A 70,764-nucleotide genomic window follows, 5' to 3' on the forward strand; every position below is an offset into this window, starting at 1 on the left:
TGTTGGCAGCAGAGGATCACAGAACTCGCAATAATGGGTTTAAATTGCAGGCAGAAAGGTATCGGCTGGATATTATGGGGGAAAAAAACTTTTACGGTAAGAGTTGTTCAACAGTAGAATCAGCTGCCTAGGGAGGTGGTGAGCTCCCCCTCACTGGCAGTCTTCAAGCAGAGGCTGGACAAACACTTGTCAGGGATGCTCCAGGCTGATCCTGCATTGAGCAGGGGGGTTGGACTAGATGGCCTCTACGATCCTTTCCAACTCTATGATTCTATGATCTGAAATCCCCCAAAGCCCACCAGGTTACGTTTGCCTTGTTCCTGATTGCATTTACACAGACAGATAAGTTGGGTTATGGCGCTCGTTTTTGATCTTCTATGGCAAGCCTAGCAGAAGTGAAACAGTAGATGCGGTGGGGTTTTTTAGCATCATGGTGAAGTGATCCAGAAATGTGCTAGAAGTTCATGTTAGATTGTAGCGGGATGTTTTTGGGCATCTGAGACCCAGGCAGCTCCATCTTGGGCAGGACAGGGTAGATGGTACTGCTGGTATTCAGTAAGTTCATGTTGACATTCTCCATCATGTGGGGCGTCTCCCTCTCCTCTCCTTCCTCAGGGACCCATTCAAGGTTCTGATGGATCAGATCTTCCTGGTTGAGTTCTTCCTAGAAGAAGAAAAAAAGTTGGTTTTTATATGCCAACTTTCTCTGCCACTTAAGGAAGACTCAAACCGGCTTACAATCACCTTCCCTTCCCCTTCCCGGCTTACAATCACCTGCCCTTCCTAGCATGGTGTAGTGGTTAAGAGTGGTGGTTTGGAGCGGTAGACTCTGATCTGGAGAACCAGGTTTGATTCCCCACTCCTCCACATGAGCGGTGGAGGCTATTCTGGTGAACTGGATTTGTTTCCTCACTACTTCACATGAAGCCAGCTGGGTACCTTGGGCTAGTTACAGCTCTCTTAGAGCTCTCTCAGCCCCACCTACCTCACAGGGTGTCTGTTGTGAGGAGGGGAAGGGAAGGTGATTGTAAGCCGGTTTGAGTCTTCCTTATGCGGTAGAGAAAGTCAGCATATAAAAACCAACTCTTCTTTTTCCCTCCCCACAACTGACACCCTGTGAGGTAGGTGAGACTGAGAGAGCTGTGACTAGCCCAAGGTCACCTAGCTGGCTTCATGTGTAAGAGTCGGGAAACCAACCCTGTTCTCCAGATTATCATCCGCAGCTCACGTGGAGGAGTCCACCGCTCCAAACCACCGCTTTTAACCACTACACCACGCTGGCTCCTACAAATAAGGAAAAGGGGGAAAGACACCCGCTCATTGGGACAAACCTTGTAAACAGAGTGATTTCGCTCTTTCTTCACAAAGGATACATGGGAAAGGGGCGGTCGTTCCAACTGAATTCAGGGCCTTCTCGTGGCCAAGGGCACGTGTGGAAAAGGGTATCATGATGTGTGAGGAGATGTTTGCTAAACAGACTGTGCTCTGCAAGGGCAACACATTTCCTTTTAGTGCTAGTTACCATGTATCTAGCCCTGATTCTGCAAGCAAGGGGAAGAGGAGTCTTGCAACAAAAACAAGAAGAAGAATTGGTTTTTATACCCTCATTTTCTCTACCTTTGAAGGAGTCTCAAACCGGCTTACAATCACCTTCCCTTCCCCTCCCCACAACAGACACCCTGTGAGAGCCAGCAAGGTGTAGTGGTTAGGAGCGGTGGACTCTAATCTGGAGAACAGGGTTTGATTCCCCACTCCTCCACATGAGCGACGGACTCTAATCTGGTGAACCGGGTTCGATTCCCCACTCCTCTACATAAGCGATGGACTTTATTCTGGAGAACCAGGTTTGATTCCCCACTCCTCCACATGAGCGGCAGACTCTAATCTGGTGAACTGGGTTAGTTTCTTCACACCTCCATATGAAGCCTGCTTGGGCAGCTTTGGAGGATGGACTCTATGGCATTATCCCCTGATAAAGTCCCTCCCTTCCCCCAAATCCCACCCTCCCCAGACTCCACCCCCAGTTTCCCAAGAACATCTCAGTCCAAAGTCAGCACCCCTAAGTGTAGACAGGCCACAGCATCCTGGATTTAGGAGACCTACTTTGTCCCTGTGGTTCAGAAGCTTGCCCAGGGTGTCCTTCTTCTTTACCTTGCTTCTTTCCAGGGTCTCCATCTTCATGCCCACCGCTTCAATCTTGGACACGATACAGCCAAAGGAGCGTTCCAGCTGCAGCACCCGCCTGAGGAGTCTGTGAAAGAGAGTAAGGACTTTAAGAAACCCTCCTTCAAGCAACGGGCATGAGGTTGGCAGCTAGCCAAGGAAGTGCCCCAGAGGTAGGGTTGCCATCTCCAGGTTGGGAAATACCTAGAGGTTTTGGGGGTGGAGCCTGAGGAGGGCGGGGTTTGGAGAGGGGAAGGACTTCAATGGGAGTATAATGCCACAGAGTCTGCCTTCCAAAGCAGCCATTTTCTCCAGGTTCACTGATCTCTTAGGGTTGCCAGCAGTGGGTTGGGAAATACCTGGAGATTTTGGGGGTGGAGCCTGAGGAGGGCATGGTTTGGAGAGGGGAGGGACTTGAATGTAGTATAATGCCATAGAGTCCGCCTTCCAACGTGGCCATTTCCTCCAGGTGAACTGATCTGCATTGCCTGGAGATCAGTGGTAATAGCTGTAGATCTCCAGCCACCACCTGGAGGTTGGCAACCCTAGCGCCGAGATGGCAGCCCCCTCTGCCGGTGTGGCTCTAATGGGGGTGATATGCTTGAAGGCGCTGACCAGTGAACAGTCCGGTGTGCTCCTATAGCAGTTAAGCACTGGAACTGACATTTAAAATTTGTCTTGATCTGTTTATTTTATTTTTTAATTCATATCTTGCTTTCCTTCCTAAGTGGGAAACGCTGCGGTTAATGGATTAATCTCAAGCAGCTTATCCCATCCTTATCCCTTCCTCTGCCTTATTCTCACAATGACAACCCTGTGAGGTAGGCACCACAGAGCATGCTGACACCTTTCCAGATGCTCACCGAGGGCCAGGTGGGACTTTTGCCCAGGAGGGCTTCGGACTGGCCACTGGAGACCTGATTGGCTGCGCACATTAGGAAAAACAATGGCTTCCGCAGTACCTGCCACCACAGCACAAGGACCATTTGTAATTCTAGGAGGTCTCCAGGCTCCACCCGGAGGGGAGGGGCTATGGCTCAGTGGCAGAGCCTCTGCTTGGCATGCAGAAGGTCCCAGGTTCAACCCCCAGCATCTCCAGTTAAAGGGACTAGAGGCAAGTAGGTGATGTCAAAGACCCTTGCCTGAGACCCTGGAGAGCTGCTGCTGGTCTGAGCAGACAATACTGGCTTTGATGGACTGAGGGTCTCATTCAGTATAAGGCAGCTTCATGTGTTCATGTGTCTCAGCAGACCTGGCAACCCTCCTCCCCACAGTGACTCTTCCGCTCTTTGCCCACCACTGTCACCAGCAGCTACTAGGGTTGCCAGCTCTGGGTCGGGAAATACCTGAAAATTTTAGGGGTGGAGCTGCTCCGAGCCTGGCTTTGGCAGGGGAGAGCAGGGTAACAAATGGAAATAATAAATAAAATATAAGGAGGGCGGGGTTTGGGGAGGGGAGGGACTTCAGTGGGATATAATGCCATAGAGTCCACCTTCCAAAGTGGCCATCTTTCTCCTGATCTCTGTCCCCTGGAGATCATTTGTAATAGTGGGAGATCTCCAGCCACCACCTGGACGTTGGCAACCCTACCAACTACCGACAGCCCGAGATGCTTCAGGAGGAAAACCGAGCTCTCCGCCTCTGCGCTATCGATACCCACGTTTGAAACTCTTCCTCAGACCACGAGCTGGACTTGTTTGTTTGATTGTTCTTTGCAAGGGTATCCTCCAAACTGTTGTCCCTGAAAGATTTCCCCAAGTTCTCAATTTCTGCATTCAGTGCAACCTGGAAATGAAACAAGAAAAGTCGTTCTGTCCTGTTCAGATTTTTCTGTAATATTGTGTAATATTGCAAATACTACTACTATTGATCTAAAAAACTACCACCACTTTCCAAAGGTGGGAAGTCAATGAAATCTGCTTCATTTTATTTATTTATTGTATTTATTTACTTCATTTATTTGCCCCACCTTTCTCTCCAATAGGGACCCAAAGCTGCTTGCATCATTCTCCTCCTCTGTTTTATCCTCACAACAACCCTGTGAGGTAGGCTGGGCTGAGAGTGTGTGACCAGCCCAAGGTCACCGAGCAAGCTTCCAAGGCAGAGTGAGGATTCGAACCTGTGTCTCCCAGATCCTAATCCGGCAGTCTAACCACTACACCACACTGGCTCTCTTTTCCAAGTGAACGTTTCTTGCTAAGCTTCTCTTTGCAGGGAGAATTGCCTCTTTGCTTGGCGGGCCTGGTGCTGGGCATTTTAGTGCTCAAACCAAGCTACAAACACAGCTCCGTAGGGTTGCCAGCTCCAGGTTGGGAAATATCTGGTTATTTGGGGGGTGGTTCCTGAACAGGGCCGGAGAGGGGAGGGACTTCAATGCCATAGTGCCCAATTGCCAAAGGGTCTATTTCCTCCAGGGGAACTGATCTCTGTCACCTGGAGATCAGTTGTAATAGCTGGAGATCTCCAGCCACCACCTGGAGTGTCAGGTTCTTCACTGAACGCAAGATTCAACGGGCTCTTGACATAAGTTCAGGCCGAGTTCTGGTCACAAGTCAAGTCCTTGGTTCCCAGGGTTTGGACGCTCCTGTGTAGGTTAGTGCCAGTTATCACAGCTGTGGCGTGTTGTGTCTTCATTCATGGGAAATGCTTATCTCGCTGTTGCCTAGCAATGTTTATCTTATTGTTTTTAAGCAGGTAGCCTGTACTGGGTCTCCATTGCTAACCTTGCCTGCCTGCGTGCAGCTAGTTCTTCTAATTTGCTTTTTAGTTCCTAATAAAGTTACACTGCTTCAGAGCTACCTGTCTGGATGAGTATGCTTGAGGGATGCTAGAGGCAAACGCCTGAGACTGACATGGAGGTTGGCAACCCTAGCTCTGAAAGAAGATGGGTGACTTCTCCTCAGACTTTCTACTGTGTCTCCTACAAATTGCTACGTCCATTACCAGCCTCCCCATTACTTGGTTTGCTTGGCTCTCCCCTAGGGTTGCCATCTCTGGACTGGGAAATACCTGGAGATTTTGGGGGTGGAGCCTGAGGAGGGCAGGGTTTGGAGAGGGGAGGGACCTCAGTGGGGTGTAATGCCATAAAGTCCACCTTCCAAAGCGGTCATTTTCTCCAGAGGAACTGATCTCTGTCGCCTGGAGATCAGCTGTAATAGCGGGGGATCTCCAGCCACCACCTGGAGGTTGGCCACCCTACTCTCCCCTCTGCACAGCTGAACCTTTCGGTGAAGCTCAGTTCCAAGATCCGGACACAAAGCCGGCGGCCCTCCATGTCACCCTTTGCTCTTTCTGTTCTTTCTGCCCCCCCTTCATATCTTCCTCTACTATCAGCAGGGCCTTTCTCCTTTTAGCCCCCTTTGTTGTTCCTCAGCACCAGAATTGTCACTTCTGAAGGAAAACTGGGGCCAGGGGTCTCTCCCTCCAGTCCTGGCCACATGGACTCAGGTGCCAAAGTTTTGGAGCCTGGTCGGCGCCCATTAAACACGTCTCTTGCCCCACAGGCCTTACCCTCTTCTCCTCTAAGTCATTCCGCATCCTCTTCTGCTCCTCTTCGTCAAGAATCTGGTTACCGTCTTTATCGAACTTTGCAAAGGCTGCGGTTATCTCGTGCTCAGCATGGCCAAGCCTGGGGAGGAGGGAAGAGTTGAATCAGGGCCCGCACACTAAGGGTTGCCAACTCCAGACTGGGAAATTCCTGGAGATTTGGGGGTGGAGCCTGGGGAGGGTGGGGTTTGGGGGTGGGAGGGACCCCAGCAGGGTATAATGCCATAGAGTCCACCCTCCGATGTAGCCATTTTCTCCAAGAAGAAGAAGAAGGGAAGAGTTGGTTTTTATATGCTGACTTTCTCTGCCACTTAAGGGAGAATCAAACCGGCTTACAATCCCCTTCCCCTCCCCACAACAGTCACCCTGTGAGGTAGGTGGGGCTGAGAGAGAATGACTTGCCCAAGGTGACCCAGCTGGCTTGGTGTGTAGGAGTGGGGAAACAAATCCAGTTCACCAGATTAGCCTCCGCCGCTCATGTGGAGGAGGGGGGAATCAAACCCGGTTCTCCAGATCAGACTCCACTGCTCCAAACCACCGTTCTTAACCACTACACCACGCTTCCCTTGGAACTGATCCCTGTCGTCTGGAGATCAGTTGTGATTCCTGATCACCAGTCCCCTTCTGGAGGTTCTACAACAAACAACTTAAATCCAAATCTGTGTTTAATCCTACTGACTATATTGTTTTAAATAAATGGATAAATCGAGCTTCTTGTTGGAGAAGTTTTTGTATATCCAGTCTACAGAAAGGACATGGTTTATATGCCCAAACTACGAAGAATAGAATGTCATTTCCATTATGCCCTGCCTCCGTAAAATGCATCACTAGTGGGGCTTCAGTAACTTTCATTCTTAGTCTGGAACGATGTTCCATCATTCTAACCCATATCGGTCTGATGCTCATGCCAATATATAGCTTCTGACACAGGCAGACAATGGCATACACAATGTTCCTGGAATCACAAGTGGTATATTGCTTCAGATGGAACCCCCCTTCTGGAGGTTGGCAATCTAATTAGGTTTGCCAGCTCCAGGATGGGAAATACCTGGAGATTTTGTGGGTGGAGCCTCAGAAGTGTGAGGTTTGAGAAGGGGAGGGACCTCAGAAAGATATAATGCTATAGAGTCCTCCTTCCAAAATGGCCATTTTCTCCAGGTGAACTGGTCTCTGTTACCTGGAGATCAGTTGTAATAGCGGGAGATCTCTCTAGCCACCACCTGGGAGTTGGCAACCCTAAATCCAATGCATACTTCAAGTTTATATTCCAAAGGAAGGTCTTGGCAAAACAGTTTTGGAATCCCTTTCAGAAGGTATGTGTGATACTCTAGCCCAGTGGTTCTCAAACTTTTTCCAACCGTGGCCCCCTTCCGACCTTGTTTCCTTCCTGTGGCCCCCCTGTCCCACCTGTGGAAAGGTAGCTATTTAAATGTTTTGTTTGTAAATAGCCAAGGAACAAAGAAGCATAAACAGCCACACAAAATGCACACATGCTGTTCTTATTGGGAAACTGAAATTTACAAAAAAATACCCCACAAAAAGGGAATACAACACGCTAATAAACAACCATGTTCACATACAAGGGAGAACAAAGCCTCTACCACCGTTGCACAAAATTACAGCGATACAAAAATCCAGTTGCAAATGAAGCATAGAAGTGCAATGAAGAAAGTCATGTGTTAGGTTTTCAGACCACTGAAGGTACAAATTGTATTTCTTTTTTGCTTTCTTTTCTTGGTCACTTCTCTTGTTTTCTTCATTTCTCACTTCCCTCTGTGACCCCCTAGTCTTGTGCTGTGCCCCCCCCCATTTACACAATTTTCACCTGTGGCCCCCTTGGAATATCCTGCCCCCCCCCGCCCTGGATGGCCATATGGCCCCAGCATTAAAAAAAATTGACAGCAGCCTCCCAGTCTGGAGTACAGATCCCTCGGCACGCCCTGGCATCGCTTCACTTACTCTCTCAGGCTGTTTTTAAAATCCTCAAATTCGAGTTCCTTGGTCCCTTTCTGCAGAGCTTTCTGCACATCAGAGATCCGGTCCTTTTTCAGCTTCAGCCTCATGAGGGTCTTGTTGTAGCCCTGGAATTCAAGGGATGCTGGCAGAAGTTAAGCCCTGCTGCCCCCAGCCCCACCCCCAGTGTGCCAAGCCCAAAAGGGAGCAACGGCCACAGCATCCATACCCTGGAAAACTGGCACCAAAATCTAAACCAGACTCGGGGCCCTTCATTCCCAGTACTCCTGCTTTCAGCCGTGAGTCAGGTGCGGACTAGACACAGTGCATTTTTCAGTTGTTGGCCCCTTGCCTTTGGAATGCCCTTCCCTTTGAAGCTAGCCTGGCATCTGCCTGCCTTTTAGACACCAAGACAAAACATTTCTTTCTTTACCCAGTGAATTCACTCTATAAGCAAGCCCTACCAGATTTAATTCAAGATACAGGAAATGTCCTAGATGCCCTTACCTGGATGGCCCAGGCTAATCCAATCTTGACAGTTCTCAAAGGTAAGCAGGGTTGGCCCTGGTTGGTATTTGGATGGGAGACTGCCAAAGAGGAATGGAGTTGCTATGCAGAGGAAGGCAATGGCAAACCCCCCCTGTAATGTCTTTTGCCCTGACCTGGGTGGCCCAGGCTAGCCTGATCTCGTCAGATCTCAGAAGCTAAGCAGGGTCAGCCCTGGTTAGTATTTGGATGGGAGACCACCAAGGAATACCAGGGTTGCTATGCACGCGGAGGAAGGCACTGGCAAACCACCTCTGTTAGTCTCTTGCCTTGAAAACCCCAAAAAGGGGTCACCAGAAGTCGGCTGCGACTTGAAGGCACTTTACACACACACACACACACACACAGAGAGTTAGTTTTGGATAGGAGACGACCCAGGAAGTTCAGAGTTGCTACGTGGAGGCAGCCGATGGCAAACAACCTCTGTTTGTCTCTTGCCTTGTGTAGAATCATAGAGTTGGAAGGGACCCCCAGGGTCATCTATTCCAATCCCCTGCACAATGCAGGAAATTCACAACTACCTCCCCCTGCACACCCCCAGTGACCCCTACTCCATGCCCCAAAAATGGGGGGGGTCGGATCCCTCCAGGAACCCTGGCCAATCTGGCCTGGAGGAAAATTGCTTCCTGACCCCAAAGTGGCGAGATCGGCATTTTTAACTTTTACTGGAATGAGCTAACCTGCTTCAGGATGTCTGAGAGCTGCAACTCATCCTTCTGGTTTGAAAGCTCCTCCTTCACTTCTGAGTAGGTGTCGTTGATAATTGCCAGGAACATGTTCTGTGGAGAGGAAAACGTGATCAGGTGTATTCAGGCAGACACCGCTTAGAAACAAATAGTTTCCTCCTTGCTTGAACAAATGAGAATCAAGGAGTGCCGTTTTGTGATATTTCCTTCAACTCAGGTCGGTGTGTGTCCCCCCCACCCACCACCCCCACAGCAGATAAGAGACTTCTGCATGGTCAGAACTAGGGTTGCCACGTCCCTCTTTGCCACTGGTGGGAGGTTTTTAGGGCGGAGCCTGAGGAGGGTGGGGTTTGGGGAGGGGAGGGGCTTCAATGCCATAGAGTCCAATTGCCAAAGCTGCCATTTTCTCCAGGGGAACTGATCTCTGCCGGCTGGAGATCAGTTGTAATAGCAGGAGATCTCCAGCTAGTACCTGGAGGTTGGCGGCCCCTACTCATGAATTTGTCTGATTCCCTTTTTTAAAGCCATCTTGTGGCATTTGAATTCCATGCTGGCTGCGCACATTGCGTGCTTCTTTTTCTCTGTCCTGCACCTACCGTCGAATAAATGATTGAACCCAGTTTCGAATACTTATGAGAAAGAGATAAATTATTTATATTTGTCTACATCATCTGCTGGTTTATATTCCGCGCTCCTCCCCTCTTCTTTCCCCCCTGCTCCTGTGGAGCCACCAGACAGTGAGACACCAAAAATTAATACAGATTAACCGCTTTTTCTGTATATTATCAGCTGCAGATGGAAAAGCCGCTATAGGCGTGCATGATGCGGTCTCTATCCACTGGTATGGTTATTCATATTATTATGGAGGGGTGTTGCAGGAGGCGCCATGGAATTAGTCCACCCCTCATGGCAGATAGTGGGAAAGGAATGACTTAAAGATCCTTGCGTGGAAGCAATTATATTTATTTTATTTACTTTATTTATTTTATATCCCACCTTTCTCCCCAAAGAGGACCCAATGTGGCTTGCATCACTCTCCTCCATTTTATCCTCACAACAACCCTGTGAGATAGGCTAGGCCAAGAGTGTGAGACTAGCCCAAGGTCCCCCAGCAAAAGCCAGCGTGGTGTAGTGGTTAAGAGCAGTTGACAGTATCTGGAGAACGATTCCCCACTCCTCCACATGAGCGGCAGACCCTAATCTGGAGAACCGGGTTCGATTCCCCACTCCTCCACATGAAGCCTGCTGGGTGACCTTGGGCTAGTCACAGTTCTCTCTGTACTCTCTCAGCCTCCCCTACCTCATAGGGTATCTGTTGTTGGGAGGGGAAGGGAAGGTGGTTATAAGCTGGTTTGAGTCTCCTTAAAAAGGTAGAGGAACAGGGATATAAAAACCAGCTCTTCTTCTTCTTTTCTTCCATGGCGGTGGGGATTCGAACCTGGGTTTTCCCAGGTCCTAGTGGGACACTTGAAGCACTACACCATACTGACTGGAAGCAACTTAGCCTGTGATCCAAGTAATCCTGTCTTTTGAAATCTCATGTGGGACATTTATAGCACAGCCCGAAGCACACTAAGCCCCAATGTGTAGCCTTCATTAGGATTCTGTTTAGACTGGCTTAGGGTTGCCCTCTTCAAGAACCAACAAGATTCGATGTCAACGGGAAGCCATTTTTAAAAAAGAGAGACTCCTCACCAACAGTACAAAGAAGACAAAGAAGACGTAGGTGACGAAATATATCGGCCCCAAGATCCTGTTAGCATTATCGATGGCGTTGTAGTCAAAGTCGCCGAGGATTATTCGAAACTGGGTGAAGCTGGACAAAGGAAAGCAGGGCGGTCAGAAGGCCAGATGGAACTTGGTCCGACGTTCTGCTTTCGCCACCCGCCCATTTTCAGGTTAGACATGTTCCAAGGCTGGAAGGGGCTGAAATCAACTAATTAACTAACTATATCAACTAGTACATATCCCCAATAGTTAGAGTTGCCAGCTCTGGGTTGGGAAATACCTGGAGATTTTGGGGGCGGGGCCTGAGGAGGGCGGGGTTTGGAGAGGGGAGGGACTTCAATGGAGCATAATGCCATAGCGTCCATCCTCCAAATAGAGTTGCCAGCTCCAGGTTGGAAAATACCTGGATATTATGGGGGTGGGGCCTGAGGAAGGCGGGGCTTGGAGACGGGAGGGACTTCAATGGGGTATAATGCCATAGAGTTAGGGTTGCCAGCTCTGGGTTGGCATATTAGCCGCAAATAAAATTTATTTATTATTAGCTCTGGGTTGGGAAATACCTGGAGATTTTGGGGGTGGAGCCTGAGGAGGGAGGGGTTTGGGGAGGGGAGGGGCTTCAATGCCATAGAGTCCAGTTGCCAAAGCGGCCATTTTCTCCAGGGGAACTGATCTCTTTCGGCTGGAGATTAGTTGTAATAGAAGGAGATCTCCAGCTAGTACCTGGAGTTTGGCGACCCTACCAATAGCGTTGGCCAGAGGTTGCCTGGAATCACAGAGGAGGAAGGAGACCTAAAACCTCTTGACCAGCTCGCTCTCCCAGGGGCAGGGCCCTCAGTTCCCCTTCCTGACGGGCAGCTGAGCACCTGGTGCCATAAGCAGGAGACCAGTTTGCTGCCCACCCCTCATCCAGAGCAACGCTGGCCTCCTTGCAGATAATGCATGGCCGAGACCGAGGCCCCACTCACATGCATTTCACAAAAGTGCTGAAGTTTTCCACTTGGGTCCCAAAAAGGAGGTATCCCAGCTGCGCGTAGGCGAAGAAGACAATGAAGAACATGATGGCGAAGCCCAGGATGTCCTTGGCGCAGCGGGCCAGCGTGGAAGAGAGCTGGGTCATGGTTTTGTTGAAGCTGATGTACTTGAATATCTGGGGTGGGGGAAGAAAAGAGAGAAGCAAATCGAAGCCCCGTCTGATCACTCACAAAGCTGCCTTCTTCTGAGTCAGGCGCTTGTCTGTCATGGACGGCGGTGTCCTCTCTGACTGCCCGTGTCTCTCCAGGGTCTAGAGGGTTTACCAAGGTCAGTATTGTCTACTCTGACTCTGGCAGCAGAGATTTTAGAAGAAAATCACACACACCATAGAATTCTTCACTTGCTAATTACTCCAGACTTTCATATCACTTTGTGACTGTGTGATTTGGATAGGTAAGAAAACTGGACTGTTTGTACTCTGCTCTTGCATTTGGGGTATTTTATTTGGAAATAATATTTTTAATATTTTTACTGTTTTCCAGGCTGTAAGCTTTACTTGTAAGAGTGCCTTTAACAGACTTAGAAGCTCTGCAACTCTATATTTACTGAGAACCTGTCAAGGCACACGAATTTTAGGACTTTATTTATGATATATATAGGACAATTGTTTTAATTAACATTCTTTATTTTTTCATTAATCTTTCAGAGTACAAGGCCCAAAAGTCACAAAGATTTATATAATTTAGTCTGGTGTGCTAGTGTCTTTTAGACCACTGAAGAAGGCAAATACGCCGAAACGCGTATGGTCTATATGTGATTGTTTGTTTATGATCTGTGTATGATTGTATGTCTTATTGTACATTATGCCTATAGTGTTATTTTAGTATATGTGTTTGGAAGGCTTGTTGCAAGGCCATATAGGAGTTATTAGCATCATTTGGATTTTAACTTGTATTAAACTTGTATGTATTCAGAAAACATTTTAATAGTTTAGCTTTTAATCATATTGTTGGCCTAGTCAGCTGTTTTTTGCTTGACCTTCTAGGTACTTAGATCCTAAGCAGAGACCTTGAATATCACCTACAATGTTCCAAACCCAGAACACTGGTTGGAGCGAAGGGGTTCTTTTGAGCACCCCTTCAGCTTTCTAGCTTTATGGGGGATGAAGATCTGAGCCCTCAAACAGAGGTCCAAATCATCTACGAAGGGTGGAGCGTAGCGGCGCTTGGGGGGAGAGGGATCCAGCAAGCTACCTTGATCCAGGCGAAGAATAAATTTACAGCATTCATGTTGTTATACTGGGTCTGCCAGAAAGCCAGGAACTCAAAGTCGGCATAAATGCTGGGCTTCTTCAGCAGCTGCCCCATCAACCGGTTGACCTCCATGGTGCGGAAGATGTGGAATCCAATGGCGACGATAGAAAGCTGAGGGAAAGAGTTGGGCTTCGGTGGGAATTTGGCAGAGAGGAGCTGAGGGTTTCCAGAGGTGCTTATGACAGGTGCTTATGAGGCAGGGTTGCCAGCTCCAGGTTGGGAAATACCTGGAGGTTTTGAGGGCAGAGTCTGAGGAGGGCGGGGTTTAGGAAGGGGAGGGGCTTCAATGCCACAGAGTCCACCTTCCAAAGCGGCCATTTTCTCCAGGTGAACTGATCTCTATCAGCTGGAGATCAGTTGTAATAGAGGAGATCTCCAGCTAGTACCTGGAGGTTGGCAACCCTAAATGCAAGCCCACAGCCTTCTGGGAGGGGGGGGCTAAAGCAAAGGAGGAACCAAAAAGAGACTGTTAGATAGGGCTGCCAACTTCCAGGTGGTGGCTGGAGATCTCCCACTATTACAACTGATCTCCAGGCAATAGAAATGAGTTCCCCTGGAGAAAAAGGCTGCTCTGGCAATTGGCATTGAAGTCCCTCCCCTCTTCAAACCCCGCCCTCCTCAGACTCCACCCCCAAATCTCCAGGAATTTCCCATCTGGAGCTGGCAGCAGGAGAGAGAGAGAGAGAGAGAGAGAGAGAGACACTGCATCCAGCTCCATTCCCGATCTCCTGCTCTAGCACTGTGGCTGCCCACCCTTTGCTCTTCCTCTCATTTACTCGTTCACACAAACTGGTGAATCTTTTAGATATTGAGTCCCAGGACCTCCCCAGCACTATTTCTTACATTACCTTCATCCACGCACCCCACCCCCAGAGTCACTATTATAACTGCAGGATCCCTTGTACCTCCCATAAGAACATAAGAAAGGCCCTGCTGGATCAGACCAAGGTCCATCAAGTCCAGCCGTCTGTTCACACGGTGGCCAACCAGGTGCCTCCAGGAAGCCCACAAGCAAGACGACTGCAGCAGCATTTATCCTGCCTGTGTTCCACTACACCTCATATAATAGGCATGCTCCTCTGACACTGGAGAGAATAGGTATGCTTCCTGTAATACTTACAGCAATCCTACAAGGTAGGCCAAGGACATTATCCACACAATGCAGATGAGGGCTGAGTCTAGAGAGAGGGGCTGTTCTACGACTACCGGGTGTGCATGTGGCAGAAGCAAGAGGCTGGAGAAATACTTGTCAGGGATGCTCTAGGTCAGGGGAGTCAAACATAAGGCTCACGAGCCAGATCTGGCCCCTTGAGAGCTCTTATCTAACCCACTAGCCAGCCGAGGCAGCCACCCCTCCTCCACTCAGTCTGAGCTGAAAAGGAACGGCTTGACCAAGTGATATTTATATCATATCTGGCCCTTGTAACAAGTGAGTTCAATACCCCTGCTCTAGGCTAATCCTGCATTGAGCAGGGGGTTGGACTAGATGGCCTTTATGGACCCTTCCAACTCTATGATTCTATGAAACACAGGCCTCCTCAGCAGTCAAGGTATCTGCATGACAGTGGTGCCTGTGTGTCCGCCTTGTGGGCTATGAATTAACCCACTAACTAACTCACAGATGTTTGTGTGTTTGTTTGTTTGCAACCCACTCTCATCCGCCCCCCCTCTCCTTCCTCTCTCCTACTATCAATTGCAAGAAATCTTGTCTCACCAAGATGACCACTATATCCAAGATGTTCCAGATGCTGGTGAAGTACCGGAGCCTGTGAATGTGCAGTTCCAAAATCTCTTCTACGACGTAGTAGAAGATGAAGACACAGAAGATAATTTCACAAGCGACAATGAAGAAGTCCCAGGTGCTGACGTACCGGAGGAGCTTGACGGTTCGTATCTGCCACGAGGGGATGGCTCCACCGGTGGCCGGGAATTCGACCACCAACCTAAGCAGCCGTGGAAAGGAAGGAGGGGGAAATCTGACCCTGCGTGTTCCCTTCGTACACCTCTGAGCAGGACGGAAAGACTCCTTTGGCATTACAGAGTGCCGGGCGAGTGGGGGGAAGCAGAACAGGATGTGGGGGAATAGCAAGGAAGAAAAGGTCGGCTTGTGATACAGAAGAAGAAACTGGAGAGAGAGAGAGAGAGAGAGAGAGAGAGAAAGAGAGAGAGAGAGAGAGAGAGAGAGAGAGAGAGAGAGAGAGAGAGAGAGAGAGAGAGAGAGAGAGAGAGGAAGGGAAGAGGGTAGGGTTGCCAACCTCCAGTTTGTGGCTGGAGATCTCCCGCTATTACATCTGGCCTCCAGGCAACAGAGATCAGTTCCCCTGGAGAAATTGACCGCTTTGGAAGGTGGACCTTATGGCATTATATCCCCATTTAAGCCCCTCTCCTCCTCAAACCCCGCCCTCCTTAGTCTCCACCCCCAATCTCCAGGTATTTCCCGGAGCTGGCAACCCTAGAAGGGGATGGGTGTGGTCACTGGCCAGCTGAATGACCAATATCTAGGGTTGACAACCTTTAGGTGGGGCTTGGAGATCTCCCAGAATTACAACTGATCTCCAGATTACAGGGATCAGCTCCCCTGGAGAAAATGGATGCTTTGGAGGGTGGACTCTGTGGCATTATACGTCACTGAGGTCCCATCCCCAAACTTTGCCCTCCCCAGGCTCCATCTCCAAATCTCCGGAGTTGGTAAACCATGTGTGGTTTCTTGTGAACAGGTCACTGACAGATGACCTTTGGCAGAAGGTGTCCTCACCGAGCAGGCTTCCAGTAATTCCCACCGGAAACTGGATTTGCGGAGGCACCCAATGCTACAGCACCATGTCCACAGTGCGTTTTCCAGCCGATCACCATTCGACAGCCCGCCAAAGATCATCCGTCAAGGATGACCTGTTAGCACAAAACCATTACTCCTTGCCACTTAAAGGGAGAAGAAAACAGATGGCGGAGGGCGACATAGAAACTGTTTCACATATCCTCCTTAAGCGCTCGCTCTACGATAGGGTCCGATCTAATCTCATAGACCCGTTACTTGCTGATAGGGAATGGTTACCTGCCAAATCAAAGGTGTCCCACCTCATGACCACGCAGGATCCAATAATTATTGACTCGGTGGCCAGGTTTTTTCAGCTTGTAATTAGAGAACACGATTGTTAGTCTGCACCACATAACGGTTAAGTCAGGATTGAGTAACTAAGTAACCAATTTAGTGGGATTTGCATGTTCTTATAAAAATGATTTTATAGTAAATTTTATAGTATATCTGCATGCCCTTATATCATGATTTTACTGTAAACTTCACTGTACGACTTCCTTTTAATGCCAATAAAGGTTTTCGTATTTGAAAACAGATGGACATGAAGATGTACACAAAGCAACCAAGTGAAAGGGTCTCCCACACCCCCTCCCCTTTGCAACGTGCAGTTTCTGAGTACTGGCATAACAATTCTTCTTCCTTCAACAGCTGCTAGCACTCCCGCCCACACAGGAACCATAGGGTACACATGCACTGGGCATAAGAGGGTTTTTTCCCCCAGTGGCACCTGATGTTTCAGAAAGCCCCATGTGCTGGGGAAGGTAATGAGGGAGGAAAAGCAGGCGCTCTGCTATCAAATATTCATGACTTCCTGTCACTCTGCAGGATCTAGCCCTCCAGCTGGGCCTGCTGGCGGGGAGACCACCAACCTGAGCACGCAGAAGAGATTGATGTTGGCATTGTACACCGAGAAGTCGATAAAAGTCACGCGTGTTCCCCTATCCAGCCACAAGTTCTCTTTCAAGACTTGAAGGGTGGTGATGCTTTCTTTCCGGGTCATTCTGAGGTCTACGTAATACCCTCCTCCACTGTAACTCGTTAATTTGCCCCAGTGAGATGAACCGTCAAGCTCTTCCTCTGTGTGGTATTGCCACCTGCACAAACACAATATGAACGAGAGAGAGCTGAAGGGTGGGAAATTGATATACTCTATTCGGAGTTTTACTGGTTGTGCATGCAGCGGGTATGTGGTGGCGGAAAGTGGCGTCAAGTCACAGCTGACTTATGGTGACCTCTGGTGGGGTTTGCAAGGCAAGAGATGTTGGGAGGTGGTTGGCCCTTGCCTGCCTCCTCATCATGACTCTGGTATTTCTTGAAGGTCTCCCATCCAAATACTTGCCAGGGTCGACCCTGCTTGGCTTCTGAGATCTGATGAGATCAGGCTAGCCTAGGGCTGTCCAGGTCAGGGCCATGGACCTCCAAAAAGACAAATCAGTGGGTTCTAGATCAAATCAAGCCTGAACTGCCCCTAGAAGCTAAAATGACTGAACTGAGGCCACCATACATTATGAGAAGATAAGAGTCACTGGAAACGACAATCATGCCAGGAAAAGTTGAAGGCAGGAGGAAAAGAAGAAGACCCAAAATGAGATGGATTGACTCTATAAAAGAAGCCATGGCCCTCAGTTTGCAAGGCCCGAGCAAGGCTGTTAACGAGAGGACGTTTTGGAGGACATTGATTCATAGGGTTGCCAGGAGTTGGAGGCGACTTGACGGCACTTAACAGACACAGGTATTTTTTGGGAAGGGGGTGCCATTATGTTTGCGAAAGTCATCCCTAGACTCAGAAATTTCAAAGCAGTGCTTAGGGTTACCAACCTGCAGGAGGGGACAGTTGATCTCCCACAATTTTCAACTGGTCTCCAGGACTTAGAGATCTATTGCCCTGAATAAAATGGCTGCTTGGGGTAGTTGGACTCTATGACGTTATACCATGCTGAGGTCCTTCCCCTCCCCAAACCCCATCCTTCCTAGGCTCCACCTCCAAATCTCCAGCAAATTCCCCATCCCTGAGTTGGCAGGCCCCTAGTTATGATCCACTTACGCCGTTCCGTTGAGGAGCCCAAAGGGGGATCTGTCCTCCTTCTCCTCACTGTATACATCATAGCAGCCAAAAATTTCTTCCTGGAAGTCCTCGTGGACAATGCAGGAGTTGTTCTGTACCTTCAGCTGCCGCAGTCGCGGGACACCGAGGAGCAAATTCTCATAATAGATGTACGACTGAGTGTTCTGGCCCAGCGATTCATTATTGTACCACTTGGTCCAGTACAAACTATCTAATAAGGGGCCCTGAGTATACTGTGGAAATACACAGAAAGAGGAAAGAAAGGCAGGTCATTCAAGACAGCCCCACCACCGGGCGTGGACTGGCCTCCTGGAAATCAGTTTCTGACCCACAAAGAGAGAAATCCTGCCAGGCCAATCTCATTTCGCAAAATGGGAGAGAGCAGGTACTGAGGGATTCTCGGCGAATCTCACTTCGAAAAGGGGAAGATTTTGTGGCTCTTGTGTAACGGGTTAGGGTAGGGAATGGAAGGGGGGGAAGGCATTGGTGTCCCGGGTGTGGAAGGGAAAAGAATAGACATCCCGCATGTGCACTGAGGGAAGGGCAATGAGCCGGCTCTTTTGTGATCTGCACACCAATCGCAGTGCACAATGGCAAGAACCAGATGGGTGTTCTCCAGATAACACCTTGTGCAGGCAGCTAAATTGTGCCCATAGCAACTGATTCTTTCCCACAAACGGTTTCCCCCTGACGGCCCATGCGTTCAATCCAGAAATGATAACATTTGCACAAATTGAACAGGGAGTCAGATCAGTGTTCAGATGCTAGCCCTGGATATGGCACCACGTGGCAGTCTTCGAGCTAGGTTAGGGCTCCCCGTTTTGTTCATTTCAGTCAAGGGGCAACCGTTTCCAGTTTTATGCAGGAGGCACCGCGCATGCAAACCTCATTGATACTCACCGCCCAAAAGTCCGCCATACTTCCGATGGACTGGAAGGAGACACTGTTGCTTGAAGAAGTTTGTAAGAAGAGATCAGACATAACCTTGGTGTAATAGTAGGCGTTTGAACTTGTCATTCCATAGGTCACTAGGGGGTGGGAGGGAATGGAAAATGGGTCATAATTAGTTTCTGTGAGTTACTCCATGGTAAGGGCTGGCTTCAAACAAGCAAGGCTGGTATAGGAAAGGAAAGTCTTTCACCAGAGCAAATCCTACCAGCGTAAGAATATGTTAGTTCTGAATTACAGGGAAATCATCATACAGTACTTATCCAAGGATACAGGATTAGAAATTCTACAACAAGGTCAAAATCTGGACTGCTCCTACAACGATATAAATAGCACAGGCATTACTTCACCCATTTTCTGTTCTATGCTCTCTCAGACCAAGCCAATGGCATGTACACAAATCATTAATAGCTGAATGGTTTTGCACCAAATGAAAGGAGAATGCGAGCGAAAGCAGAAAACATCTCGATCCTGTGTGGCTTGCCAGAGGGTGCCAGGGCCTCAGACCATCAGGACCTCCTAGGCAGACTGGCCTACATGGTCATAGCCCCAGCATGCTGTCTTATCTCTGCTGCAATTACAATGCAAGATTATGCAGAGGTACTCCTGTATTCCCCCCTCTTGGATGCACACCTTAACATGGTGAGGGGGTTTGTGTGTGTCAGCGAAGCTGAGAGCAATACCGTCTGGAGTTTAGATCTTATCAAGAGTCTCTCGGTAAAATATTAGGACATTTTCAGTCAGAAATAGGGCTGTGCACCATTTCCCCCCACCCCTTATTTTTAAGGTTCAGGTTTAATAAACCCAGACATTTTTGAAAAAACCAAAAAGCCGAATCATTATATCAGCTTTTTTTGGATAATCGAAAATTTTGGGGTTTATTGAACCTGAAAAATACGCCGCACAGAAAAAGTGCAAATGCAGAGTTCCAGTGACTCGCATGTAGAGACAAAGAGAACTATTATAATAACCAGTGTCGAAAAATATAAGAGGAAGAATAAGAGATCTGTTGCACAAGATCCAAGAAATCAAAAGGAAATTTGAAGCACAGTTAGGCATGCTGAAAGAGCAACATGGAAGCACATTAACGGAACAGGACAAAATAAAGAAAAGGTGGGAACAGCACACTGAAGAGAGCTATACAGAAGAGATTCAAAGGATGACAGATCCCTTCCAAGAAGAATCTTTTGAAGAAGTACCTACAGTTTCAGAAAGTGAAGTGAAAGCTGCGCTGAGAGCAATTGGGAGAAACAAATCATCAGGAGCAGATGGGATATCAATGGAGCTATTCCAAGCCACAGAAACAGAGTCCACCAAGATCTTAACAAGAATATACCAACAAATATGGAAAACAAAACAGTGGCCCCACAGACTGGAAATACTTGCATGAAAATTTTATTGTATATAGCCATTGGCCATCACAATTGACTAAAACAAACAAATAATAATACAAATACAATGGATTCGCAAGTAAAATATTAAATAGATAATGTAATATATGAAAACATTTCTGTTTAAAAGATAAGTAGCTGCTCCTTCCGATACCACGTTAGATCCTATTTTCTTTGCTGCAAGATCAAACAAAGAAACTATATGATGCACAGGCATCAAAACCGGATAACAGAAATATAAATTTCTCTTCATCCAAGTGTGCATTGATACCGGATAGGAAATGCTTGATCTACATTCCAATTCTGAAAAAGGAGACGTCGGACTGCAGCAACTATTGGACAATTGCATTAATTTCACCTCTCATAGGTCGTTTATTCGTGGCTGTTTGCCGCGGTTTCCATGCTGTGTTGCTGCGCAGCTAATTTTTTATTATTCATGGCTGTTCCAGATTTGAGCACAAAATTCGCTTCATCCCCGCAGCATCTGAAACCTGTTTTGCCACAATCTTTGATTTTGCTCCGCCCTTTTTTTTGCAGAGTTCCATGAAAAACTCCCTGGATTCGGATCTATTCTCCCCGCCAATGCCAGCAAATGTCTCCTCCCTCTCCCATGTCTCCCCACCCAGGAGAATGGCGATTGGACAAGGGGTCTTTTTGTGCTCCGACACGAAGCCCGCCCCCTTTCCTGCACAGGAAGCTTCAGGGCACACGGCTCTTGCCGAGGGTGCCCTGCTTCTGGGGGCGGGGAGGAAGCGGCCAGCGCAATCCTGTGTGTGTGTAGGGGGGGCAAGGAAGGATGCGTCTGGTGAGATCCTGTGTGTTTGTTTGGGGGGGCCAGGGAAGGAAGTGGCCAGCGCGATCCTGTGGGGGGGGGGAGGAAAGGAAGCGGCCGTCACGATCCCGTGAGTGAGTTGGGGTGGGAGACGTGAAGCTTCAGTGCACGTGGCTCTTGATGATAGTTCCCTGCTTCTGGGGGGGGGGGGTGAGCCGGGAAGGAAGCGGACGGTGAGATGCTGTGTGTGTGTAGGGTGGGGGAACAGGGAAGGATGCATCCGGTGCAATCCCGAATTGCTAAACAGACTAGTACCAGGGCAAACTGGTGGGGTATGTTTTACCAAAATCCCACTAAACTAGTCAGAAATCCATAGTTGGGGGGGGGAGGTGATGGAGGGGGGACACAGGAAAGCAACAGGAGGGAGAGGGTCCAGGTTCCACGGAGCGACCGACAAACAATGCCGTGGAGTTGCCCCACAGCAGGACGCTCCTGGTGAAAAGGGGGGGGGGAAATGGCAGGTTCGTGTTTTTAAAAGGGCAACCTGGGTGCCAGAAGCAGGGCACCCCTGGCAAGAGCCGCATGCGCTGAAGCTTCCCCCCCCTGGCAAGAGCCGCATGCGCTGAAGGCTCCCCCCCCCGACACACACAGGATTGCGCTGGCCAGTTCCTTTCCTGCTCCCTCCCACCATCTATGGGGAAGCCCACCATCGGAGCCCCCCTCTCCAACCTGGTAAAAGAATAGAACAAAGGAACTATGGAAATCTTGGGAAAGGGGGAAAGCAATGTTTGATTCCACTTTGTTACCAGGAAGCAATGCTCCTCCAGTCCAGGTCTTTCACGGACCCTGGGTTGTTGTTGTTTTGCCACCTTCTGGGTATGGAGTAGGAATCACTGGGGTGGGGTGGGGGGCAGTTGTGAGTTTCCTGCACAACAACACCCGCCCACAGAGACCCATTGAGGGAGCGACATGTAGTGGCCAAATGGATCAATGCGTCAGCAGCTTCTCGTGAAGGAAAAGAGAAAAGGGGCAAAGTACAGGCTGTGGGGGAAACCCCATCAAAGTACAGGGGGGGCATACCGAGGAGTGCCTGGCAAAGTCTGCGCAAGGAGGGCAACAGTGAGGAGTGCGGGCAAAGTATGGGGCTGGTCCAAGTGGGGAGCACAAGAGCACCATGCTAACGGCTCAAGATTGCGACTTATGAACACGGTAAATCAAAGTAAAAAAATAAACCGTTCCCGTATCCACAAAGGTGAACTGCCCAATGTAACCCGATGGGCGGAGTTGTGACGGAGGTGGGGTCGGGCCTCAACAGTGAGCTTGTTGGCAGGGGGAGGGCTGAAACGCCAGGGGGCAGACACAACCGCTGTCAAATACTGCGGGCTTTGTTTCATGAATAACCCAAGCTACATCGGGCTTAACGGATTTGATTTGCGTCCATTAATAACCTTTTAAGTTCGCTTTTTTTTTCACTCCGCTGCAAGAGAGCAGCAAATTTGTGAGTGAATAATTGGCCATAGAGTTTTCAGCAATTCCTAGAGAGATGGGATGTCCCTTTCAGGTTTTCCCAAGAAGGAATATCATACTGTTGCTTACACCCATGTCCCTCCCGCCCCCGGTGTATCCCACTGGTTGCCAGGCCAGGCCACTCTAGATTTCTCTGCCCCAGCCATCAGCTGGTTGTGCCCCGTATCACGTGTTTGCGGAGGAGCAGCCCGGGAGGGGGGGGTGACTCCTCTGCACCTGCGCTGGCCAGGGGCATCTTTGCAGCCCGACTCCCAGGACAAAAAGGCTCTTCCATGCCCCGGAGGGACTTGCTTTGCTTACGCAGGCAAGAAGCAGAATCCGTGAGTGGGATCTAACTTATCGCACATGAGCATCCACACACGCAGACGCAAGAGCTCACTTTGCCGAAACATCAATTGCTAGATTTTCAGGGAAATTCTGACAGGCATCAACAAACTTTCAAAGCCTCTGTTTTGTACGGGTCAGAGCATCACGCCTGTACGGAAAGAGGGATCGGCGTTCTGTCCCCCTGCTTGCCAGCGATAACGATCATCGGTGTGCCGACTCTATTGCAGAATGCATGAAATATGACCCATTGCCCTACAAGACTCCACAGGTGCACCTTTGAGATAGCAATGAATCTTCCTAAAACAAACAGCCATTGTTCCACCCATAAAAAGTGCTTTAGTATTTGGCACACAGCTGCATTAAATCCATCTTCAGAGTACAATGGGAACTACCCTCTATGTTATCAACCTGGCCACTCTTCCTGCATTACCCAATGGGGTTTAAAGGGGAAACGTCACAGCCTCGAGGAAGTTTTAACTGCACATCTCACACGTTGGAAAGCTTCAAGGAAACGTTACAATTTGAATCCAACGCAATTGCCTGCGATTTTGCTGGCAAAATTTTACAAAGTGGTTATTTACATGTGGCGGTGGAAAGGGCCCCCCAAGTTGCAGCCAATTTCTGGTGACCCTGTAGGATTTGCAAGGCAAAAGGTACATATCATAATATAAACCCAAGCCTGGTCTAGCAAATACAGGTAGCCAGCGTGGTGTAGTGGTTAAGACTCTAATCTGGTGAGCAGGGCTGGTTTCCCCACTCCTGCACACGAAGCCAGCTGGGTGACCTTGGGCTAGTCACAGTTCTCTCCGGATTCTCTCAGCCCCATCTACTTCCCAAGGTGTCTGTTGTGGGGAGGGGAAAGGAAGGTGATTGTAAACTGGTTTGATTCTTCTTTAAGTGGTAGAGAAAGTCAGCATATAAAAACCATCTCTTCTTCTTCTTCGATGTTAAAGTAGATTAATATCTACATGCTTGCCCTATTCACTGTTGGAGAAGGGGCACTCATGACTTAACTTAATAACAACAACAGCAGCAGCAACAACAACAACAACAACAACAACATTTTTGGGCTGTCAAGTAGCAGGCGATCCCAAGACCATGGGGTTTTCAAGGCAAGAAATGAGCGGAGGAGGTTTCCCATTGCCTGTCTCTGCTCAGCAACCCCAGTTTTCTTTGGTAGTCTCTCAGCCAAGTATTGACCGTGGCTAAACCTGCTTAACTTCCGGGGTCTGATGAGATCAGGCTAGGCTGGGCTAGTAGGCTGCTAATTTTGCATTAGAATCTCATTGTATTTTACTGCACGTTTAAATCAGTAACCTTCCTTTTAACCCCATGGGGAAGTAGGCATGTTCAAAGAGAAGTAGTATCCTGGGCAGGGGAGAGCTACAGGTTTGGAAGTAAAGGCTTTGTACGCCAGGGCAAAAGTTAAGGCTCTACTTTGCTTCCAAGCAATAAGTAAAATATAATTTTATTTACTACATTTATCTCCCGCCTTTCTCCCTAATGGGGACTCAAAAGGGCTCATCTTGTTCTCCTGTGTTTTATCGTTACAACTACCCTGTGAGGTAGGCTAGGCTGAGAGTGTGTGACTGGCCCAAGGTCACCCAGCGAGTTTCCATAGCATTAGTGGAGATTCAAACCTGGATCTCCCAAATCTCCCAACACTCTAATCACTATACCACACTGGCTCTTGACCATTCCTGAGGCATATCTTCTGGACAAGCTTATTTAAAATAACTTTCATTTATTACATAAACAAGTCCTTTAACATGCATAAGGAAAGGGAAGCAGAAACGGGCATTTAACATGACTGACACAGTCGAAAAATGCTGCCCCTCTTGATGACTTTTCAGGAATGCTCACCTGTGCGCTGACATTGTTCTGACTTGCTCTCCGTCTCAAATGACTTCACCTGGTCTCCATGATTTATCGCATAGGCAGATCAATACATGACCTATTTGAATCAATACGTGTCCTATTTGAACACTCCTGATGGATGTGAACAATGTGACCACCCGGCCATGAATCTTGGTTCCCTCAGTAGCCCCTAGGGGTGGGTGGTGAGTGGGGATGAGAGCTCATGGAGAAGGAGAAGGAGAGCTGGTTTTTATACCCTGATTTTCTCTACCACTTAAGGAAGAATCAAACCGATTTACAATCACCTTCCCTTCCTCTCCCCACAACAGCCACCCTGTGAGGTAGGTGGGGCTGAGAGAGTTCGGAGAGAACCGTGACTGGCCCAAGGTCACCCAGCTGGCTTCATGTGGAGGAGTGGGGAAACCAACCCGGTTCTCCATAATAGAGTCTGCACGGCCTGCCCTCTGGAATTGTCTTAGGGCGAAAACGCATCGTCACTTAGCCCAGTTGCAGCCCCGTTCCAGCCCAGTTCCCTCCCAGTTTCACCCAGGATCAAATCTTTGCAAACGGACGATACTTTATTTACTCTTCTTTCAGCCCTGTATCGAAGCGAAATGAACCCGCCCTTTCCCACTCTTCTTCTGGGAGAAACAGAAACAGAAACGGGGAAACACAGATGATTGGCATCTCTCACAGCCAATCGCGAAGCAGTGTTTGAAGTGGCAGGGATTCAACTGTTTCCTGCCTGCTGCTACTTCTGAGCTTTTTCGGAGAAAAAGAAAGTCTTTTTTAAAACGAGGCTTGGATTTCCCCCCCCCCTTCTTTCAGGTAGCTCCGTTTTTTGTTTTTTAGTTCTTAAAATGCTTTTAAAATTACAAGCGGGGGGGGGGGGGAAGCCTCCATTAGTCAATTCGAAAGGACCAATCACCAGGAGCTGGGGGGGAAAGGGCTTACTCAGCAGGAACCCACATTTTCTGTTTACATGGATCCATTTGCACACAGTTTATTCCCTGCTCATTCCAGGTAATGCGGGTTCATTTGATCCTGGGTAGACCGGGGCTGGAACTGGGCTGGAACTGGGCTAAGTGACCATGCGTTTTCACCCTTAGTGAAAAAAATGGCATCAAAGCCCAGGGAAAAATTACAGAACGGGAAAAGGGTGAATATTTATACGGTCAAAAGGCGTTTTTTCCCCAGGGAATTGTTCTACCAAATGGTTATTTTTTTAATCTCTCAAAACTAAAGAAGAAGAAGAAGAGTTGGTTTTTATACGCCGACTTTCTCTACCACTTAAGGAAGAATCAAACCGGCCTACAATCATCTTCCCTTCCCCTCCCTACAACAGACACCCTGTGAGGTAGGTGGGGCTGAGAGAGTGTGACTAGCCCAAGGTCACCCAGCTGGCTTTATTTGGAGGAGATCAGAGTCCACCGTTCCAAACCACTGCTCTTAACCACTACACCATGCTGGCTCTCCTTGAGAATATACGGCATAGCTCTAATAGATGAGAACGGACACTTATTTCTCCCCTTTCTTTGCCACTTTGTGACGGAAGTAACTGGGTGAGCTGCTTGCAAAGGCCTCTGTTTTGTAGTGGAACTAGTCATATTTAGCCTTAATAAAATATATATTCATGCAATGTATGTTAATTAAAGCTGAATTAACTGTCAGTAACAGGCAAGTAAGAAAAAACACAGAGCCCTTTCAGTTTCCCTGCTTGGAAAGGTTACGGGGTTGAACCAGAGGGAGGTGCGCAACACCTGCATCACTAGAGTACCCCAACGTGTAGTACTCACACAAGCAGATATCCACCAAGAATACAATGTAGACCAGAAGTTCACGCAGCGTGGTCTTCACGTAAAGCTCACGGTTTTCAGCTGTGTTTTCGGTCAAAGTCGTCCCCCACAGTCCTGGAAAGAGAACAATATAAACGGCAAATGAAGATTGTCCTTTGGGGTTTCCCTGTCTGCTCTTTCAGGTGATCATCTACTTTCTTGGACGTGCAGAGAGGGTGTGGAATGGCAACTAGTTTTGGGGCCAGCGGTCCATGTTCCTATTGTGAAAGATCCAGAGTTCACACTTTAAGGGGAGGTCTCTTGACCCTTTTACAGCTTCAGGATACAGCTAAAAGTCGAGGTAAGCCAAAATGTTCAAGCTCGTTCATTATGATTTATTTAGAGTGGAAATGTGTTGGGATGAAGTTCTCCGGGGTTGGCATAACCTGCCCAGGTCATCCACGGCCTTTGAGAGAGCCCCTGCCCCCAAGTCGAGATGCCCACTGTGTTGAAGGAAGTAGAGAAGAAAAATGTCTGTGCATGGATTACCTTTGTACCTCTGTCTTATCTCTGTTTATAAAGCATCTCTTTGCCCTGACCTGGATGGCCCAGGCTAGCCTGATCTCATCAGATCTCAGAAGCCAAGCAGGGTCAGCCCTTGTTAGCAACTGGGTGGGACATCACCAGGAAAATCCAGGGTTGTTGTGCAGAGGCAGGCAATGGCAAAACCACCTCTGTCAGTCTCTTGCCTTGAAAACCCCATAAGGGATCGCTATAAGTCAGTGGCAATTTTACGGCACCTTACACACACAACAAGCCCTTTGATGCTAGGAAGTATCAAGTCATAGCCGACTTATGCTGACCCCGCATGGGTAGGGTTGCAAACTTCCAGGTGGTGGCTGGAGATCTCACGCTATTACAACTAATCTCCAGGTGATAGAAATCATAGAACCATAAAGTTGGAAGGGACCACCAGGGTCATCTAGTCCAACCCCCTGCACAATGCAGGAAATTCACAACTACCTCCCCTCACACACCCCAAGTGACCCCCTACTCCAGTCCAGATGATGGCCAAGATGCCCTACCTCTCATGATCTGCCTGAGGTCACAGAATCAGCATTGCTGACAGATGGCCATCTAGCCTCTGCTTCAAAACCTCCAGGGAAGGAGAGCTCACCACCTCCCGAGGAAGCCTGTCCCACTGAGGAACCGCTCTAACTGCTAGAAAGTTCTTCCTAATGTCTAGACGGAAACTCTTTTGATTTCATTTCAACCCGTTGGTTCTGGTCCGACCCTCTGGGGCAACAGAAACAAATTAGAAAACAGAAAACAACAGAAAACAAACCAGTTCCCTTGGATAAAACGGCTGCTTTGGCAAGTGGACTCTATGGCATTGAAGTCCCCCCTCTCCCCAAACCCTGCCCTCTTCAGGCTCCACCCCCAAAATATTCAGGTATTTCCCAACCCGGAGCTGGCAACCCTACATCACATGGTTTTCAAGGCAAGGGACCAACAGAGATGTTTTGCCATTGCCGGCCTCTGCAGAGCAACCCTGGACTTCCCTGGTGGTCTCCCATCCAAGTCCTCACCAGGACTGACCCTGCTTAGCTTTCAAGCTAGCCTAGGCCATCCAGGTCAGGGCAGAAGGACGTGCTCTTGAGTCACAACACACTCATGGCAACCCCACTCACAGAGGTGGGTTGCCATTGGCTGCCTCTGCATAGCACCTCTGGAGTTCCCTGGTGGCCTCCCACCCAAGTACCAACCAGGGCCGACCCTGCTTAGCTTCCTGACGAAATCGGACAACATCTGGCTTGCCTGGGCCATCGAGGTCAGGGAAGAAGCCCTTTCCTCGCACAGAAACCCTTGCCTGCTACTGGTTGTTCCAACATCCCACCCACCCCTCCATGCTGAAGCACATTTGGCTCTGGAGCGCTTGCAGAAGAGGCCATGTCTAACACTGGCACAGGGCAAGGAGAGCATTGGCTTCTTTGATCAGGGCACTGCAGGGGGGCTGTCCTGCCTCGCCATTAAAAAGCTAGACCATGTTGTGCCACTAATGGCCCTCTGTTTGTTTGTGCTGTGGTTGTTCTAAGGCAGACTTTCATCCCACAGCAGGTGCGAATTTCCACTTGAAAGCCCAGTAGGCTGGCCCCTGTCGATATCCAAAGGGCGTGGGCGCCTTTCATATCGTATCAAGAGGTTCAGCCCTGCGGACGCCCAGGGGATGGATCCAGCACCTCTCCGCTAATCGAAAGCACTCAGGGCCCTCAGGTGGGGGAGGCGAAAAGCTTGGCTGCTCGGCACCCTTTCCAGTTCTGTGCAGCCGGAGCTCTGGACAGCTCAGCCCGGGGCCTTGGACACCCTCGGCAAGCCACTATCCAGGCAGCCCCCCACTCTGGGGGTCGGGGTATGTGCAGAGCTGGGTGGGTGCACCCTGAGTGAGCCTCCATGTCCCAAAATGGGTGTGCATGGATCCAGGCTGGGGTTGCCAGCTCAGATTTGGGAAATACCTGGAGATTTTGTGGGTGCAGCCTGGGGAGGCTGGGGTTTGGGGAGGGACCTCAGCAGGGTATAACGCCACAGAGCCCCCCTCCAAAGCAACCGTTTTCTCCGGGGGAATTGATCTTGGTTGTCTGGAGATCAATTGTAATGGGGGGGGGAATGCTCCACTCTTGGGAAGAGTGATAGAGTGTCCCCCCAGTCATCGTTAGGGTTGGCAGGTGGGTGGTATTGGCGGGCAATTGCCCGCCAATCCACCCAGCCGCTCTGGGCCGTTTTTACTTCCAGAAGGGCGGCATTACCGTGGCTGCTTTCGCACTCAGCTACAGCAATGCGGCGCTTCCGGAAGTAAAACCGCTTCAACCCCGGCCCCTAAAACCTCTCACTGATTGGGAGGGTTGCCAGGTCCGGTTTGGGAAATACCTGGAGATTTTGTGGGTGGAGCCTGAGGAGGGCGTAGTTTGGAGAGGGGCTTTAATGGGGTATAATGCCATAGAATCCACCTTCCAAAGCGACCATTTTCTCTAGGGGAACTGATCTCTGTCGCCTGGAGACAAGCTGCAGTAGTGGGAGATCTCCACCCCCCTACTGGAGGTTGGCAACCCTAGCCAGCGGTGGAAGAGGTTTCAAATTTTGCTGAGCAGAGTTGTAGGATATACGCCCTGTCTTTCTTAAGCTCCAGGATGTACAAAACTGGGTGACAATCTTAACCCATTTTTCCATTACTTAATCTGCACGTGGTTGTTGGGCCCCACGCCAGTGTGCCTCAGGGGAGTTTCTGCCATCATGTAGCAACTGATCTAGGATCCTAACTAGATGTTATAAACCATTCGAGATCACCAAGAGGACTTGCAGCTATATTGTAGATGCTAGTTCCTGGTGGCAACTTTTGAGAACAAAGGAACAGCAGGTCTTAATCTGGACTGGCACCATTGTGCAGAAGGAGGAGGAATTCCTCCTTCTCCCATGCAGTGGTCCTGATCCAAATTGGGCCTTCTGTGTGTTTTTTTACAAGTTGCCACCGGGAACTAGCAGCTACAGTATAGCTGCAAGTCTCCGCGGATAACTCATGCCGTTTGTTTTTTTTACCTGAATGCTAAAATATTCCTCCTCATTTACACCATCAGCTTTTGGGGTATTTTTAATCCCAGTGACTGGTGCGGCCCTTCGGTTTGCCATTCTGAGGAGCAATCGTTGATTGCTGCCGGGCGCACTGCAAGTATAGGCCTGGCTGACGAAACACTCCTACAGGGGGGATGTCAAAGCATCTTAGAGTTGGAGGGGACCACTGTAATGCCCAGATATAAGGGCTGGTTTAGATCACTATGTATTCATATGCACACACATGGAAGCTTTGGGAACGTTGGCATCCACAACTATAAGAGGCCAACAGATTACATTGCTTGCCTGGTACGGCCTTTCACCAGTACAGAAAACAGTGTCTTTGAATTGCCTTCATCCTTAGGAATGTGGTTTCTAGTTACTAAGATCACAAGACCTAAAACTTGCTTAGAGACGCCTTCGGGCAATATCTATAAGCTATGCTAATTAGAGTGAAGTAGACACCTAATGCGTATTGGTGCTTTTATGTATCAATCTGCTTGTCAGCAGCCATGGGCCTGCCCCATGCAAATGCATAAATGATAGTAAGCTTCCTTTGTTTGTCTGGTGAATAACTCTGCATCTTATTTGTGGGTTGTTCACCCCAGGTCTGTGTTTAGCTAAATAAAGAACTGTTGCTTAGCCTTCTCCTGGTTGTCTATCATTGGACTCTATCAGACAACCAGGCACTTCACCACCAGGGTCATCTAGTCCAACCCCCTGCACAATGCAAGAAATTCACAACTACCCCCCGACACCCCAACTGACCCCTACTCCATGCCCAGAAGATGGGGGGAAAAACCTCCAGGATCCCCGGCCAATCTGGCTTCCTGACCCCAAAGTAGCGATTAGCATTTTCCTGGGCATGCAAGAAAAGAAGAATAATTGGTTTTTATATGCCAACTTTCTCTACCACTTAAGGGAGACTCAAATCGGCTTACAAACACTGTCCCTTCCCCTCCCCACAACAGACACCCTGTGAGGTAGGTAGGGCTGAGAGAGCTGTGACTTGCTTAAGGTCACCCAGCTGGCTTCCTGTGTAGGAGTAGGGAAACAAAACCAGTTCACCAGATTAGCCTCCGCTGCTCATGTGGAGAAGTGGGGGAATCAAACCTGGTTCTCCAGATCAGAGTCCACCGCTCCAAACCACCGCTCTTAACCACTACACCACGTTGCCTCCCCACAAGAGCCAAACACTGGCACAACCCTTCCTGCTCTCCCTCTCAGGATCTGCCTAAGTTCGCAGAATCAGCCTTGCTGTCAGATGGCCATCTAGCCTCTGCTTAAAAACCTCCAAATGTCAGCGGAGGGCAGCCTAGGATGACACTATGGAGTACATGGTTGCCAGGGTTGCCAGCTCCAGGTCAGGAAATTCCTGGAGATTTGGGGGGTGGAGCCTGGGGAGGACAGGATTTAGGGAAGAGAGGGACCTCAGCAGGGTATAAGACCATAGAGTCCACCCTCCAAAGCAGCTATTTTCTCCAAGGGAACTGATCTCTGTAGTCTGGAGACCAGTTGAAATTCTGGGAGATCTCCAGACCCCACCTGAAGGTTGGCAACCCTCCCTCCCATCCCCAGGCCTCTTGCTGGGATGCTCCAGGCTGATCCTGCATTGAGCAGAGGGTTGGACTAGATGGCCTGTGTGCCCCCTTCCAACTCTATAAGAACATCAAGAAAAGCCCTTCTGGATCAGACCCAGGCCCATCAAGTCCAGCAGTCTGTTCACACAGTGGCCAACCAGGTGCCTCCAGGAAGCCCACAAACAAGACAGCTGCAGCAGCACTAATCCTGCCTGTGCTCCACAGCACTTCATATAACAGGCCTGCTCCTCTGATCCTGGAGAGAATAGGTATGCATCATGACTAGCATCCACTTTTGACTAGTAGTCATGGATAGCCCCCTCCTCCATGAACATGTTCACTCCCTTCTTAAAGCCTTCCAGGCAGGGAGTTCCACAATTTAACTCTGCATTCTGCGAAGAAATACTTCCTTTTATCTGTTTTTTTTTAATATATAAATATTTTTATTGGTTTTCAGTCCTTTTATCTGTTATTGAATCTCTCACCCTCCAACTTCACTGCGTTCTGGTATTATGAGAGGGAGAAAAACTTCTTCCTGTCCACCCTCTCCATACCCTGCATAATTTTATAGACCTCTATCATGTCTCCCCTCACCTGCCTTCTTTCCAAGCTAAACAGACCTAAGCGTTTTAACTGCTCCTCATAGGGCAGTTGCTCTAGCTCCCTGGGCATTTTGGTTGCTCTTTTCTGCACCTTCTCATGATTATATGATTTCCGAGATCTCGTCGTACCAGGGCTTGCTACCACTTATTAAAGGCTCCAGCTTCCATCAGTCCGTCTATTTATTATGGGACAGCTCCCACCTCTCTGACTATTTTGCCACATGGAAAAATACACGGTGGTGGAGTATGTCCTAAAGTTGGCTAGCAACTGCGGAGCTCGCTTCCACCCATCCAGTTCCTTGATCTTGCAAACCAACTTGCTCTCTGCTCAGAAACCAGCCAACAGGACACCTGGGCCATAAACAGAGAGTTTGTGCCCTGCGGGACAGGCGTCAGCAAGGTGAACGTAGCTCCAGGTAGCTCAAAGAAGTGAGTCGAGCTGCACTTCTCAAGGGAAAGCAAATACCATATTTACTCAAAGGGAAGATGACTCTGAATGTAAGGTGAACCCCCAAAAACATTAAACACAAAAAGTTTTTTTGTTGTTGTTATTGGATATAACTGCAACTTGTTTGCAAACTTAACGATGACCCCTTCTTTTTCTTCTTCTTTTTTTGATGGCATACCTGGGGGAAAACCCAGTCTTGTTTTTGAGTATCTACATATAATATAAGAGCTATCAGCTTGCAACTGAAGCAGAGGTGGTTTGCCATGGCCTTCCTCTGCAGAGTCTTCCCTGGTGGTCTCCCATACAAGTAGTAACCCTGCTTAGCTTCTGTGAATTGACAAGATTGGGCTGTTTCATGCTGCCTTCCCCCCACTTCGTGCAAAATAAATGTGATCCACTACTGGACCACTGAGGAAATCCTCCTCTTGGCCCCGAATAAGTCAGACCTCAAGCATGACGGCAGTAGATTAAATGTCTCTACAGCTGACATCTTGCCTGTGGTTGACAACAGCATCTCCTAGCTCCATAGCACTCTCCTTGTACCCGAATCCTCACAAATTCCCAGCTTTCCAAAAAGGTAAACAGTTACAAAAAGGCAACAAGGTCAGGTAAGCATTGGTTCTTGTAGGTTATCCGGGCTGTGTGACCGTGGTCTTGGTATTTTCTTTCCTGACGTTTCGCCCGCAGCTGTGGCAGGCATCTTCAGAGGAGTAACACTGAAGGACAGTGTCTCTCAGTGTCAAGTGTGTAGGAAGAGTAATATATAGTCAGAATGGGGTTGGGTTTGAGCTATATATATATTTGGGTCTGACTATATATTACTCTTCCTACACACTTGACACTGAGAGACACTGTCCTTCAGTGTTACTCTGAAGCCACAGCTGCTGGAGAAACGTCAGGAAAGAAAATACCAAGACCACGGTCACACAGCCCAGATAACCTACAAGAACCAATGCTTACCTGACCGTGAAAGCCTTCGACAATATTCAGGTAAGCATGTTTGACACCATCAACTCCATCTGTCTATTTGGGATGCTCGAGCGAAATCAATATTTATCTGTAAGCTCCGGCAGGACCTGCAGAATTAGGAAGCTCCATCTGCTTTCTGGCTTTGCTGCCTGTTAGAATCATAGAACCATAAAGTTGGAAGGGGCCTTACAGGCCATCTAGTCCAACCCACATGCTTAATGCAGGATCAGCCCAAGAGCATCCCTGACAAATGCTCGTCCAGCCGCTCCTTAAAGACTGCCAGTGAGGGGGAGCTCACCACCTCCCTAGGGAGCCAATTCCACTGTCGAACAACTCTTACTGTAATAAACTTTCCCCCTAATATCCAGCCAGTACCTTTCCACCCACAATTTAAACCCATTATTATGAGTCCTATGGCCAACAGGAACAGCTCCCTGCCCTCCTCTAAGTGACAACCCTTCAAATACTTCAAGAGAGCAATCACGTCTTCTCTCAGCCTCCTCTTCTCCAGACCAAACATTCCCAAGACCCTCAGCCTTTCCTCGCAGGGCTCGGTCTCCAGACCCCTGATCATCCTCGTCGCTCTCCTCTGCACCCGCTCGATTCTGTCCACATCCTTTTTGAAGTGGGACCTCCAGAACTGCAAGCAATACTCCTGGTGCGGCCTGACCAATGCGGTGTACAGCGGGACTATGACATCTTGCAATTTGGATGTTCTGCCTCTGTTGATGCACCCCAAGATCGCATTAGCTTTCCCCCCCGTTGTTTGTTGATCATACAACTCAGCTGAGACACTGCAAACCAATAGATTCTGGACAGTACAGTGGTTCCACCAGTCATTGTACAGACGTTATGCTCTTGGTCAGCCATGGATCTGATGTATATGGCAGGCAGCCCCCCCTCCCAGGATTTACCAATCCAGGCTCCCACCCCCCACCCCCCAAAAAAAGGTTACCTCGAATGCCTTTGACGATATGGAAGCAGCACCTGGGGACGGACTTCTTCTTGGCTTCCTCAACTTCCCTCCTCTCATCCTGATAGGGCAGGGGATCGCTCGGTCTCTCAATGTTCTCGTAGGGGTTTTCCAGGATGGACTTGGGGTTGTAGATGGCCCTGATCTTCAGCGAGGAAGAAGGCGAGCCGTTGTAAACAGGGTTGTCCCAGGCTTTCTTCCCCAGCGTCTCCAGCTCATGCTCTTCCTGTGCTTGGAAATGGCTCTCGGCTCGGTTGTTCAGGCGCAAGGAGCTCATGGTTGTATTATCCCCCGGCAGAAGTTTCCCTCCAGTCTCAGATTTGTTCAGAGGAGATGAAAAACTCGACGGGGAGAGGCGGGCAGGACAGCCACGGGTGTGTTAGGTGTGTGTGAGGGGTCACGGCGCTCTGCTCAGTCGCCTCTTTTATATCAGTCCACTGGTTGACAGGTACAGAAAGGAAGGCCGGGCCATTGTTGGGGACAGCTGTGCGCTCTATTCTCCGAGGCTCACGGCTACACCCAGGGGAGGAGGAGGAAGTCTGCCTCCGTGCAGACCACAGTCGGAGGAAACCGGCACGAGGAGAGGCGGCAGCTCCAGTGTTGCCTCCGTCCTGAGACCTTGCTTTTGAGCAGGGAGGAGGGAAAGGGAAGAAGGGCCAGGCTTCCATTGGATTTGTCGGGTTGCAGGCAGCCGTGAGTGGCACCTGGCACCTCCCCAAACACTCAGGGATGGTTTTAAATAGAGCTGCGCCAAAGGGAGCGTTTGAGATCTGTAAATCATGTTCTGGACTTGTTTTTTTGGGAAACCCGCATTCGAAAGTGGGGCCTTTGAGAACTCGTGGGTTCAGTGCGACAAAAGGTGAAGGAAGCGGTCTTGGTCTGTTGCAAAGTCCGGAACAAAAAGGCCTTTTACTAAAGCCCAGTTAGAAGAATGCAACAGAGCAGGCAAGAGTTTGAATCCTCCAGAACTCTCCGTTCCGTGTTCGGCGCCCAACCTGCCGAAAAGTTCTGGAGAACTCCAAAGCTGGCCCGTTGTGGTTTTGGTTGATCTAAATAAAGGGCTGGATGTGGCTTCTGTTTTTTGCTTCCGTGTAGGAATCATTTGCTCTGTTTTTCTTGGACTGAGACCATTGTCTAAAGATGCAGTGAGTGTTTGATGGGGGCAGCCTGTAGTGCAACCAAAGGAGAGGCACACAGTTTACAGGATCACAGACTGGCCGGTATCCAACAGCCGATTCAGTTTTAAGACTGGCTGCTTGTGAATAGTCAAAAAAGCCTTCTAAGCAGGGGTCTGTGCTGAAGCGATCCTCCTCCGCCACCTGAGGCTTATCGTCTTCGTCTAGGGTTGCCAACCTCCAGGTATCAGCTGGAGATCTGTTAATGCAACTGATCTCCAGCCAATAGAGATCAGTTCCCCTGGAGAAAATGGCCGCTTTGGCAATTGGATTCTATGGCATTGAAGTCCCTCCCCTCCCCAAATCCTGCCCTCCTCAGGCTCTGCCCAAAAAACTTCCCGCCGGTGGAGAAGAGGGACCTGGCAACCCTATCTTCGTCCCAGGGATGCCCACTGCAAAGACACCCAGTTAGTCTCCACCCTCCTTCTGTGTGGAAAAGTTTGAGCTGCAGGACCAGTTGGGAAAATATGTTCTCCGTGGAAGAGGTTTGATGAGAGTTCCTGTTGGAAGGGACACTTCCCAGTTCTCCTCTTCTGGCCCTCCCATATTATCGGCGTATGAGGTGTTATCCCAGAGCCCTGAGAGCCTGGCGGGAAGAAGAAGAGTTGATTTTTCTATGCCAACTTTCTCTGCCACTTAAAGTAGAACCAAACCGGCTTACAATCTCCTTCCCCTCCCCTCCCCACAACAGACACCCTGTGAGGTAGGTGGGGCTGAGAGAGCTCTAAAAGAGCTATGACTAGCCCCAGGTCACCCAGCTGGCTTTGTGTGGCGGAGCAGGGAAACCAACCCGGTTCACCAGATTAGCCTCCACCGCTCACGTGGAGGAGGAGTGGGGAACCACTACACCATGCTGGCTCTCCAGGAAGTGTTCTTCACCGGAGATCCCAGTCATAAAAGGAGTACATCCAAAGTGGCCATTTTCTCCAGGGAAGCTGATTTCTGTCGCCTGGAGAGTAGTTGTAATAGCAGGAGATCTCCAGACACCACCTGGAGGTTGGCAACCCTACCAACTCCTCTTCCCAACCGTCCCCCTCCCAGGGCACTACCCCAAAATTTTCCAGACTTCCCAGGCCAGAGTTGGCACCCCTCTCTGCTAGAGCTCTGGCAGCTGATCAACAGCCTTCCCCCTTCCTCTGCCCTGGCTGGGAATGGGCCATCTGATCGATCCAGAAATCCTGCCCCCCCCACCTCACACCTCCCCACCCCTGCAGTTGTTTGAGCTTTCTGGAGGAGGCCCTCCTCGCTCTGGCAGAAGGGGTGGCATGCCCGTGGGCGCGAAGTGCCTGCAAATGTGGGCATTGATTTATTGGGCAAGGTACTAAAAACCTCTGATGGACCATTAGCTTGTGATGTTTGGGGCATAAAGAGAAATCTGACCTGTGCTGGGAAGCGTTCCAGACGGCATCTGAGACACCTCGAGGGTTGGGCCAAGGAGCCCTGTGGATGTAGGGTTGCCAACCTCCGGGTGGGGCCTGGAGATCTACTAGAATTACAACTGATCTCCAGGCGACAGAGATCAGTTCCGCCGGAGAAAATGGCTGCTTTTGAGGGTGGGCTCTATGGCATTACATCCCTGCTAAGCTCCCTCTTCTCCCCAAACCTCACCCTCCCCAAGGTCCACCCCAAATCTCCAGGGAATTCCTAACCCAGAAGTGGCTGCCCTGTGCAGATGGCTGAAATCATTCCCAGTTGCACGAAGTCAAGGGAAGTGTCGACAGTAAGGTTGCCAGGTCCCTCTTTGCCACCAGCGGGAGGTCTCTGGGGCGGAGCCTGAGGAGGGCGAGGTTTGGAGATGCGAGGGACTTCAATGCCATAGAGTCCAATTGCCAAAGTGGCCATTTTCTCCAGGTGAACTGATCTCTATCGGCTGGAGATCAGTTGCATTAGCAGATCTCCAGCTAGCAGCTGGAGGTTGGCAGCCCTAGTCAACAGCGGAGGGTACTAGACAGAGAGCCCTTGGAGAAATGAGCATGCATCACCTGTGGGCCTCTGCTTCCTCTGCCCAATGCTGTTTTTGCACTTTGCTTATGGCTGCATAGGACTGTCAGCTCCAGGATGGGACCTACCTGGAGATTCTGGGGGTGGAGCCTAAGGGGGTGGGGTTTGAGGAGGGGAAGAACTTCAGTGGGGTATAATGCCATAGAGTCCACCCTCCAAAGTGCCATTTTCTCCAGGTGAACTGATCTTTGCCATCTGGAGTTCAGTTGTAATCTCAGGAGATCTCCAGCCACCACCCGGAGACTGGCAACCCTATTCCTTTCAGTGTGTTAAGAAGTCCTGCACTGAGCTACAAACTGCCTGGAACTGCTTGCATCGAGCTCTGGAGCATTCTGGGGGCCCTCGCTGACAATACCGTGCTCTGACCTTTCCAATCACTCTGGTCAATATTCTCCTATAATCCGCAAGATTATTACAATCGTTGCAAATGGGGGTGTGTGAGTCTGAGAGACTTTTGAGAGAGCCAGCGTGGTGTAGTGGTTAAGAGCGGTGGTTTGGAGCTGTGGACTCTGATCTGGAGAACCGGGTTTGATTCCCCACTCCTCCACATGAGTGGTAGAGGCTAATCTAGTGAACCAGGTTGATTCCCCACTCCTCCACATGAGCGGCGGAGGCTAATCTGGTGAACTGGTTTTGTTTCCCCATTCCTCCGCATGAAGCGTGTGTGTGTGTAAAGTACTGTCCAGTTGCAGACAACTTATGGCTACCCAGTAGGGTTTTCAAGGCAAGAGACATTCAGAAGTGGTTTGCCATTGCCTTCCTCTGCATACCGAACCTGTATTTCCTTGGTGTATTTCCCATCCAAGTACTAACCAGGACCAACCCTGCTTAGCTTCCAAGATGTGATGAGATCAGGCTAGCCTGGGCCACCCAGGTCAGGGCAAAGGACATATAGAGGTGGTTTACCATTGCCTGCCTCTGGACTTCCTCAAGGGTCACCCATCCAAGAACTGACCCTGTTTCGCTTCCGAGACCTGCCAAAATAAGGCTATCTGGGGCTATCAAACAGGGCAAATAAGTGCTGTCGAGTCATAGCCAATTTATGGTGACCCCTCATGCGGTTTTAAAGGCAATGGATATTCAGAGGTGGTTTGCCATTGCCTGCTTCTGCATAGCGACCCTGGACTTCCTCGAGGGTCTCCCATCCAAGTACTAACCAGGGCCAACCCTGCTTAGCTTCCAAGATCTGATGAGATCAGGCTAGCCTGGGCCATCCCGGACAGGGCCAAAGCTGGCTTAACTCTCCTAACATCCCAAGTAGGAAATTTCAAAGGTTTCCCTGTTTTCACATTTAATTCGGAACAGGAAAAGAGGTTTTGGATTTGGGAAGGTCAGACTACCGGCTGCCGGACTGCAACTCTCCTAGTGGCCCGCTGGTGGCAGCCAAGAGTAACCTATTTGTGATTGGGAATGCGGGGTGGGGTAAAACTGGAAAGGTGAATTCCTCATTGACATCTAGTAGAGTGTTGCTGGGGGCAGCCAAGTACATTCCTCATTCCCCCTGCAGTAAACAAGGGATTCTGGGGATCATTTTACCAAAGACCCAACTTGGATCAGGACCATGGGTCCTTAACCCCCCGCCCAGCCTTTCCTAGTATAGCTCTTTGTAATGCCCTCGTATAGATCTATGGCACAGACTAGTTTGGAATGCTGTGCGTGGCTTCCGGCGCTGTATCTCACAAAACATATTGCGGATTCGGAAAAATTGCAGACGAGGGCAACTAAGTTGATTAAGAGATTGGAGGGCCTTTCCTTTCAGAAAAGACGAAAGAATCTAAGGCTTTTCAGCTGGGGGGGGGAGACAAATAAGGGGGGGACTTGATAAATGTTTACAAAGTTATACATGGAGTGGAGAAAGTAAACAAAGAGTTAGGTGGATAGGGAACTGGTTGGAGAACCTCGCCCAAGGAGTAGTTGTCAATGGCATTTCATCTGAATGGAGAGAGGTGTCCAGTGGGGAGCCACAGGGCTCGGTTCTGGGCCCGGTAATCTTCAATATTTTTATAAATGATCTGGGTGAGGGTGTGGGGGACTACTCATTAAATTTACAGATGACACCAAATTGGGAGGAGCAGCGAACATCCTGGAAGATATAGAATTCAACAAGATCTGAACACACTGGAAAAGTGGGCGGATGCGAACGAGATGCACTTCAACAAGGATAAGTACCAAGTTCTGGGTAGCAGTGTGTGTGAACAAAATCTAGGGGTATGGGTTGACTGTAAGCTAAACATGAGCAGTCAGTGTGACGTAGTGGCAAAAAAGGCTAATGGCGTCTTGGGGCGTATCAACAGAGGCATAACAGCCAAATTGCAAGGTGTGACAGTTCCGCTGTACACTGCATTGGTCAGGCCGCACCTGGAATAGTGTGTGCAGTTCTGGAAGCCCCACTTCAAAAAGGACGTGGACAGAATGGAGGCGGGTGCAGAGGAGGGCGAGGAGGAGAATCAGGGGCCTGGAGACCCAGCCCTGCGAGGAAAGACTGAGGGACTTGGGAATGTTTAGTCTGGCGAAGAGGAGGTTGAGGGGGGACAGGATTGCTCTCTTTAAGTATCTGAAGGGCTGTCACTTAGAGGAAGGCAAGGAGCAGTACCTGTTGGCAGCAGAGGATCACAGGACTCTCAATAATGGGTTTAAATTGTGGGTGGAGAGGTACCGGCTGGATATTAGGAAAAAGCTTTTTTTACAGTAAGAGTTGTTTGACAGTGGAATGGGTTACCTAGGGAGGCGGTGAGCTCCCCCTCTCTGGCAGTCTTCAAGCAGCGGCTGGACAAACATTTGTCAGGGATGCTCTAGGCTGATCCTGCATTGAGCAGGAGGTTGGACTAGATGGCCTCTGTGGCCCTTCCAACTCTGTGATTCTATAATTTTAAGTAACTCCCCCCACACACACACACACATGCAATACTAAAACTCGGGGGCAGCCAGTGAAGTTGATGGTCAGTAGATTTGGGATTGACAAAAGGAAGTACTTCTTCCTTCACTGAGTAATTAAACTGTGGGGAGGGGGGCGGTCAGTACCAATGGAAGCAGGGATGGCCAGGAACATAGATAAGGGCATTAGAAAGATTCAGGGAGCTGCCATGAGTCAAAGGAACCTCCACATTCAGAGACAGTAAACCTTGAATGGAAACCCAGTGCTGGTAAGCAACATCAAGGAAAGATGTGGACAGGGAAACTGTTTGGCCACTGTGTGAAACAAGATGCTGGATTGGTAGACACCCCCCCCCCCCGCCCCAGTCTGATCCAGCAGGGACTGATGTTCTTATGGCCTGGGCTGTCCTCTGGAAGCTGTTCATCTCCAAGACTTAGGGTTGCCAGGTCTCTCTTCATCACGGGTGGGAGGTTTTTGGGGCAGAGCATGAGGAGGGCGGGGTTTGGGGAGGGGAGGGACTTCAATGCCATAGAGTCCAATTGCCAAAGTGGCCATTTTCTCCAGGGGAACTGATCTCTGTTGGCTGGAGATCAGTTGTAATAGCAGGAGATCTCCAGCTAGGACCTGGAGGTTGGCAATCCTACCAAGACTACTTGTGGGTTGCTTGCAACTGAATGGTCTTTTATGCATGGCTGTTTCCCTCGCGGTCACCCCTCCAATGACTTCAGGTCTTTGTGTTGGTTATTACTGCCGTTACCGACCGTCAGAGGTTGCCTCGCCTGTCCCCCTGCGTTTCCCCTCATTTTGCCCATGTTTTCAAATTTGAGATAAAACAGGTCTCTGAAAACATGGGCAAAACGTGGGGAAACGCAGGGGGAGAGCGAGGTGACCTCTGACGGTCAGAAACGGCACACGGAATCAGAAGAAAGACCCGAAGTCTTTGGGAGGGGTGACGGTGAGAGAAACAACTGAGGCTCCCCTGTGACAAGCTGTTCCTGGAAAGCTGCTGCTATCAGAAGAGAGTCACTCCGTAGTCCATGATTAGCAGTAGATAGCTTGAAGGAAACACCCTTCTTGGCTTCCACTCCCCGTGTGGGAGATCGCCCGTGGGCTTATCTAAAACGGCATCGGGCCAAGCAGCTGACTCACTCCAGCCTGAAGTCGCAGGGAAAGTTTTCTCAAGCAAAAGTGTTTCTTTCCTACTCGTATCTGATGAAAGGGGAGTTGACTCTTGGAAGCTCATTGCCAGAAACTCTCGTTGGCGCGACGGGACTCAAATCTAACCGTTCTGCTGCGAACCAACGGGGCTCCCCTCTGAATCTTTTCTCAAACAGCTTTCTCTTAGCACATAAATTTGGGTGCAGAGCAGGGACCCCCAATATGGGGGAGGGCTGTGAGGACCATCCAGGGTTGCCAGGCCCCACGGGCAGCCTGGAGATCTTGCAGGATTACAACTGATCTCCAGGTGACAAAGATCACCTCCCTTGGAGGAAATGGCTACTTTGGAGGGTGAACTCTATGGCATTATACCCCACTGAAATCCCTCCCCTCCCCAAACCCCACCTCCCAAATCACCAGGAATGTCCCGATCCAAAGTTGGCAACCCCAAGCTCAGAGCAAGTGGCCACACATACAGTCCCTCCCCATTAGCAATGCATGGCAACCAAGAAGTATTGCAAAACATTATAATTCCTTTTGTCACGCACATAGTTTTTGAATATATATATATATAATTGGGCCTGAGCTTTCCATGGGTGCCATTTTGGGATGGCACCCACTCCCCCTTCTCAAAGGTCAAAAAGTGTCCACAGGTTCAACAGGGCTGGGGACCCTTGCTTCCAAGCAGGCAGACTATGCCAGCGTGGAAGAGTTAGAGCACTGGGCTAGGCTCTGCAAGGTCTGGGTTCAAATCTCCATTCCACCATGAATCTTTCTAGGTGACCTTTTGTTTGTATTTATTAATGCAATAAGCCCCTTTGGGGAGGTAAACAGGGAATAAATATGAAAGCAAGCAAGTAATCCAGGGAAGAGTGGTAAGCTGCAGCACTGCAGTCAAAAGCTCTGCTCATGACCTGAGTTTGATCCCGACAGAAGTCGGTTTCAGGTAGCTGGCTCAAGGTTGACTTAGCCTTCCATACTTCCGAAATCGGTAAAATGAGTACCCAGCTTGCTGGGGGTAAAGGGAAGATGACTGGGGAAGGCAATGACAAACCACCCCATAAAACAAAGTCTGCCTAGTAAACGTCAGGATGGACTTGGGTCAGTAATGACCCAGTGCTTGCACAGGGGACTACCTTTACCTTCAGCATCTTAAAGAAAATACGAGATTACACACATATGCCATGCACCAAGCCAGATGCTTATTGTATTCTGATTTCACCTCAGCAACTTATATAACTTCGCTGGGTCACTGAAGAGAGGGAGGGAGGGAGAAGGAAATAGAAGATCTGGAAATGCCTTGATTATATTATATTAAACTGTAACAACAACTTTGCCCAGGAAGTGGCAGCAAATTGTTTTGCTTTGTTAACTCCACTTCTAAATGCATTCCTATTCTCATTCATACATTCATTTTATGAATATAGATCTCAGATTCCATCCAAGAAGAAACTTTTTAAAGAAGAGCCTACTGTTTTAGAAAGTGAAATAAAAGCTGCACTAAGAGTAATTGGGAGAAACAAATCATCAGGAGCAGGTGGGATATCAATGGAGCTAGTCCAAATATCTGAAACAGAGTCCACAAAGATCTTACTAAGAGTATGCCAATAAATATGGGGGAAAAACACAATGCCCACAGAGTGGAAATGATCCATTTAAATTCCAATTCTAAAAAAAGGAGATGTCAAAGACTGCAGCAACTGGACCATCGCATTAATTTCTCACACAAGTAAAGTGATGCTCAAAATCTTACAACAAAGGCTGCTACCATTTATGGAATGAGAAATGCCAAATGTTCAAGCTGGATTCAGAAAAGGAAGAGGCTCTAGAGATTATATTGCAAATTTACGTGGTTACTGGAGCATATGAGATAATTTCAGAAGAAAATAAGCTTGTGTTTCATAGATTACGTTTTGACTGGGTGGAACATGCAAAGCTAATGGCTGGTCTGAAAAGAAATTAGTGTGCCACAATATCTGATTGATTTGATGCGCAACCTGTACTCTGGCCAAGAGGCTAATGTTAGGACAGAATATGGAGAAACAGAAAAGTTTCTAGTTGGCAAAGGTGTCGGAAAAGGATGTATGTTATCATCTCCCCATCTCTTCCATCTATATGCAGAAAATATCATTAGGAAAACTGGATTAGATTTAGATGAAGGTGGAGTGAAGATTGGTGGAAGGAACATTAGCAATTTGAGATATGCAGGTGACACCGCATTACTGGCAGAAAACAACTCCTGATGAAGGTCAAAGCAGAAAGTGCCAACGCAGGATTACAGCTGAACATCAAGCAGACAAAAGTAATAACTACTGGGGAATTACACAACTTTAAGGTTGATGATGAAGGAATGGAAATTATTCAGGACTTTCTGTTCCTTGGCTCCACCCTCAACCAAAAGGGAGACTGCCACCAAGAAACCACAAGGAAACTGTGACTGGGAAGAGCAGCCATGAAGGAGCTAGGGAAGATTCTTAAGTGTAAGGATGTGTTGCTGAAGACCAAGATCAAGATAATTCATGCGGCATGCCCTAGCCAGCGTGCTATAGTGGTTAAGTGCGGTGGACTCTAATCTGGAGAACCAGGTTTGATTCCCCACTCCTCCACATGAAGCCTGCTGGGTGACCTTGGGCTAGTCACAGTTCTCTCCGAACTCTCTCTGCTCCACCAACCTCACAAGGTGTCTGTTGTGGGGAGGGGAAGGGAAGGTGATTGTAAGCCAGTTTGAGACTCCTTAAAAGGTAGAGAAAACCAGAGTATAAAAGCCAACTCTCCTCTTCTTCTTCTTCTTTGTGTGAAAGTTGGAGAATGAAGAAAGACTAGTAGAAAAGCCCTAATAAAATACATAGACCAGAGAAGAAACTAATTAAAACAGGCCCATTGCACTGCTCAAACCTGGCCTCATGGGGGCAGCAACAGCCACCTCTTCTAATTACATTCTGAGCTGGTCCTACATTTGGACAGGAATTAACTCATACGGTACCTGAGCCACAGATGCCCTGTTTCTTTCTTTCTTTTTTAAAATTTAGAAGTGTTCTTTATTTTCTAATTTCATAATTAAACATATAATACAAACAAAACTACAACACGTAAACAGTACACAAACACTACAGACTTGAATTTTACAACACAACTTGGGGGTTACTACATTATGTATTCCCAGCGATGTATTAAGAATTTGAAAATGTTACAAAAAACATCGCTTTAAAAGGGTTTTTGGATGCCATGGCTAATAAATGGTTGGAAGACGTCTTCACAGCTAAAGGGGCAAAACAAAGTGCGAACAGTATTTTTTATAACATTTTAAAATTCTTAATACATTGCTGGGAATACATAATGCGGTAACCCCAATTAATAATAAACTTTCTCTGGGTGGAAATAACCAATTCTGTCAACCATTTTGTCAACCTTCCCTATATTTGACTTTACTAGCTTAGTCACATTAACTGTATACTACTTGATATGAGATCCTTCATTGACATGACTACTGTATCTACCGTATTCTGACATATAGTTAAACTTAAGTTTACTAACTCATTCATGGTCTCTTTTTATATATATATATATATATATATATATATATATATATATATATATATATATATATATACACACACACACACACACACACACACACACACACACACACACACACACAATAATGCAACATTAAAAAAACAACCTTCTTAACAAACAAACATCAACCAAAGCTATGTGTTGATTAAATTAACTTACTATCAAACTAACAAAACATAGAGGAATTGGATAGACTATGGAATCCCCCTATATCCAGGATGGAGAACACGCTTAAAAGTTTAGATTCCGTTGGTGGTGGTTCATAAAGAGAGCGATTATTTAGAACTCCATATGTTTTATAAATTCATGATCTCTTCTTGAGTAATTAGTAATAATAGCTGGATTTCAATATATACACTTTTTATTTAGTATATTTGTTATAACCTTGTAACTAAACTTTTTCATGTCATTTTTTAGAAAGTTTATGCACTGTATAAATTCCTTTTTTTTTTTTGGAAACTCTTCACTAGGTTGTCCGTTTACATAACTTGTGTGCTTTGCCATGACTGCATATTCTGCTATCTTGACCTTCCAATCTTCAGTATCTGGACAATCGTCTTCTCTATCAGCTGGAGATCAGCTGTAATAGCAGATGATCTCCAGCTAGTACCTGCAGGTTGGCAACCCTAGTTGCAGGAGCATTTAAACGAAATGCTGGGCCCATGCAAAGTCGGATGGGCAAATGCTTCCGCCCCACCGGTAGAGTCAGGTTTAGGCGTGTTTATAGGCCTAGATGTATTTGCATCTGGGAGCAAAGCGTTTACTGAAATTCAAGATCAGCTCTGATTAAGCTCCCTTAATCAGTCAATCACAATACAGAGTAGCATTTGGGATGGCACTCTTTGCATGCTTAGGCGTTGTTCGAATTACATCCCAGACATCAGCTCATTAATCATTGTTATTAGATTCCAGAAGCCACTGACTCCCCAGCAAGATTAGTATGTGTACCAAGGGTTGCCAACCTCCGGGTAGCAGCTGGAGATCTCCTGCTATTACAACTGATCTCCAGGTGACAGAGATCAGTTCCCCTGGAGAAAATGGCCGCTTTGGCCATTGGACTCCATGGCGTTGAAGTCCCTCCCCTCCCCAAACCCCGCCCTCCTCAGGCTCCGCCCCCAAGATCTCCAGGTATTTCCCAATCCTGAGCTGGCAACCCTATGTGTACCCCTCCTTGCTTAGGGCCTAACTAGGCATTGTGTTTTCCTTGGGGGGGAAAGTTCTTGCATCAGGTTAGGTTTGCCAACCTCCAGGTAGTGTGGAAAATCCTTGCGGAAAATATATCTCAACACGCAGCCACAGCACAATTTCTTTTTGTATTTCAAACTTCTATTCTGTAAAGTTACAATTTATAATTTATACCGCCAATAAATGAACACACAAATATACTATACTCTAAACTCCTCTTGTACATAAAAAATGTAGCCAACAAACGTGTGTACAATTGTTGATGCAATCAAACCATTGAACACCAAGGATTTGGAACAATGCTGATTTTCTTGTCGGCTGCCGCAGACTGCCGCGCCGCTTCTAAGATGCACTTGCTGCGTCGGTCCGATCAGCTGACCGTAGCAAACCAGTCATGCAGCTTCCTCCAGAGCTTCTGTATTGCTGTTAACTGCTGCTTGTCCAGCAACCACTGGTAAGATGTATATTGCTCATAGAGGATGTTTGTTCCTTCTGGCAAAGTTCACCAGGCGCAGTTGCGCCGAATTGTAGGCGCAACGCGCCCCAACGTGACAAGATCCCAGGTTAATAAATCTTGTTTCGTGGGTATAAATTACTATCTGCTTCTTCAGACTTTTATATCTTGCATCTACAATAACAATCATTATAATTAGTAGTAGCTGGAGATCTCTTGCTATTACAACTGATCTCTAGCCGATAGAGATCAGTTCACCTGGAGAAAAGGGCCGCTTTGGCAATTGGACTCTATGGCATTATAGCCCCAATGAAGCCCCTCCCCAAACCCCACCCTCCTCAGGCTCTGCCCCCAAAATCTCCTGCTGGTGGCGAAGAGGGACCTGGCAACCCAGCTCCAGGTTGGGAAATACCTGGAAATTTTGGGGGGCAGAGCCTGGGGAGGGCAAGGTTTGTGGAGGGGAGGGACATCAATTCCAAAGAGACCAATTGCCAAAGTGGCCATTTCCTCCTGGGGAACTGATCTCTGTCGCCTGGAGATCAGCTGTAATAGTGGGAGATCTCCAGACACCACCTGGAGGTTTGGCAACTCTACCTCTGCTCTGTCTGAATCAGGCCCGTGTGCGCCTGGGAAGCGAGGGACTCTCAACGCATCATTTGTCCTGACTTGGGTCAAGGATGTTGACCCCAGGGAAGTCACAAGGTGCGGTTAGGCCCTTAGATCTCACAAAAGGAAATGTGGCACTGAGGAGACGGTGGGCAGGTGCAAGAAACGGAGTAGTTTTGAACTAGATGTATGACCTTTTTGTGCTTTGGCCTTTCTTATTATTCTATGTGCACAGCACACGGGCAATTGTGTATTGTATATTTCATATAGTGCTGTGTATTGTAAGTGTCTTATGTATTGGTTGTATTGATATATATGTGTATTGATATATATATGTATTGTTTAGCAATTCAGTACTGTTTCCTGCACGTAAGTAGTTGATGTACATTTAGGAGATACCGTTCAGCCATAGTTGCTGCTTTTTTGCTAAATACCACCTGGTGGTTGGCAACCCCCTGCCACTTCAGATCCAACCTCCAAGAGTTTAAACCCATGGCGGTGAAGCTTGGGAGAAGAGGGGGGGATGAAAGCTTTGCTCTTCGGATTCTCCCTTCAGCTGAGTTCCTTCTTTTTCCATCTGCATATATTTCAAGCAAGCAGCATCCTGTTTAGATTCACGTTCTCAGGCACCGGTAACAAAGCGCCGCATCATCACCTCTTTGCCCTTCAGCCATTCCGACTCCTGCCGGGATTCTTTCCCGGCTCACAGCCAAACTCCATCCCATGTCCGGGTACACCTGATACTAAAGGCCCTGACTGACGCATCTGCTAGGCACGGGGGTGGGGGTGGGGGGGAGAGAGACCGCAGAGCTTTGGGGGGGGGTGGCTCCCAACAGCTGACACAGGAATGGGCGATTCCCCCCTCTGCTGAGATGCCAAAGATTCTGCGAATGGGAATTGGTCTTCTGTAGAATTTCCCCCGTCAGAAATCGACCTTCCTCTTGGGGAGAATTTGACCTGCTCTGATCCCCAAAGGCAGTCATGTCCAAAGTCCGGCCCGGGGGCCAATTGCGGCCCCTGGGCCGGTTTAATACGGGCCCCCAGCCTGTTTTGCAGAGAGCGAAAAGGGGGCGCGTGGGGAAGGGAAATGCAAGGGAGGTCAGAGGCTGGCCCCAATCCGGGAGAGGAAAGACACACCCCACACACACACACACAAACACCGAAAAGCCTGGGAGTGGGGGGCTGCTCCATCTGGCTCTCCTTTTTCCTCCTTTCTCTCTGCAGAAGGCTGGGGTGGGGGGGAGATGCAGCCCCTTCCCTGCATGGCGGAGGCCTCGTGAGGGATCCAGATTTGCAGGGTGGGTGGGAGCGAGGAGGGGAGAGACTGGATGGGTCTTGGGTGGGGGGATTGTGAGTCAAGGAAAGGCAGGGGGGAGAGGGGGCTGGATTTGGGGGCGGGAAGTGTTTGGAGTCAGACCCCCCAGCAGGTTCTCTCCAAGGCAGGTGGCTGCTTCGAAAGAAGGGATGAGGTGGGGGAAATAAATGACTCCTGGCATGTATCGTGTTTGGAAACGAGGCGCGTTCAGACGGGGCCGAGTCTGCAGAGGACACCCGTGTCATTCCGGAGGTCAAAGCCCAGAGCAGAGAGCAAAGAGGTCAGAAGGAAAGAAGAAGAGAAGGGTTGTTTTTTATATGCCCAGTTTCTCTACCACTTAAGGGTGGCTTACAATCGCCCTTCCCCTCCCCACAACAGATACCCTGTGAGGTAGGTAAGGCTAAGAGAGCTGTGACTAGCCCAAGGTCACCCAGTTGGCTTCATGTGGAGGAGTGGGGAAACCAACCTGGTTCACCAGATTAGCCTCCGCCGCTCATGTGGAGGAGTGGGGAAATCAGACCCGGTTCTCCAGATCAGGGTCCACCGCTCCAAACCACCGCTCTTAACCACTACACCACGCTGGCTCTCATGGGGAGAAAAACTCCACCTTCCTCCCTGCACGGGAGATGTCAGAGTGTTTGAATCTTGGACTCCATGAGAATGAAAACCAGTTTATTTCCTGGCTCAGATGAGGGGAGGGCAGAATACCCCCGGCAGGGTTGAAGGGAGAGAAAAGAGCAAGAGTCCAGTAGCACCTTAAAGACTTACAAAAATATTTTCTGGCAGGGTATGAGCTTTTGTGAGCCACAGCTCACTTCTTCATACAGCTAGAATGTGAATCCATCTGTCTTTATGGTTGAAGGGAGAGAGTCGACAGTCCCAGAGAGGCACATGAGTGGGGGGGGGGAGGAAGAGTTCCTGCTCCCAGAAGGAAGGTTGGAGATTTAGAAGCTGGGGGGCGTCTGGTGAGCTTAAAGGGGCTTTGGGGAAAGGAAGGAATGTAGCCATGGTTTTTGTGGTGCAGTCTGTGGTTATGGGCATAATAAGTATGCCATTTGCAATAAACGTTGCATAAAATAGTTAATTTGCATTTAATTAATTTAATTAAGAATGTCAGGCAAAATGGTCGGCCCTCACGCATGTTCACTTCATCAAATCTGGCTCTCTTTGAAAAAAGTTTGCCCTAAGGCCTCTGATCCCCTAAGGTGGGACCTGGAGATCTCCCGGAATTACAACAGATCTGCAGATGACAGAGCCCAGCAGTGCCCCTGTCGACAGGGGAGCCAGGCTGAGAAATTCCTGGAGATTTTGGATGTGGAGCCTGAGAAGGGAGGGGTTTCAGGAGGGAAGGGACTTTAATGGGGTATAATGCTGTAGAGTCCAATTGCCAAAGCGGCCATTTTCTCCAGGCAAACTGATCTCTGTCGCCTGGGAGTCAGTTGTAATAGTGGGGGATCTCCAGCCACCCCCTGGAGGCTGGCAACCCTACCTGTAGAAAATGGCTGCTTTGGAGGCTGGACTGTATGGCATTATAACCCTGCTGGGGTCCCTCCCCTCCCCTCGCTCCACCCCCAAATCTCCAGGAATTTCCCAACCAGGCGTTGTCAGCCCCACTAGGCACCCTTACACTTTTTCTTCTTCTGCTCCCGACTATTATCAGAGGGCTTTTTGTTCAGTTGCCATCCTCCCGGTGGGACCTGGAGCTCTCCCGGAATTACAACTGATCTCCAGCCCAAAGAGATCAGTTCTCCTTAGGGTTGCCAGCTCCCGGTTGGGAAATACCCAGAGAGTTTTTGGTTGGAGCCTGAGGAGGGCAGGGTTTGGGGAAGGGAGGGACTTCAGTGCCATAGAGTCCAATTGCCAAAGCGGCCATTTTCTCCAGGTGAACTGACTTCTATCGACTGTAGATCAGTTGTAATAGTGGGAGATCTCCAACCACAACCTGGAGGTTGGCAACCCTAGTTCTCCTGGAGGAAATGGCTTCTTTGGAGGGTGGACTATATGGAATCACACCTCTCCCCAAACCCTGCCCTCCCCAGGCTCCGCCTCCTAATCTCCAGGAATTTCCCCAGAGTTGGCAACCCGACGTTTCTTGTGAGCTTCCCACGAGCTTGTGCCGCTGGTGTGTGGTGTGGCCGGGTGCAGTGGCCACACAATGAGCGCAGTGTTTCCTCGGGAGCTGTTTGCTCCAGTCCAAAGACATCATTCCAGATCCCCGGAGCCACGGAAACAGGCCAAACGGGGTGGGCTGTGAGCTCATCCGATGGACCAGGGCGGCCGGCCAGAGTCAACAATGCTGAGCATTGTGCATCTCCATTTACACAACACCACCGTGGTCCGTTCCAGCTCTCCCAGAGTGCTGTGGGTTGCTGGAGAGCATGACTGGAGGGGGCGGGGGCCTTGTTTGGCTTGGGGAGAGGCGGTGCTGCTAGCCCTGAGGAGCGGCAGGGAAATTGCCAGCATGCACAGAGCGGCGTGCTCCCACCTAGATGCCATGTGCTCGCCCAGTGCTCTCAGAGGCTCCTGATGGGGGGCAGGAGAGATTTCATCCACACCCAGAGAACCGCTCTTTGCGCTCACGCTTGTCTCCGCTTGGGGAATAACAGCAGGCCCACCTTTCTGATTGCTATAAATAAATGAAATGGGTTTTGAATGGATTCCTTCCCCCCCAAAAAACAACACACACACACACACACACACACACACCGAACGACAGGAAATGCAGGCAGAGCCAGAAGGGCAGACCAGTCATCGGGGCAGTTCTGTCTCCCAGTATCTCACGCTTTTGCAGTTTGCAATTGTTTCCCTGTAATTTGCTTTGAATATAATTATAATTTAATACAGCTTCGATTCACTGTGTTGTAATTTAAGCGTATAGTCATGTATTCTTTGCTTTAGGGAGAGACCAGGGACTAGTTCTCAGGTTAGAACATAAGAACCTAAGAACACCCAGGTTGGTGCAAATCTGGGTGGCCTTTGCCTCTTCAGATGGTACCCAGGGTTCACATAAGGTTGCCAACCTCCAGGTGGTAGCTGGAGATCTCCCGCTATTACATCTGATCCCCAGCCGATAGAGATCAGTTCACCTGGAGAAAATAGCCGCTTTGGCAATTGGACTCTATAGCATTGAAGTCCCTCCCTTCCCCAAACCCCACCCTCCTCAGGCTCCGCCCCCCAAAATCTACAGGTAGTTCCTAACGTGGAGCTGGCAATCCTAGGTTCACACAACACTGTTTGCTACATGAAAAACTCCCTGCACCTTGGAAATAGGGTTGCCAACCTCCAGGTACTGGAAAAAAAGGGAAGGTTCCATGCTGAATAGTAGGTAAAGCAAACCAGAAACAGCACGCAAGAACAATATGATATAAATACAAATATATTAAAGTGACAAGTGAAAAGGTGAATTAAGCAATTCAGAACAGAACAAAATGCACAAATATATACAACAAAAAATTCCCAGCCTAGACAATTCAAACAATCGTCAGAAACTGATATAATATAACAAGTTCAAAGGTAAGTATTCAGATCACAGATCTTGAAAATGCTTGTGTATTTCTCTTTTGCAGGAAGAATTAGACAAAAGGCTTGGGAACAAACATCAAGAATTAATCCATAGCTTCATTGATAGGATGTGTTGTCTAGATCATGTGACCACGTTTCACTATGGGCTTCATCAGCTATGCAATCAAAAAAAGAGGAAATAGAATGCACCTAATAGGTATCATTTCATAACGGACCAGACTGGTTCCTCACAAGGATCTCAAAGACAGGATTGTTTGGTAACCTCCAGGTACTAGCTGGAGATCTCCTGCTATTACAACTGATCTACAGCCGATAGAGACCAGTCCCCCTGGAGAAAATAGCCGCTTTGGCTATTGGACTCTATGGCATTGAAGTCCCTCCCCTCCCCAAACCCTGCCCTCCTCAGGCTCTGCCCCAAAAACCTCCCACCGGTGGCAAAGAGGGACCTAGCAACCCTACCTGGAAAGTGTCATGGCAAGAAGAAATAGGTGGGGCTCGGAGTTCTCCCAGAAATACAACCAGTCTTGAGACTACAATGATAATTTCCTCTGGGAGGAAACGGCAGCTTCAGAGGGTGGACTCTATGGCATCACGTCTCCACCATGGGCATTGTTATTGTACACTGGATAATACCATGAGTCCTTGAGCGCTAATTGTTTCCCTAAAGCCATCTCTGATTTCATTATCTCTTAAGTCTCTGTAGGCATCCTCCAACACATTTCCTGGCACCAACCAAAAAGTCCTAGAAGATGGGTGGGGCTGTGTAGGGCCCTGGCCCCCGGGCCTTATGTTTTGACACCTGTGCCCTATGAGGTCACCCTAAGTTGGCTTGACGGCCCTTTACACCCACAATGGTAACTCTTCAACATTTCAGGCAGAAAGCTCTGTTCAACAGGAGACCTTTTAAAATGAACATATTATTTCTAAAACATTCCCTGGCATTCACACAGCTTATCTTCAGTCACACAGGGAAATTCCTTGATCTGTGGTGGCCGCAGCTGCCAAAGCAACATTTTTAAAAACCTGCGATCTCCAATGGTCAATCAGAAACCTCGCTGTCACCTGGAGATCAGTTTCTCCAGAAATCTATCTCTTGCAAACTTTGTTTTAAATTATTCTTTCAGACCCCATCCCACCCTGCAAAAAGGCTGTTCTGCCCAACATCTGTTATGAAGACGTCATTCTGCAATCTTCCTGTGCTCCTTTATCTACTAGCACTTTACACAGACAATGATCTGAACCCTCCCTGAGGAGTTTCCGGTTTCCAGTGTATTTAAAGAATTTCTCAATGTTTGTTGCAATAAGAAAGAAATAATTCTTTCTTTCTTTCTTTTTTGTATGCCTGCTATCCAACTTACATTTCTTTTGTCGGCATTTGTGCTCCTTTATTATTCTCAATTGGCCAAGGATTCCGATTTTAAAAGGAGCCTTCTTGCTTTTCACAGCTTCCTTGACTTGACTTCATAAGCCATGCTGGCATCCTCCTGGATTTGGTTGTGGTGAGGGGGGTTGAAAGTGCCATCAAGTTGTATCTGACTTATGGTGAACCCTCAGGGTTCTCAAGGCAAGAGACGTTCATAGGTGGTTTGCCATTGCCTGCCTCTGTGTAGCGACCCTGGACTTCCTCAGTGGTCTCTCATCCAAGTACTAACCAGGCCCGACCCTGCTTAGTTGCTGAGATCGGATGAGATCGGGCTAGCCTAGGCCATCCAGGTCAGAATTAACATTATCCGAAATGTCCTATCATTAACAGCATGGCTCAGATCTTGCAAACAGAGGGCCGTGGCTTCCTTGATTGAATCAATCCATCTTGAGTTGGGTCTTCCTCTCTTCCTGCTGCCTTCAACTTTTCCTATTATTATTGTCTTTTCCAGTGACTCCTGTCTTCTCATAATGTGACCAAAGTACGGTAGCCTCAGTTTAGTCATTTTAGCTTCTAGGGAGAGTTCACTCTTGATTTGATCTAGTATCTCACTGGTTTGTCTTTTTGGCGGTCCACGCTACCCTCCAGCACCACATTTCAAAGGAATCTACTTTCTTCCTCTTAGCTTTCTTCATTGTCCAACTTTCACTCCCATACATAGTAATAGGGAACACGATGGCATGAATTATCTCGATCTTGGTCTCCAGCAACACATCCTGACACTTAACAATCTTTCCTGGGCCATCCAGGCAAAGGCAGATTTGGTTGTACCTTTCCTGATTATTGTACCTGAGCTATTCCATTACAGTGGTTTTAAATAACCTTCAGGTGTGCAGAACAAAAGAGGTTACTTTTCACCTTCTTTTTAATGAACTCTCTTGTTTCTGAGAAGCTTCTCCTTTTGAAATTCACAGTGACCATGTTGGACTTTCTTGGGTAACTTTCCACTTCCAAATATGCTGAATTGTTTGTGCGAGGTGACTAATATGCCCAAGTGGTTGAACAACAACGAATCCCAAGAAGCACTCAGAAATAAATCGAGGTCTGCCTCTCCTCCTCTCGTCAATCCCAGGACTAACTGTTCTACGGCATAATCACCTATTGTATCAAGAAATTCTGCCTCTTTGTTGTGACCTGAATGTACCCAGTCCACGTGGGAGGGAGCTGCACACTCACCCATTATTTCCACACTTTCTCCTTTGGCTGCCTCTATGATTGCTTTTTCTACCAGGAGTGCAAATCTGGACTTCTGTCCAGGGACGCAATCCCATGCCTCCAAGAGCAAGCTCCTTCTGGGGCTTGGTATTTCCACTCCTAGTGATCTGGAGGGGGAGCAAAGCAACCCCCCAAAGGTCGGAAATGGCATGCATAATCAACACAAAGACCCGAAGTCATCAGAGGGGTGATTGTGAGGAAAACAGCCATGCATAAAAGGCCCCTGTTTCACACCAGGTATCAAATACTGATCATTATCAAACACTAGCCAAAGGGCTGTGAAATGTCCCAAAAGGAGGATCATGTTTTTTTTGGGGGGGTGGCCTCCGAGCATCTCCCCTCGCCTTCTCCTCCCCCCTCTAACTTCCACCTCCTCTGCTTGAATCCCCTATTAGTAGGGTTGCCAGGCCCCTCTTCCCACTGGCGGGAGGCTTTTGGGGTGGAGCATGAGGAGGGTGGGGTTTGGGGAGGGGAGGGACTTCGATGCCATAGAGTCCAATTGCCCAAGCGGATCAGTTGTAATAGCAGGAGATCTCCAGCTGCTACCTGGAGGCTGGCAACCCTACCTATTAGTAAACTCCTTACTGAATTCTTCTTTCCTCTCCCCATTTTGAAGGACTCAAACCCTTCAAGTGAAGGCACAAAACAAATGTGTCCCCACCCCAATTCATTAACACTATGAGCATTGAGGGAAGCAGGGGCCATGCCATGGAATGGGTGGGAGGGACTTTCCCCCCTCCCAACCATCCTAAAGGTGTTGCTGTGGGCAGAATAAGGCCCCTGTAGACCGGGCTTTCCATAGATCAAGAATAAACAGGACTCTTGTGGTATCTTTATGACTAACCAGATTTTATTCCCGCATAAGCACCCACGGTCTCGCTGCGGTGCGCTCCTCTTTGGCCTGCAACAGGCTGCGCTCAGATGCTGCCGCCGTTTTCTCCAGGGGAGGCTGGCCCCTGCAATCCGGAGGTTAGCTGCAGTTCCAGAACTCCAGGCCCCACCTTGAGGTTGGCAACTCAGAAGCTAACGTGGTTGCCCACCACACCTGCTTCAGAAGTAACAGATGCCATGATGTCTCCATGCAAGATCCACCATCTGGGGTATGTAAAGGGGGGCAACTCTCCTCTCAGGAATGTTTCTGGTGACATATGCATCTGCCTCAGGAACACCTCTAATTTGGGTCATCATGAAAAATAAAAATGAACCACAACAAAAGTCTTCATATGCACTTTAAAAAACCCAATGTCCTTTAGAGAATATTCAAGAGGACACCAGGAAATAATCTTCCCCCCCCCCCGCAAAAAAAATCTCTATGCTCCTTCACTCCTCCGCCCACGGCTCTTAAAATGTCCTTTCTTTTGATTGAAGGGGGCTCTTGAAGAAGAAGCAGGAGAAGAAGAGTTGGTTTTTTATATGCTGACTTTCTCTACCACTTAAGGGAGAATCAAACCGGCTTACAATCCCCTTCCCTTCCCCTCCCCACCACAGTCACCCTGTGAAGTAGGTGGGGCTGAGAGAGCTGTGACTAGCCCAAGGTCACCCAGCTGGCTTCATGTGTAAGAGTGGGGAAACAAATCCAGTTTCCCAGATCAGACTCCACTGCTCTTAACCACTACAACCACGCTGGCTCTCCATGCTTGAACAGAACAATTGGTGTCAGGTAATGGAGCTCTGAATCAATTTTAGCAGGAAAAGCAGGTGGCTCTTTTCTGTCCTTTGAGTAGCTTCACCTGCGGCCTCAAACAACGCTGCCCTCCCTGCGTGCATGGCCTTCTCGGGATGCACCCACAAATTGCAGGATATTACTCAAGCGTCACCTAATAGTGATCATCCCCACTTATATTTTCCCGTGCTGACCAAACAAGCCACTTGCAGATGATTGCCACAGCGCAGCGGTCCCCAACGTGGCCCTTGTGGGCGCCCATTGCACCCACCGACACCTTTCCTGGTGCCCACCGAGTGTTTTTGGAAGGGGGCGGGGCTTTTGCCCAGCAGGGCTTCTGATTGGCCACTGGAGATCTGGCTGGCCATGCAGATGTTTAAAGGCCATTGCTTTGGCAGCAGCTGCCACCACAGCTCAAGGATCTTTGCCGCATGACTGAAGGGAAGCTGTCTGGATGCAAGAAAACGTCATAAAACAAGATGTTCATTTTGCAAGGCGTCCTGTTAAGCAGAGCTTCTGCCAGAAATGTTGGAAGTTAAGCGTTAATAAGCTGACATTTTGTGGTTGGCTCCACCTCCTGCAGTATTATTTTAGAATTTATTTGTTTTATTTAATTTATACCCCGCCCTCCCCAGCCAAAGGCCGGGCTCAGAGCGGCTCGCATAATATTCCGACAAAGATTAAAATAGTATAAACCTTTTAAAACACACTTAAAAACAGCCCTAAAGGTAAAGGTAGTCCCCTGTGCAAGCACCGGGTCATTCCTGACCCACGGGGTGACGCCACATCCCGAAGTTTCCTAGGCAGACTGTGTTTACGGGGTGGTTTTGCCAGTGCCTCCCCCAGTCATCTTCCCTTTACCCCCAGCAACCCGGGTACTCATTTTACCGACCTCGGAAGGATGGAAGGCTGAGTCAACCTTGAGCCTGAAACCTGAAACCGACTTCCGTTGGGATCGAACTCAGGTCGTGAGCAGAGCTTTTGACTGCAGTGTTGCAGCTGACCACTCTGCACCACGGGGCTCAGTAAAAACAACCCTATAAAAACCTAAATAGCATAAAAATATCCGATGCCCCCCCCCCACAAAAAATTGTACCATAGAGCTCCAGGGGGGGCGAAGAGATGACTATTCCCCCCGAGGGGGAATCAGGAGTGGAGGGCTGGGGAGGCCAGCGTTTCTAGGAAAAGGAACCACCGCTGGCCTCAGCCGTGAGCCTTGCAGAAGAGCTCTGTCTTGCAGGCCCGTGAGGGATTCTCCAAGGTCCCGCAGGGCCCCGGTCTCCCTGGAGAGGCTATTCCACCAGACAGGGGCCAGGGCAGAGAAGGCCCTGGCCCTGGTCGAGGCCAGCCGGACACTCTCCGGGCCGAGGATAAGCTTTAAAGGTCAGCAGCCATTTTGAGGCTGGCTCCGCCTCCTGCGGCAGCCATTTTGTTGCTGTGCCTAACACGTCAGTTTCCTAAAGGTGCCCACCGCCTCAGAAATGTTGAGGGTCCCAGCCGTAGGGGCTCCTCCAGCAACGTGTGAATGCAGCCCGAGATAGATTTGCAGCCCAGGGGGGGAACTGCAGATGGTGTGAAATGCTGTGGGGCTTTTTTAAAGGACATAAAAAAAACCCAGCCACTGGTCCTGAGATTTGAAGGGAAAGGCAGACAGAGCAAGACGTGGGCTTAGGGCCGCCGAGGAGGGGGGGGACAAAAATCAGGAGGGGGCCCAAGTCAGCTGAGTATTAGAGGCACACGGCACGTGGTTTAAAAGCTCTCTTATTGCACGTCGCCTATCGTGGAGATAACCGGTCCGGGATGTTCCGGATTCCCTTCGTTCTTGGCGCTGCAAACTCCCGCCATCGTTCTGGGGTTGGTGGCCAGTTTTCAAACATGTAGTATTTTCTGATGAGTTATGCAACGGTGTGTGTGTGTGTGTGTGTGTGTGTGTGTGTCTCACCTGGGCCAGGATATTCCCATGCCTTTCATTTTTGGCTCTGGGACTCCCCAAAAGCTGGTAGCCAATTCTGAGTCTCCTTGTTCAATTATCTGATGAGTTATGCCTGCCATAAATGGACAGACAGGCCAATCATTTTATTATTATTGATGCATGGTAATAGCCGGCACAAGTGATTTCTTTTGTTACATTTGATTTGGATCAGGGTCACGTTGGGGGGGGGGCAGGTGGGATCTTTGTCCGGGGGGGGGGCACGGTGGCTCTCGGCAGCGTTCAATGGGCAGCTGAACCCCTTGCCGTTTTCCTTCTGAAAGTCACCTTAAGGTTCAGGGGTGTCGACTGTTCAGTTTCTAAGGGCAGGAGTGTGGCCAAATTTGGGGAAGGCGTGGGTCTTAACCTCGGACCAAGGATCAAGATCTGGCAAAAACAGCTCATAAATAATCAAGAAGAAACAGATCTTAATCACATACATTAACGCAAATGCATTATAGGAAACCAAAGAGCACCAATTAAAAGAAATACATTCCACGCATACAATATTAGAATTCTTCCACATTGATGGTATCCCATCTAATTGTTGAATTCATCACATTAACATAACCATCTCCCCAGAGATCGTTTTATGGCCAGGCCGAAGGCTCCAGGGCTCGTCCATGACCGTCCACGGGGCTTTGCTCTGTCAGGGGACAAGGCAGCCCTTCCCGATGGAAAGGCTCAAGCAACAGGTGCAAATTAAGGAAGTGATTCTGCTCTTGAGGGAGGATGTGGGACCGCAAGACAGGATAAGGGTGGCGGGATAAGGAGCCGTTTCCAAGTCATATTCTGAAGTCAAGTCCCGTTGTTGAAGGGTACGGCACCGTCAATGAAACGTTTCGATTTGTCACACGGAGGCGGTGGTGCTTCCAGGGAGCAAAGGCAAGGATGAAGTGTTTACTCTGAGTAGGCAGTCTCCACTTTAGTTGGGGGAATTAGCTGGGGAGACAGAAAGCGAGAGGGGGTTACTGGGATCGATAGCCTGTATACCAGGATCGTCCCGGTTGAGAACTCCCAAATGAGCAGGCAGTTGTACAATTAAAATTGGTTTTATTAAAGACCTTGGGCTAGCTAGTCACAGCTCTCTCAGCCTCACCTACCTCACAGGGTGTCTGCTGTGGGGAGGGGATGAAAAGGTGACTGTAAGCCTGTTTGATTCTGTCTTAAGTGGTAGAGAAGGTGGCATATAAAAACCAACTCTTCTTCTTGTTCTTGCTGTTGTGCCAGTCTTTGGCCCCTGCGGCACCCCTTAGTGGGAGGAGGGGTCCGACTGCTTTCAGAAGGGCCAGGAGATGAAACGGGGGGGAAGCCCTCCCTGGCAATGGTGTGCCCAATGGTTGCCCAAACCGAGAGGAAACACAAGCCGCTGGGCCCATCTCGAGCTGCGTGGCAGCCCTGGGGGGGGGGTCGTCCCCCCTCTGGGAAATTTCTCCACCCGCTCTCCCATTTCACTCTCATGCTCGGAGGTTTTTTCCAGAGCAGGTAAAAGCAGGGTGGCAGGGGGCAATTTTTAGTGGAGGAAGGTTAAAAAGGTTAAAAAGCCCCCCTTCCCAGATGTGGCCCTTTCCCTCCAAACTGCAGCACGTGCAACGACATTTGGCGACAAACCCTAAAAAGTCCCCAGGGGGGAAGAACCAAAGAGCGGCAGGCATTTTCTAGCTCTGCCCTCCAAGATTTGCCAGGAGTCGCCCAAGGACACCTGAGGCCAAGCCCCTGCTGTCTGTCCGTCTCTCTTCCCAAGGCCTGCAGTCCCCAGGTGAGCCGCTCCCCCCTCCTCTCGTTCCTCCGGATCATAAAAGATCATTTCGGAAAGCCTTCGCCGGAGACCAGGCCACACGGAAGGGGCATGCCTCTCAGCTGCCCAAGGTCAGCAGGCCGCAGTCGCTGGGAATACAGCCTGTACATTCCTAGAGCCTCTGGGGAGAGGCGGGCATCGGCATAACTGGCACTGCCTCTTACCGAGTCAGGCCACCGGCCACCCTAGCCAGGTTTGGTCTGCTCTGACAAGTCACAGCGTGCTAAGGGCCCGGGCGGGTGTCCTTCTCTCTCCCCCCCGCCCCCCGCTTCTTCCTGCTGTGCCAGATAGTTTTAGCCGGGTGACGAACTTGAACCCTGCTGTCTGCAGAACAAGTGACCAGAGTCCATCTGCTGCAAAGTAAACAGTCTGTGGGAAATATTCCATCTGAGGTTGGCCAAGCTCTCTTTTGGCAACGGGGGCCAGGCCAAAACCCAGCCGAATAAGCCAGGGACCCTCTTCCCAGGTCTCAAGGTCAGGGGCATCACTTCCTGCATACCGGGGAGGGGGTCTGCAGAAAACCGCGGCCCCCTGACAGCTCAACAGCCCTCCAGCCTCACAGACGGGGAACGGCAATAGTGCGTCTTGATGCCCCCCCCTTCATTTGGTATACCCAGTGGACAGTGAAGACAAAGGAGGAGGAGGAGGAGGAGGAGAGTTGGTTTTTATATGCCGACTTTCTCTACCACTTAAGGAAGAATCGAACCGGCTTCCAATCTCCTTCCCTCCCCTTCCCCACAACAGACACCCTGTGAGGTAGGTGGGGCCGAGAGAGTTCTAAGAGAGCTGTGACTAGCCCAAGGTCACCCAGCTGGCTTCATGTGGAGGAGTGGGGAAACCAACCTGGTTCACCAGATTAGCCTCCGCCGCTCATGTGGAGGAGTGGGGAATCAAACCTGATTCTCCACATCAGTCCACCACTCCAAACCACCGCTCTTAACCACTACACCACGCTGGCCCCCAGTCCTTGGCCCTGACTACCTAGCTAGCCGCTGGAACCAGAGGGGGCAGGTGCTCCTTGAGGGGCCCGTGGAAGGGAGGCCAACCTGGCTGGTCCTGATGCCAGAGGGTGAAGGCTAGAGAGACAGGCCCCGGCACCTGCCGAAGTTCCTAACCTGGGCTGAACTCTGCAGGGCCTGGCCTGGAGTAGCTCCACCCAGGACTGCCCTGTAAGCACCACCCGGGGGGAGCCCCCCACAAGCCGGCTTGTGATCACAGCCAGGCGAGAGCCGAGGGTCACTTCCGACACCCTCCAAACTGCCGATCTGGGTTTGACCCAGAGGTTAGAGTGTTGGACTAAGATCTGGGAGACCCGGGTTCCAATCCCCGTGATTATTAACTGTTATACCTTTATCTGTATTTGGTATACAGAGGTTTTAATTTAATTTAATTATTTAAATTCGTAATCGATTTTAATTGATAAAGTTTGTAGTTTATCTGGCTATTGCCGCAATAATAAAATCAATCAATCCCCACTCGTTCCATGGAAGCCGGCTGGGTGACCTTGGGCCAGTCGCACACTCTCAGTCCAGCCTACCTCACAGGGTTGTTGTCAGGATAAAATGGAGGCCCCGTTGGGGGTAAAGGCAAACCAATAAACGTCTGTGTTGGCTCAGATGTGTCCTGTCCTGGCTCAGTCCTAGAACTTGCACTTGGTCCTGGATTAAGATACGATGCCCTAGCCTACATCATGCTGAAGGGTTGGGTTTTTTTTTGGTGGGGTGGTATCTTCTGGGCATGGAGTAGGGGGTCACTGGGGGTGTGGGGGGGAGGTAGTTGTGAATTTCCTGTATTGTGTAGGGGGTTGGACTAGATGACCCTGGTGGTCCCTTCCAGCTCTATGACTCTATGCTTCACAGGCCCCACGGCGTTACCAAGGAAATGCCTATGTATTATTTTTAGGAATTTGGGTGGTGAGGGGAAATGTGGAAACCCCTCATAAACTGTGGCCCTCAACTGGAGCTTGTGCATAAACCAAGCCCTGCTCACGCCGGGCCTTTCTTGCACCTTGGCGCCTTCTTTCCCCAAGGCTGGTCACGCCACCCCTGTGAGGTAGGCCAGCTCCCGGCCCCACGGGGCTGCAGCTGCTTCGTGCGTTTCCCATGACGGACGGACTGGACGGGCTGTTTGTTGTCATAAGAACATCAGAAAAGGCCCTGCTGGATCAGACCAAGGCTCATCAAGTCCAGCAGTCTGTTCACACAGGGGCCAACCTGGTGCCTCCAGGAAGCCCACAAACAAGACGGCTGTAGCAGCATTCTCCTGCCTGCGTTCCACAGCACCTAATAGAATAGGCATGCTCCTCTGATAGTAGAGAGAATAGGTATGCATTATGACTAGCATTAAGAACATAAGAAAGGCCCTGATGGATCAGACCAAGGGCCATCAAGTCCAGCAGTCTGTTCACACAGGGGCCAACCTGGTGCCTCCAGGAAGCCCACAAACAAGACAGCTGCAGCAGCACCATCCTGCCTGTGCTCCACAGCACTTCATATAACAGGCCTGCTCCTCTGATCCTGGAGAGAATAGCTATACATCACAACTAGTATCCATTTGGACTAGTAGCCATGGCTAGCCCTCTCCTCCATGAACATGTCCACTCCCCTCTTCAAGCCTTCCGAATTGGCAGCCATCACTGCATCCTGGGGCAGGGAGTTCCACCATTTAACCTTCCAGAAGAATGCCCTTGAGCGTGTGCAGAGTGGGTTTTCTTTCCAGAAGAGTCCCTTTGAGCATGTGCAGAGTGGGTTTTCATAAGAGCCTCAGAAAGGCCCTGCTGGATCAGACCCAGGAGGCCCATCAAGCCCAGCAGTCTGTTCACACAGGGGCCTCCAGGAAGCCCACATGCAAGTGAACTGCCGCAGCAGCATTTATCCTGCCGGTGTTGCATGGCATCTAACATAGCAGGCCTGCTCCTCTGGTTCTGGGGAGAACGGGCAGGCATCACCAGGACGAGTATCCATATGGGTAGTCCACCGGACAGAATAGGCCTGCTCCTCTGAGACTGGAGAGGAGAGGTGTGCATCCTGACCAGGGCCCATTTTCGACGCGTGGCCGCGGCTAGCCCTCTCCCCCTCGGACGTGTCCACCCCCCTCTTGCAGCCCTGCACGCTGGCAGCCCGCGCCGCATCCTGGGGCGGGGAGTTCCCCCGGTCAACCACCGCGCGCCGCGTGAAGGCAGCCCTCCTGCCTTCCCTGCCTCCCTCCCTCCCCGCGGGGTCACTGCCGGTCAGCGCCCTGCCGGCGGCGCGGCTCCTGCGCCGGGCGCGTGGCTGCGGCCGGCTCTCCCCCGCCGGCCGGACAGCCAGACAGACAGCCGCCCCCCCCCTCCGCCGCCGCCGCCGTCCAACAGCAGATTGCGGGCAGCCAATGGGGCGGCGGCGGCGCGGTGGGCCAAGGGCGCGCCAGCCAATGGGAGCCGCGCCGTGCCAAAAGCCGGGCCCGCCCCCTCCGCCGCCGCCGTCCCCAGCTGCGCAGCGACTCTACGGCACCCGCAGCCGCCGCCGAACCCCGACACCCGCGCAGCGCAGCGCAGCGGAGCCGACCTCGGCACCCACCCGCGCTGCAAGCAAAAGGCCACCGGCGGGTCACGAGGCTCCCTCCATCCCTCCTTCCGGGGCGCTTAAATAGCCGCCGGCGAAGCTCCGGCAGCCACACTCGCAGCAGCAGCACCAGCAGCAGCATCCGCAGCACCCCTGCGAAGACCGCCGCCGCCGCCGCCATGCCCGCCCACCTCGTCCAGGAGGAGGTGAGCGCCGCCCGGAGCGAGCGAGGGGAGGGGGCGCCAGCGCTGCGCCACGGGCCGGGAGGAGGGAGGGGGCGGCGGCTGCAGCAGCGCCCTGGGCGAGCAGAGCGGAGCGGGTCCGGGGCCGCATCCCCAGCGCCCTTCCTTCCTTCCTGGGCTCGGCGGGGGCGCCCCGGTGGGTCGGCGGGGCCTGCGGAGGATGGCTGCCGGCAGGTGCCCCCCACCTCCACCCCCCACCCCCACCCCCCCGGCCTGAGCCCAGCACGGCCAGGGGGCGCGCGGCTGGGCTCCCCCCCCCGACGGGCTGCGCAGGGCCCGCTTGGCGCTGCGGGCGGGGCGGCGTAAGCGCGGGCCCGCTCGGGAGGCGCGCCCCCGTGCCGAGGGCGACGGCGACGGCGGGAATGCCCACCGCCCCTCGGAGGTCAGGGGGCCATGGCCCTCCAGGCCGCACTGGCCAGGGACCCCAGGGGGGCTCCCCCCCCCGTCTTCTGGGCCTGGATCACTGGGGAGGGGGGCAGCTGTGAATGGGTGCAGGGGGCTGGACTAGATGACCCCGGTGGGCCCTTCCAGTCCTGGGATCCTAGGAGCAGCCGGGCAGCCGGGGGAAACTGAGGCACGCACCAGGAGAGGAGCAGCCCTGGATGCCCCCAGCCGGTCTTGCTCAGGAGACCCAGAACCGGCCAGAGGAAGGGCTGGCCCCGGGAACTTTGGCCCCGATCCAGCCCTGCTGCTCTCCGAGGGGGCAGGAGCTCTCGAGCGGGCCCGTGCGTTGGGCTTTCCGTATTAATGGGAATGGGGTTTCTAAACTGGGGCTGGACTGCATCACTTGGTATTTATGCTGATATTAATTTATGCTGGCCAAAGGTGTCGGCTCCTGAGTCGCATTGAACTCTTCATCAGGCAGGAGGGTGGAGGTGTAGCGTTCCTCAGGACAGAGAACATTTCCGACTACGAGTGACGTCTGTTCTGCCCAGGAAAAAAAGGCCTTTGCCTTTTTTATTTTTTGGGAAATTGTGATGATTTGGAGCATTTCGTTCTGTGCAATGAACACGGAAGAATTAGGGGTGCCAATTCTGGGATGGGAAATTCCTGGGGATTTGGAGGGGGGGTGGATCCTGGGGAGGGACCTCAGCAGGGATGTGATGTCCCAAAGTCCTAGAAGCCATTCCCCCCCCCCCCCAGGAGAATTGATCTCATTAGTCTGGAGATCCGTTATAATTCTGGGAGATCTCCAGCCCCCTCCCTCCCAAGGTTGGCAACCCTTGGCATGAGGCAGAATATTGCTGCTAACCCAAAAGGGAAGCTCTGGCAGAGCTCTGTTGGATGCATCTGCTGGCAGGGTACTGCATTTTGGGGGTTTGTTTTTCACAGTATTTACAGTGCAGCCCTAAACAAAATTATACCCATCTAGATCCATTTAAATCAGTGTGGGGTAAGAAGGATGGAAATTTTATTCAGAATGGTGCTTTCACTGTGAGGTTGGGCTCAGAGGTACATAAGATAAGCTGGACTGTGTCCAGAGGAGGGCAACAAAGATGGTGAGGGGTCTGGAGACCAAGTCCTATGAGGAAAGGTTGAAGGAGCTGGGTATGTTTAGCCTGAAGAGGAGAAGACTGAGAGGGGATATGATAACCATGTTCAAGTACTTGAAGGGCTGTCATATAGAGGAGGGTGCCGAGTTGTTTTCTGTTGCCCCAGAAGGTCGGACCAGAACCAACGGGTGGAAATTAAATCAAAAGCGTTTCCATCTAGACATTAGGAAGAATTTTCTAACAGTTAGAGCAGTTCCTCAGTGGAAGAGGCTTCCTTGGGAGGTGGTGGGCTCTCCTTCCCTGGAGGCTTTTAAGCAGAGGCTAGATGGCCACCTGTCAGCAATGCTGATTCTATGAACTTAGGCAGTTCATGAGAGGGAGGGCATCTTGGCCATCTTCTGGGCACGGGGTGTGTGTGTGGAAGGTAGTTGTGAGTTTCCTGCAGGGGGTTGATGACCCTGGTGGTCCCTTCCAACTCTATGATGAACCTAAGAAAAGCTCTGCTGGATCAGACCAAGGCCCATCAAGTCCAACGGTCTGTTCATACAGGGCCCAACCAGGTGCCTCTAGGAATTCCACAAAGAAGACAACTGCAGCAGCATCGGCCTGCCTGTGTTCCACAGCACCTAATACAATAGGCCTGCTGATCCTGGAGATAATAGGTATGCATCATGACTAGTATCCATTTGGACTAGTAGCCATGGATAGCCCTCTCCTCCATGAACATGTCCACTCCCCTCTTAAAGCCTTTTAAGTTGTCAGCCACCCCCACATCCTGGGGCAGGGAGTTCCACCATTGAACTCTGTGTTGTGTGAAGAAATCCATCCTTTTATCTGTTTTGAATCTCTCACCCTCCAGCTTCAGCAGATGAACCCGCGTTCTAGTATTAGGAGAGAGGTAGAAAAGCTTCTCCCTGCCCACTCTTTCCATGTACCCGGCCACCTTTGTGTTATGAATTAGTCCTCCTAACGTCACTTGCTCATCTTCCAGGGCCCTTGGGGTGATCCTGCCAGCGACTGATTGCGCCGCAGGCAAAAGAACTAGCCTTCTCGATTAATTTATCCAGAATAGAATCATAGAGCTGGAAGGGGCCATATAGGCCATCTAGTCCAACCCCCTGGTTATTGCAAGATCAGCCTGGAGCATCTCTGACGAATAACGATGAATACGAAGGTTTCTTTAACAGGGTGGCCACCAAGGCTGCTTGGCACCAAGCAGGAAGTAACCCAGGGCGTGTCCAAGCCACAATATTGCGAGCTTCCCCGTTGGGGAGAAAAGCACGGTAGAAATAAAGTGCAAAGGGATTCCATATACGCATCTAGTGAAGTCTGTGACTTTTGTTAGGTGACTTGCAGCCTGATCTGGCGCGTGTTTACTCAGAAGCAAGCCCCCTGGGGGCTGACACACCTGTTGCCCTCCAGGGCCTCTGTTTTGAGCTCCCTTCCGTCTGTCGGGTTCCTCAACCACTACTTTTAGGAGGAGGAGAAGAGCTGGTTTTTGTACCCTGCTTTTCTCTGCCTTTAAGGAGTCTCAGAGCGGCTCACAATCACCTTCCCTTCCTCTCCCCACAACAGGCAACTTGCGAGGTAGGTGGGGCTGAGAGAGTTCAGAGAGAACTGTGGCTGGCCCAAGGTCACCCAGCTGGCTTCATGTGGAGGAATCGAACCCTGTTCTCCAGATCAGAGTCTGCTGCTCATGTGGACGAGTGGGGAATCAAACCCGGTTCTCCAGATTAGACTCCGCTGTTCTTACCCACTATACCATGCTGCCTTTCTTTTCCCGGTCATTTTTCTCCTGACGGTATCTACCAGGGTCCACCCGGAGGCGGTTTCAAGCACTCCTGATACGCGCAGGTGATATCTACTTAGCCGCAGCTGATTCTCGATCTTCTATGGAGTTTTGACGTGACTTGGTTTCTCCCCCACCCCCTTGTCATTCCAGTTCCCTCCGATTTACCCCACCGCCTTTGCTTCCAAGGCCCAGAATGGGGCAGCTGTCACCGAGAAAGAAGTCCCCACCGGCGAAGACCTGGGAGCAGAGAGAGGCATGACTGACGACATCTTTGATGAGACCTACCGGGAGAAGACGGGCCCCAAGCCTGCCGTGATCTATGTCTGGAGGAACATCATCCTTATGGCCATACTCCACGCAGCCGCCCTCTACTCCCTCTCCATCATTCCCGCTGCAAAGTTTGCCACCTTGCTCTGGGGTAAGCAAGGGATGTGCCAGGGTTCCTTTCTCTCTCTCTCCAGAATTGTCTAATTGTTTCTCTCCGTCCTTTTCCCTTTTGTTCCTCTCAGTGGGATTTCACTCTTCTCAGCATAATGTTCCGCTTGGCTCTCAAAGGGCTTTGGGTGGGGGGGAGAGATTAATTGTAACCTGCGAACGTGGAAACAGGCTCTCTCTTGCGGGCGGTTAAACAGATTGAAAAGTGTATTGCAGCCATTGTGAGGTGCCTCTCTGGGGCAACAGCCAGGCTCCCGCCGGCTTCCGAACCATGAAAAGAGCTCCCCTTTCACTTTAGAAGAGTTGGTTTTTATATGTCGACTTTCTCTATCACTTAAGGAAGAATCGAACCAGCTTACAATCACCTTCCCTTCCCCTCCCCACAACAGACACCCTGTGAAGGGGGGGGGGGGGCTTAGAGAGCTCTAAGAGAGCTGTGACAAGCCCAAGGTCACCCAGCTGGCTTCATGTGGAGGACTGGGGAACCAACCTGGTTCACTAGATTAGCCTCTACCACTCATGTGGAAGAGTGGGGAATCAAACCTGGTTCTCCAGATCAGAGTCCACTGCTCCAAACCACCGCTCTTAACCACCACACTATGCTGGCTCTCCAAACTGAGTCTCGTAGGGACAAAGGTGTCGAATTCCAGGACTTTGACGCCAAGGTGTTCGGCCTCCGGCCTGGACCCACCCCATAGCTGGCCCTGCCCGAAGTCCTGGGGCTTCGGTGATGGCTGATGTTGGCTGCCAGGCCTGGCTCTGAGGTGGCCCCTTCTGGAGTGACTCCTGGCAGCCGTTCCGCAGAAGATTGTGGGGAAAGATCTTGTGTCCAGCAGGTATTTCTGTGGTTGCTGAGATGGTCAAAATAAGGAGCAGGATGGTCAGTGCGCGTTTAGCATTCCTAAATTCTATGCAAGGAGCACAAAGCGTTTTAAATTAGTATTTAATTAGCAGCACAGAAGCTGGAAAATGTAATGTAAAGTCTTCATCAGTTATTGGCTAAAGATAATTATATGAATGTATGAAGCTGCCTTATCCTGAATCAGACCCCCGGCCCATCAGAGTCGGTACTGTCTACTCAGACTGGCAGCGGCTCTCCAGGGTCACAGGCGGAGGTATTTTGCATCACCTACTTGCCTGGTCCCTTTAACTGGAGATGCCGGGGATTGAACCTGGGGCCTTCTGCATGCCAAGCAGATGCTCCACCACTGAGCCACAGCCCCTCCCCTGCAATTAGGCGCACGTTTCAAACCTCTCTGGGACTTCTTGCCCAGGGTTAAATAATTTGGTGATTTTAATGCTCTTTTGGGCAGGGGATTTGAACACCTTTTCTTTTTTTCCCTTTTGAACTAACAGGTAATTCAATGTAAACTTTCATGGAAGTTTGAACAAACTAACTATACCTTTCATGACATTTTTTTTTTTTTTTGGTCAGAAAAACCATTTACCATCAGACGGCAAAGCATGGTTTCCACCCGAGCGTTTGTTTTTATTCCGTCTTGTCCCTTTGTTTCTCCAGCTGCGTCCCTGGGGGGAAAATAGCAGTCAATGAGCCACACAAATAAAATTTTAAAAGGTGGGATTTTTCTCACTTTTAAGAAAGAATCAGGCAGTTTGCAACTTTGGACGGAGAGTAGCTGGGGGACCTTGGGCTAGTCACAGTTCTCTCCGAACTGTCTCAGCCCCACCTACCTCACAAGGTGCCTGTTGTGGGGAGGGGAAGGGAATCAGGGTATAAAACCCCACTCTTCTTATAATGGGGATCTTTTGGCTGGATGATGCTGAAGCATAGGTGTGACTTCCTTTTGACTCGCTTCTTTACACTGTTGCAGGGTTTGTGTGCTTCCTTATTAGCGGTTTGGGAATCACGGCAGGGGCGCATCGTCTCTGGAGTCATCGGTCTTACAAAGCGAGCTTTGCTCTCCGGCTCTTACTGGCTATCGCCAACTCCATGGCCTTTCAGGTAAGGACTATGTAAGGGCGGAGAGCAGTGTGCCCAAATTCCAGGTGGCTGGGAAAGGTTGCATGTCAAAAGAGGGTGTGTGTGTGTCTCTTTTTGTCTGCTAAGAAGGCTACGCTGGGGACTGTGGGACCTATGTAGAGAAAAGCCACATGGAACGGTGGTCAGAGAGAGGAGGGCAAAACCCATAAAAGCTGGTATGCTACAACACAGGATCTCTATACTCCCCACATTGACGTGGGTCTACCCGCCCTCTGTCCTTCTAACACCATCGAAACCATCTTCAAAAAGTGATAATTTCATAGAAACATAGAGTTGGAAGGGGCCACACAGCCCATCTAGTCCAACCCCCTGCTTAATGCAGGATCAGCCTAGAGCATCCCTGACAAGTGTTTGTCCAGCCTCAGCTTAAAGACTGCTGGTGAGGGGGAGCCTCACCCACCACCCCAGGGAGCCAATTTCACTTCCAAACAGCTCTTACTGTACAAAAGATGTTTTCCAAATGTCCAGCTGGTACCTTTCTGCCCGCATTTTATACCCATTATTGAGAGTCCTGTTCTATGCTACCAAAAGGAACTGCTCCCTGCCTTCCTCTAAGTGACAGCCTTTCAAATACTTCAAGAGAAATCATGTCCCCCCCTCAACCTCCTCTTATCCAGACTAATCATTCCCAAGTCCCTCAGCCTTTCCTCGTAGGGCTTGGTCTCCAGGCCCCTGATCATCCTCGTCGCTCTCCTCTGCACTGGCTCGATTCTGTCCACGTCCTTTTGGAAGTGAGGCCTCCATAACTGCACACAGTACTCCAG

At 49.9% G+C, this 70,764-nt stretch overlaps 2 protein-coding genes across 2 annotated transcripts in view; one reads left to right on the top strand and one right to left on the bottom strand.

Moving 5' to 3' along the window:
- Positions 1 to 450: 450 nt before the first annotated feature.
- PKD2L1 (polycystin 2 like 1, transient receptor potential cation channel) lies at positions 451 to 34,844 on the bottom strand. Its single transcript, XM_056849761.1, has 15 exons — positions 34,542 to 34,844; positions 26,406 to 26,519; positions 18,688 to 18,815; positions 17,767 to 18,020; positions 16,592 to 16,816; positions 14,622 to 14,850; positions 12,848 to 13,018; positions 11,588 to 11,769; positions 10,590 to 10,710; positions 8,889 to 8,987; positions 7,669 to 7,790; positions 5,674 to 5,791; positions 3,824 to 3,948; positions 2,152 to 2,251; positions 451 to 664 (listed from the first exon to the last, which is right to left on the bottom strand). Exons 1-15 carry the CDS (start codon positions 34,834 to 34,836, stop codon positions 455 to 457), a joined length of 2,493 nt encoding a protein of 830 aa, XP_056705739.1. The 5' UTR covers positions 34,837 to 34,844; the 3' UTR covers positions 451 to 454.
- Positions 34,845 to 64,215: 29,371 nt separating this feature from the next.
- The window catches only part of SCD (stearoyl-CoA desaturase), a 12,557-nt gene continuing 6,008 nt past the window's right edge, over positions 64,216 to 70,764 (top strand). Inside the window, exons 1-4 of the mRNA XM_056850553.1 lie at positions 64,216 to 64,414; positions 64,497 to 64,660; positions 67,714 to 67,981; positions 69,831 to 69,961. Coding sequence (XP_056706531.1) covers positions 64,216 to 64,414; positions 64,497 to 64,660; positions 67,714 to 67,981; positions 69,831 to 69,961 — 762 coding nt within the window. The remainder of the gene's footprint in view (positions 64,415 to 64,496; positions 64,661 to 67,713; positions 67,982 to 69,830; positions 69,962 to 70,764) is intronic.

The sequence above is a fragment of the Euleptes europaea genome, chromosome 5 (assembly GCF_029931775.1).
Source record: "Euleptes europaea isolate rEulEur1 chromosome 5, rEulEur1.hap1, whole genome shotgun sequence".
Taxonomy (NCBI): Eukaryota; Metazoa; Chordata; class Lepidosauria; order Squamata; family Sphaerodactylidae; genus Euleptes; species Euleptes europaea.

Bases quoted from the DNA above. Each gene is read 5' to 3' on its own strand.
- PKD2L1 (XM_056849761.1), bottom strand. From the start codon at position 34,836: ATGAGCTCCTTGCGCCTGAACAACCGAGCCGAGAGCCATTTCCAAGCA. The intron at 18,021-18,687 runs GTGAGTATCAAT...GTATTTCCACAG, and splicing joins GTATGGCGGACTTTTGGGCG to TATACTCAGGGCCCCTTATT. The intron at 16,817-17,766 runs GTAAGTGGATCA...GTGTTTGTGCAG, and splicing joins GGGCTCCTCAACGGAACGGC to GTGGCAATACCACACAGAGG.